We start from the raw sequence: 62,591 nt of genomic DNA, 5'->3' as shown, positions 1-62,591 counted from the left end.
TTGTGCACAACAGCATAAAACCAAAACAGCCTTCGAGTAACTCGCAGTCTGTTCAGGTTTGGATGCTGTTTGTGCTCATCAGTATCTCAGGTTTGGAAATGAAAACCTTTAAAACTTGAATACATTAAAAAAGATATTTAATTATATGTAACTTTCTAAGAGACTACAAATGCGTCAAAATACATATCTAAGTGATAAAGGGTTAAATGAGGCATAGATCATAGAACGTAATATATTAGAGTATTTGTTACCACTTAGCCACAATCTGCTTATATGAAACACCCTTATACAGGTATTACAATTTTATTAGTTTTAACACTGTGTCTACATCTTGACAAGTTGGAGTCTATGCAATCAATTTGCTTAAGTGAAGGGGAGAATTTTGTATTTAATATGGGGAAAAAAATATATATTTGCTGGGGGAATGGGGCCTTATTCAGCTAAAAAAAAGTCAGTCTCCATTAGAAAATATTAGTATTGCAAGGTTATTGTTAAGGAAAAATTAAGAGTAATATTCTCAAGTTTGTTCTCCAAACTTCCAACAAAGCAGGCTTGGAAGCATCAAAACCTTCATTTTTAGCTCGACTATTATATATGAAATATATATAGTGGAGCTATCTACTCACCCCGGCGTCGGCGTGAGCGTTAGCGTCTGCGTCCGCTTGCAAATGTTAAAGTTTTCGAACAACCTCAATATTTTCATTCTCCTTCACATATGCTTTAATATTTGCATACTTCTTTACCAACATGACCCTCACCTATAAAACAATAGCAGACAAAATCTATCAAGCATTTTGTCCTAATTATGGCCCCTTTTCCACTTAGAATATGCATCAAATGTTAAAGTTGCGTACTACCCCAAATATTTCCTATGTCCTTTAACATATTGCTTTTATATTTGCATACTTCCTTACCCACATGAACCCCAATCTATAAAACAAGGAGCAGACAACTGTATCAAGCATTTTGACAGAATATTGCCCCTTTTATACTTAGATTGATCAATAATTTGCGTACCCACCTCAAATATTTTCTATGTCCTTTGAATTGCTTTCATATCTTCATACTTCTTTACCACATGATCCCAATCTTATAAACAGAGCAGGCAACTTGTATCAAGCATCTTGACCGAATTATGGGCGCCTTTTATACTTAGATAATTGAACATTTGCTAAAATTGCCATAACTTCTTTATTTATGATCACATTTGATTCATACTTTGAACAAAAACAACACTTACTGACATACCACAATGCACTCCACCCCAAACCATCCCCCATGCCCCACCCCAGAATCCCCCCCTAAAAGAAAATAATAATAATAATAAAAAAATTTCTCTATTTTTGAAAGATCATCTATTAAATTACCACACACCCCTCATTATACCCCCCCCCCTCTCCCTCCTATGATGGCTTACGTTATACTGTCAAGCACTCGAATAGTCAAGCGCACTGTCCTCTGACAGCTCTTGTTCAACTCTTGGATGTGGAGTTTGCAAAATTTAAATCCTTTTTAGGATTCCAATGTATAAAATAAAGAATGATTTTAAATCATGGTGTATAAGTGTCCAACAAAATCAATGAAAATAGTACCAAACATTTTTTTAATCTATGAGATATACGGATTCAAGTCAATCAAGTAGACAGGGTACTATTGGCATATCCTTCTTTACTTTTTCTGGTATTTACGTGGAATGATGACAATTGGTTAACAATAAAATACATGTACCAAAACAGGTTAACTAGTTATGGATTTGACATGCCTAATTAATATATTTATTAACCAGGTTTTCCGAAGGAAAAAACTGGTTATTAGATTGGCGAATGCGGGCGGGCTGGCTGGCTGGCGGGCTGGCGGGCTGGCGGAATAAGCTTGTCCGGGCCATAACTATGTCGTTCATTGTCAGATTTTAAAATCATTTGGCACATTTGTTCACCATCATTGGACGGTGTGTCGCGCGAAATAATTACGTCGATATCTCCAAGGTCAAGGTCACACTTTGAGTTCAAAGGTCAAAAATGGCCATAAATTAGCTTGTCCGAGCCATAACTATGTCGTTCATCGTCAGATTTTAAAATCATTTGGCACATTTGTTCACCATCATTGGACGGTGTGTCGCGCGAAATAATTACGTCGATATCTCCAAGGTCAAGGTCACACTTTGAGTTCAAAGATCAAAAATGGCCATAATGAGCTTGTCCTGGCCATAACTATGTCATTCATTGTGAGATTTTAAAATCATTTGGCACATTTGTTCACCATCATGGGACGGTGTGTCCCACGAAAGAATCACGTCAATATCTCCAATGTCAAGGTCGCCACGACTAAAATAGATTTTAAAAAAAAAATACAAAGGGGTGTTAATTTTTTTTGGTCATTTCAAAAGTTCAGTTTGAGTTTTCTCCCTTTATCAGATTTTTTTTTCACAATGAAAACCCTGGTTTTGTGACAATTTTGTCCCTTGTTTTTACATAGAATATAAAATAAACATCTTCTATACGCCTTTTATCTGATAGCAAAAAGCTATGTTATATACTGGTATAAATCCTAGATAGGTAGTAATTATTATTGGTGCTGTTAAAGAGAGATATGTGTGGTTAAAATTTTAAGCCACACATTTCCGCTGAAGCAGCAAAAGGCCATATAATAAATCATTATTGAATTAATATGTAATTACTATCATGTTTATATGTTTGCAATTTATAATAGCATCATGCAAATGTCGCTATTACATATTACTGTCATTCAAAGCCAATTATTTATCTTCAGATGGGGCTTTGTCGTCCACGGTGGGATTGATGGATACTCGAGACGTGTGTCTTCCTGAAAGTATCCACCAACAACCGTGCAACCACGATGACGAAAGCCTTCATAAATGGTACTAGGCCGAGTATGGTGTACCTTCCAGAGTGAGATCGGATAAAGGTCTGGAAACACAGGAGTTGGAGCCTTCATGATATCCTATCGAGGCCCTGGTCGTGGATCCTTCATTACTGGGAAGAGCGTCCAAAACCAGAGGATCGAGCGGCTCTGGAGGGACATGTATTCTGCATGTACCAATGTGTTCCACCAGCTCTTCCAACATCTAGAGGAGACGGGTCGCTTGGACCTGAGCTCCGAAGTACACATGTGGTGCTTACACCTGGTGTATGTTCCACTCATTCAGCGGGCCTTAGACCGCTTCCGTGACGGATGGAACTGCCACAGACTGAGTGAGGAGAGGGGCAGAACACCCACCCAGCTTTATCTGCAGAGCATGATAGAGCATGCAGGACGTGGTCATCGAGGGGTTGATGACATGTTCTTTGAACCTCAGGAGGAACAACTGAGTGTCTCAGAGGAAGACTATGGAGTAGATGAGGAAGCTCCTGTAGCCTCAGCAAATGACGATGAGCTACAGTGGTCCTCTGTTACAACACCCATTGACCATGAACAAATGGCAGAACTAACTAATAGAATAAGACCCTTGGATTCAGAGGATGGTTTGGCTGTTGACTTGTTTGAACAGGCCTGTGTCCTTTTGTTCGCAGGCATTAAACATATAATGACGTATACTGAACAGTTCTAAGTGGTCAATGGGTTTGTAACAGAGGACACCTCTGGCTTCGTCGTTTTCTAAGTTTCAGTAGCTTCCTCATCTACTCAGTTGTTCTTCCTGAGGTTCAAAGAACGTCATACCACCCTCGATGACCACGTCCCGCATGCTCTATCTTGCCCTGCGTGGTGAACAAGTTGTCATCCCCCCCCCCCAGAGGGTTAGGGGATACAAACTTGCAATCATATTCCCGCTTTCACACCTGTAAGCTATCATACACTTAGTGTTTGATTGATGTACCTAATGTATATTGTTATACATATGAACACCAGTATGAAGTTTCCTCAAAGGACTAATTTGTCGTACTTATTAGTAAAAAGTAAAAACATGTTGAATATTAAAGTTTTGTAGCGTTTAATTGAGGTTTAACTTAACATAATTTCTAAAAGAATTAGTTGTTGTTTTTGCATGGGAATGTTTAATTCCAATTTGTATACTCAATTGATGTAGATTGCAGAGAGAAAAAAAAAGATAACAAACACGATCCAAAGTGTGACTTACTTATCTGGTAGACATTCACAGATGGATGTAAATAAAAATGCTGAAAATGTGTTATCTATTCTGATTTTATCTGAAGAATCAGGAATATTAGTAAACGTTATGAATGTAATGTTTAATATTGTCTTCAATTAACTTTTGATATCTGGAATTTTATAGCTCCTAGCTTTTGATGTTTGAAAGTTTTCTGAATAAATGATTTAGTTTTGTTAAGCAATATGTATGTAAACGAGATTTCAAATTATAGATATTAACCGTGTTAGCTTGAGTGTAGGACATTAGCCCTCTTGGACATTAGCCCCTAGGACATAAGCCCCTCAGGACGCTAGCCCCATTAGCCCATAGGACTTTTTACCCTTTGTGTGTTAGCCCCTACCCATTTTTAAATATTTCTTAGGTATTAAATGTCATCTTTTTAAAATAAAATGCAATTAAAAGGTAGAAGATGCTAAAAATATCAGATTGACATATCTTTTATAAGATTTTTAGTAACAGAGCACTTAATTAATATGTATAAATAATCATGTTCTACTGTGAAATCGTGTTATTTTAAGAGTGATTAAAAATTAAGAAAAAGTTATTAAAGATTTTAGCAACTGGATAAAAAACAATAGTATTACATAATCTGTACTATATGTGTTGCATCAACTAATTCAAGTACATTATGAGGTTAATTGGTATTACAGTTTACTATTTTATTATTGGTGCCGAATATCCAAGGTTGAAAGTATCTATTGTCTTCCCTGCCAAATTGATAGCAGATGGCTGACTTACGTATAATGTGTGTTCCTTGCGATACTGTAAATACATGCTTTCTATGTGTTTATTTGTACTTGAATTGTTTATATTTCATGTTTTCTATGTGTTTTATATGTGTTTCTGCAGAAACAGTAATATATCTGATGTATGATTATGTTCCTTGGTATAATACAGAAACCATACGCAAACTATGTTTGCATGTTTGTTGGTTACTTTTACATACATTTTGTAATATGGGAAAATAAAGTATGATATGAGGCCTTAATGACGTTTTAAGTGTTAAGTCTAACCAGACTATGCTAGTGTTTGCTATTTACAACTGTAATGTATTTAGTGAAATACGAGCACATTGCTCGCTGTACATGCTTTTTGTATTACGATAAATAGATATGACATGTTGCCTTAAGCCCCTTGTATTATTATAGTTACAAGGCTATATTAGATTTGCTCTATACAACTAGTATTTTAGTGACCTAATTTGAAATTGTTAAATGCAGAATTGATTCTGATGTTTATGCTAATATCATACCATGTAACCGTTCTATCATATGAATAAATATGACAAAAACATCCATAATGTCTTACTCGTTAAAGCATAAGGTATTTTAAGATCTTACAATTAATGTATTATAACGTGTCATTATAACTCTAGTTTCCACAACATTTGTCTTTCGGTAAGACAAATATACGACAAGTGAATATATAGTGTTAAGTTTAGTCCAGATGTAGTGATAGCAGTTGCCAATGATATAAGTCTGACATTTTGGTTTCGGTAAGGCATATATATCTATGGCACTCTTAATGTTATTCTATAGATGATAAAATACCATCTGTGATAGATATTTAATTCATACAAGCTGAATGATTAAACTTTATTATCTCTTTGTAATTAAAGATTTCTCTGCGATTGGTTGTTTTACTTGTTTTTCGTAATAGTAAAATCGAACTAAATTATAAACATATCCGGTAGATGCACATGTGAAGAGGCAGATGTAAAAAAACCTTTAATGCAGGAAAAAGTGGTGTAATATAGCATATTTATGTTAATGTGTGTATATGAGTACTCTTTTGTCATTGTTTGTGAAATCGTCGTGTATGTTTCGAATACAGCCTCAAAAGGCTTCTTTAAACAACACGCTATCATGGTTATATGATGATATTTGATAGCACGAAACAAATTAGGATAAATATATGCTACATTTTTAAAAGCCAATTTCTATGTTTTCTACTTTATTTATAGAATATCATCCAGTGATCGTTACAAGACTAAAGTAAATAAAGGCAGCCTTACTACCCGAATTTATTAATTAAAATAAAACTCTAAGATGAGATGAGAACATATTGTATTATAGTTGTATTGTATTATAGTTTGTATTATTGGCTAAATGATTAGAATACGTTCCATAAATATCTTGCATGTATGTTTTTGAAATATTGTTCTTAAAGCGATCTTCTCCAAATGTTGGAAACATACAACTGCAACTTTTGTTAAATTTTTGTATTCTTGTATGCACTGTTCGCCAATACTTGTATTGTATATATGTCCTCGTGGGCTTAAATGCCTTATTGGATTGAAATAAACTGTCTTGTCTTGTATTGGTGTTTGTTGAAAAATGATTATGCATTTAACATCATTATGCATTCACACCTTTATTAATGGTTGTATGTGTAAGCACATGTAATTACTTATAATCTATTTAAAAAAAGGCATCAAAGAGTGTTTTTTTTATTTGGGGGGGGGGGCAATTATTCAAGATCATAATACTATTGCAAAAAATTAAAACAGTAAAGAAATTGTAAAAAACACAAAAAAATACGTGTTGTACAAGCTATATATTGGAAAGAATATATATAAGACTTCAACATTTTATAATAATTGTATGTATTTACATATGAAATGAAAATGGAATAAAAAACTTCCTTTAAAATAAGTTATGAACGTTTAAAAACACCTGGGGGCTAACGTCCTAGTGCACACTTTTGAAGGGGCTAATGTCCCAGACGGCTTATGTCCGTAACCCGTTAGTTTTCGGTCGCTTGTCTTCAGTACAAGGATATTGATGGAGACAATCGCAGATTTCTGCAGTATTTTATCACATACTTGTATACAGATTAAAATACATAGTATGCATTTTTAAATTATGTTGAGAATAAACGTGTATTACATGTAAAACTGTTTTCTCGTGATTCTTGAAAATGAAAGATCCCCAATCATCAGATAGAGCAAACTTCTTTTTATTTATTTATTCATTCATCTATTTATTTATTAACTATTTTAAACAGTTACCATTATTGCTTTGGTGACAACTAACAAATCGATGGCATGTTGTTTTTACAATAATCTACAGTTGACAGGAGCCTGTTGGTAGGAAAGGGGCTTCGCGACCTCCTGAAGAAAAAGGGTGCAGATAATTATCCACGAACATTCATGACATGCTGTTGTTATAGCTCATAATTCGACACTATAAATGCAGTGGTCCTATCCAATTAGTCAATACAATTTTCTCGATACCAATTAAGACACATTTGTTCACCCATCTGATTGGAAACCTATTGGCGAAAGTTTGCGTGATAATAACGCGTTACATGTTATATCTTGTTTTCTGTTATATTCGACATTGAATTTGGATTAGAGTTTGAAGGTAAGCTATAATTCTTACAAAAAAATTGTTTACGCACACACAATTTAATGCATTAATGTATCTCGGCTATATCCGTAAACATTTCACAATTACGATTGAAATTGAAATTACGTGCGTAACCAATTTTAACGAAATAATTATGTTTGATTGGCTTATTCATACCCGCATCACGCAAACAATAATTTAAGTTTTTGAATATACATTAAGATCTATCAATATAGATTTCTTTATTAATAGTCCGTTGATATACTAGATCGTTTTCCAATAATGTTTAAGTTCGACAATAAAAAAAGTGCATAACCAATTTTTACTCGCAACACGGAGCGATTGTCACACTGATGTTGTTTATTGAAATTGGCCAAACATGTATCTTTATTGAACAGTTTGACAATTCTTAAGGTATAAGAAATTGCATAAAATGACGTTATTTGTTGTTTATACGCCCATTGTCAATTTAGGAAACATTTTTATTTTAAAAGTAGTTAACAAACCAACTTATAGTTTTCAACCAATTGAAACTTTAAACTTTAAATGATGAAAAAAACGGATATGGGTACATTGTGTTTGCTATCAGTAAAACATGACAGTCACTACAAAATTGTAATATATAATATACTCTGTAAGATCATTTCAAATTAAAACTACAAAATTGACAGCTATTCAAAGATATATTATTCAGTTGAGTGAAGGAATGATATATTATAATAACCATGATTTTTCCGTATTTTATATCCGTAAAGTTTAAATAAAGTTTTTCCGTATGACTTTGCCTTTTAAGGAATAATTCATCATAAAAGTTATAATAAATATATGAGCCTTGTTCTGAGAAAACTGGGCTTAATGCATGTGCGTAAAAAGTTATCCCAGATTACCATGTGCAGTCCACACAGGCTTATAAGGTACGACATTGTCCGCCTAAATTAGATTTTCTGTAAGGATTGACTTTATTGAAACTAAAAATATCATACAAGCGCAGACTGCACAGGCTAATCAGGGATGACACTTTACGCACATGCATTAAGCCCAATTTTCTCTGAACGCGGCTCATATATAAAATAAACGAAGGATGGCTGCATGTCATGTATAGTCATGTATAGTGTACTTGTAAGACATACAGATTCTTCGAAACCATCGATGTCATTACGATCAGTCTATTAGTATCTCATTTAGAGTGAAATAATTTGAAGTTCATGAGTGCAGAGAATGGTTCATATTTTGGTAAAAGGAATCGTACTACTTTTTAACGTATCAAAAAAGATAGCATGCATTGCAGAAAGTACTTTTTAGAACAAAAAATATCAAAGAATGACTGACTTGCCTTTCTCTAGAAGTAAAATTGTTTTAAAAGTCTGAACAAGACCACTTGACAGGCATGTGGAAAATGACATCATGATAAAACTACGCGTGCTAAATACTTCTATCTTCTATTGGTAACATGTATAACAAAAAAGCATTGTATGATGAAACGATCGCAAAGTTCGTTCGTATACGCCTTATTAGACTATATGACGCTGAATACAGACTGTTAGTACATTATTGGTAAGAATGTTACAACTCTTTTACAATCAGAATTAACAGTTGACATGTTTACAAGTAAAGTACACATCATTCTACAAAACATGTACATAATACATATTAAAGGGTCCGTCCAACAGATTTTGGCATGTATTGAAGCTTGACATGAAATGATTTATATTGAGGAATTTAAACTTTTAAACTAAAAATCTCCAGTTAAAAACCAACACAAGAATTCAAGTTAAAAAAGGAAAATAATAAATAAGCCTCAACAGGTCTCGAACCACTGACCTATGGAGTCCTTGAGTAAAAAGACTAGGCCACTCGGCCATCAATGCTCATGCTCAGAGTAGATGTATTTTTGCCAATATAAGCAATCATCGTAGTATCCCAAAATAACACGACAACAGAACTTAACAATTAATTCAATCGTTTCGTTTCGTTTCATATCACCAAAAGATGCATATAGTAGATTTTTAAGAGCATGGTAAATGGTTTCCCCGAAAAGTAATAATAGAAAATGTTGGTTTTCAGATATCATAAGTTACATCAATTTAACATTTTTCTTTTGTTTTCGGGTTGTAAATTGCCCTGAGTAATTTTAATAGAATTCAAGATCTGTGATGAAACTCATCTCGCTACAGACAGAACATTTTCTAAGATCTATAGGGGTTGGAGTAAGATGTGACTTCATGCCACTATCCAAATGTATCCAATGTGACGACAGAAGCCATAATTAGGTTGCTGGTTCAATCTCTACTAGATCCTGCTTATGATATCCATGCAATTGAGGTTAAAGAAATGAGTTATTGTTCCTCAAAATATGCAAAGTTGCTAACCTTCGGATGTTCGTTCAATTTAAATTTTCAATTCTTCAGTGGAAAGCGAGATGGCAAACTCCGTTGATTCGGATTTAGATGAGTTCCGGATTCCGAACACACCGAGAAATGCCGGTAAATGTTGATTCGTTTCTGTTTTCGATGTTCATTATTGTAATCTGATTTTGTAAAAGCGCACAACGCAACCTCTTCATACTTCGCGTTCATATGTTAACTGTTATTTACTTACATATATGGATCATTCTGCGAATTTAAATATACTTAAAGCTCCATATATCCAAATCTACCATAAGACATGTGATAATTTCAAATACCCGGGTACAATTTATGTCAGACTTCAGCTGGTTGTTATTTGTTTACCAATGAATTTAACGAGTATGAAAAACATTAATCACGTACTATCATTTAAAACGACAATATCAATGACTTAAGTGATGTCTAATTAACAAAAATATATTTTCTAAATAAATATGTTGTTTGAAAGTTGATTTTCATGCTTTATAATCGATTATTTAAAGCGGACATATTTAGACGACATATCAACGCAGCCATGGCCGAGACGACAGCATTTGCAGACGATGTAACGGCGTTACGACACGGCGAGGAGCTGGTGTCGAGACTGCCAACTCTTGCGTACTACGCGAGAACCACCCCGACAGAAACCATTCGACGAAGGAGGGGAATAATAAACCGGGTCGATGTTGGCGACAGAAGGCGGACAACAACAATCAAAGTCCGATTTACGGCCCTTGACAGACCAGATTACAGGTCTACTGCTGGGATTGACATGGGCAAGCTCTTAACCAAGGGCTTGGGTAAGCTTATTTCACAAAAGCAAACCGTCATGTTATACAACTAAGTTATCACATGTAATGTAAAATGCCTGACCAGAGTAGGGCGTATAAAGAAAAGAATTACAGATTACTGCCCATCATTTTGAAATATATCACATGAGACTTACAAAAAAATAATTGCGAGGCATTTAAATCTTGAACGGTCGAGAAATAAAATTATCATTGTTCTTGACTTTCTGTGCAATACATGTGATTGAATTGAAATAATACCGCTAAAATTATGAAATGTTCTATAGATGACGTCATTGAACTGTAAAAAGAGTATTTTTTCATATGAAATTGTCTGTTTTGCGTATTTGTTCGTATGAAATTGTCTGTTTGTTAAAATTGATCCATTTGTAGATAAATTGTTGGCTTGATAGCTGATCCCTAATAGCCCCATACATTGTTTGACATAAACACTACTGACCTGATAAATATAAATATAAATAAATAATATATAATATATGTATATAATATATATATTATAAAACGAAGTCGCTTCTAGCCGTTTATAAATTAAAACTCTTTGATTAAATTCGCCGTAGCTTTCGACCTCTCGGTCTTCTTCAGCGGCATTTATTTGTGAAGCATATCATGTTTAAGTGACGTTATATTGTTAGACGTTTTAATTACTTTAGGGAGGCGATCGGAGTGCACTGTCATTTTGCCGTTGGCCACAACGTATGACGACCTGAAGAGGAAGGCAACAGAGCTGTTCCCTGTACTGAACGGGATTGCCTTCGACTTAGTAGAGGGGAAACGGGGCAATAAGTTGTTGCCTTTGGATGCCAGTACAACACGTGGTGCGATAAGAAGCAGCAACCGAGGAGCAGAGTTCGCCCGTCTATGGGTTTTGCCAGAGACATACATTATATCGGCAGAGGTAAGCATAATTATCAGCATAACATACATACGGCCGTTTTATCAATATTAGGATGGACATGCACTGCACATTGTCTTTTTTCTTTTAAACAACAGAACGCGACCATGTGGCCAGGTGACAGGACTGAGCCGTCGATGGGCACCAGCCGCATTCCGGACATGGACACCTCGCCTACGTTGGGCGCTTCGTCTTCGCCAGTGGCAACCACCCCGATTGAAGCCGAAGACCGAATAGAGGATGGAGTCAGTTTTTTCCTCCGGGTAGACGAACCTTCAGAGGTAAACCATGCTCAATACCAAATAATATCTTTTTTTTTAAATAATAGTCCATTCCTATAAATCGTTCAATCTGCATACATTCATAATTTTAATTAGATCTTTGTGAAAACATACGAATTTGAACAGAAATTCCAAATATATTGTTACCCACATGGTTAAAAAGATTTTTTTTTATGTATTATTGGTCGAGGAGTTAAATATTGCGAGCTGATGTAATATGAATTCTTTAAATATATTTTTAAATGTTAATATTGCATTATTAAAGCGAAATACATAAAATTAAAATACATATTAAAGACTGAGTATGGCATCTCAACTTTGAGTTTCATGAGATGTCCACGATAGCAATTATTAAGCGCTATTGGTTAAATTCTATAAAACCTAATCTTCAATGATGAGTGACCAGTAGCAAGGCCCTTATTTGAAAGAATTATCTTGAAGTTTGAGACGCACACACACACACACACACACACACACACACACACACACACACACACACACACACACGCACACGCACACGCACAAACACACACACACACACACACACACACACACACACACACACACACACACACACACACACACACACACACACACACACACACACACACACACACACACACACACACACACACACACACACACACACATACTTGTAAAACCTTCCAACCGGGGAAATGTGTTCTAAACCTACCAACCGGGGACCACCATTTCCACATATTCTAGAAAGCTGAAAGTGATAAAGAACAGACAAGTTTCGAACCTAAAATACGATTTTGATATAAAAATTATGATAAATAGGGTAATAAATCAAAGAAAATTTTACATGCACACTGGGGAATTATGTGCGTACCAAATGAGGAACTTCGATGTGTGCCAACTGGGGAACGGTGTATACCAACAGGGGTACTAAGTGCGTACCAACTGTGGAACTTCAATGTGTACCAACAGGGGAATGGTGTATACCAACAGGGGAACTTAGTGCGTTCCAACTGTGGCACTTCAATGTGTTCCAACTGGGGAACGGTGTATACCAACAGGGGTACTATGTGCGTACCAACCGTGGAACTTTAATGTGTGCCAACAGGGGAATTGTGTTAACCAAGAGGGCAACTTAAGCGCGCTATCACCGTGGAACTTCAATAATGTCCAACGGGAAATTTGCGTTTACCAACAGGGGTAATTGTTCGTAATCATGGTACCGTTGTTAATAGGACAATGGCGTGCACGTTCATGGATAATATTTAAGTTAGTACAAAAATTGAAAAGAATATGTATGAAACAATATTTGAATTAAATATGTTTATCATATGACCTTATATAAGTTATGCAAAAATGCCTTTTTTGATTGACTCAAATATTATTCACATCAAAATAAGCATAAGAGACATAACGCAAATCAAACAATACATTTATGACTTCATCAGCTTTGAGCCGACTACAAGCATGCAAATGCTGCATTATACCATAACAATCATGGTGCAATCAATCAACAAATGAATACAATTCGTTCTTAAAACTAAAACATAATGTGTTTTTTTTCAGGCCACGCTATTTGTCAAACCGAATGAAGGAGAGGGGGAGGCGGCTTATTTGTTTAATTCCTTTTTTCATCAGAAAAAAGCATTCACGATTTTCACGTACTATGAAGTTTTTTATCCTAAAAGTAGAACTGCCCATATGCATGTAGATTGAGTAGTGTAAATTTACTTTGTCCTTACTCTGACATTATAAAATAACTCATGCATTTAATCCCCTGAAACAGGTAAACATCAGAAAATTCATTCACACGCATGGCAACTTCCACTTCACTTAAATTGTCTTAAATACATTTATTGCATTTTCAAAAATAATAAAATCTGTTACTTTAAACAATCATGAACGTTTCACAACGAATGTGGCGAGGCCTGAGAAACTAAATAGTTTAGTAAACTAGCAAAATGACTTGATAACAATGCATTTTGATGCGCCAGTGACTTAGTCTACGGCGGTAGGTCAATCTGAATAATGATCAGTATTTATTGTTAAAATATATGTATTCCAATTCTACAACTGTGATACCATTACACATGTGCTGTATTAAAAAAATACAGTATGTATGCACTTGTTTGAGTAGAGAATGCCAAAAACGGGTTAACGTTAATAATGAACTTACATTTAATTCTACCTGTCGAAATAACAGATTATATTTTAAGGAAAATAGTCACTGGCAATCGCTTTGTTTTCCCTTGCAAACCAAACACCTTTTTTAAGATTTGAATTCACGTATTTTGTTCAAACTACCTTTATGTAAACCAACTTATGTACCTAATTTTTGCATAAAATATAATAGAAAGAGTGTATTTTAAGCACTGAAAAGTTATGCCGATGTGTCATCCATATATTATTTGTTGAAAACAATATAAAAGTTATCATTAATATTGTTATACACGTATAATTACCGCTGACTTTGACAGCATTATCATTATATAAAAACACTAATAATTAAATATGAACCAAAGCAAACACTTATCAAACACGTAGTTTAATATTATTTTAAATCACTTACATTATAGTATATATACTTACTGGGAGTGCACATGTGGATCAATTGTTAGTGTCTTGTTGGTGCCAACTTAAAAATAATATTACCAACAGGAAAAAACAGTGTGACTCAATTCTGAATATTCAGCACCAAACCGAACAAGATCAATTTCGCATACATGTCAAAACACTTAATTGCATTCCAGATGGCAGATAACATGGTTAACATAATGATTAATCACTTAAAACAGCCGACATTATAGCATCATATCGCAAAGTCTATAAACATGATTAATTATTAGCTTTGTGCATGCATTTACATATCACATATAAATATATGTTTCAAATATGTACAGCTTGTTCAAGTGTGTGTATATGAAGAGTATTCGAAAAAACAAGTAAATAGCTTGTGTTAGAATGCATAAAAGAGGTCAGTCGCAAACGCGATAAATTGTTTTAACAATATCTTAGTCTGGGAAATGGGTATGTTAATTGATCTTTAACCATAAATGAGACAAAAACATAACCAAATCTGGCATCTTAGTAATTTTCATCGTCGTTGAATTATAAACTTCAATTAAAAACATGGGAAACAATGCATAACTCCTCGCGAATTTTTGTAGATCAAGCAATTTTGATATGAAAAACATATAAACATACCAATTATATACACAAAGCAAATATGTGAATTGAAAGCTAATGAGAATATCTACACGCAAAACAAATGCACAAAAATCTGTGTAGGAAATTATTGTAATATTTAACAACTATTTAATCAATTCTAGTGCGATATTTACGCAATAATTTACATTTTGGTTAATGTTTACTTTAAAATAACTCTTAAGTACTCAACTTCCAGTATGACACATGTCATTCAAAACAAATTTTGTAAAATTGACAAAACATTCATTTGTATTCTTCATATTGTAGCAGTAGTTTAGCAGTAGTTTTTTTAATGTTATTTACATTTAATTTATTACATATAAAAGTGTTTGTTTGTTATGCTTGAACAAAATGTTTGTTTCCATTTATCCGACTGAATTTTTTTGTGCCTTCTCTGAACGTTTAGCCTTCTAGATTGATTTGTTATCATGTTTGCTATATTCATTCATATTCACCAAGTTTAGGGTAAAAAAAAATGGTATAGTGAGTAACTCGTAGAAACTCGTAATAGAAAGTACAAAGAAACACTCTTTGGCCGAGCTATATACCATTCCTAATTTGTTCGGCGATATGATTATGAACAAATATCGTTTTTGACTGAACCGTATTAATAAAACATTCAAATACAATAAGCACACATATATCGTTTTCGAAAAGAGTATATAGAACAAGAAAACACAAAAAAAATGTGGCAACTTCATCCTTTAACGTATTCTCCTAAACGTGCATTATATGTGTTATATTTTTTTAAGTTAAAAGTCCCCGTCGCTTTTTTGTTTTAATTAAATTTCTGCAAAAGTCTTTGACATTTTTCCAACTTCTGTTGTGAAGGTCATTCTCACTTTCAATACATGCAAGTATTTCTTTTTTCCCTGGTAATTTACCCATTATCAAAAAACGATCAAAGTGTCTGTGAACAGCTCCTTTTTCGTTTTCACTCCATTGCGTTTTGGCTGCTTGTTTTGTTCTGGTAATTGAAGTACCCTTTTCTGTACATGGATAATAAATCACCATATGACGTCGCTAACTGCCATGTGTCAGATATTCATATTGAATATATATATATATATATACTTCAGTACAATTTTTCATAGCAAAATTACGACAAAAGCGTCCAGGTACTTACGGCACCTGATAATGACATCGATGTCACACGACAAATTTGGAAACATTATTTTGCCTAATGAATCAAACAATTACTTTTTTAAAGATTGGCTGAATACACCGACGTAGCATGTCATAACATATACCAGGTTGTTCCAAACATGTTATCAAAGTTCGAAAAAGTATACAATGAATATTTTTTACAGATACTAATAAGACAAAATGTATGCACGGTTAAATGAAAGATATTGTACTTCTCTGGACAAATGTGTTGGAAGAAAAAAGAACTGGTTAACGGACTGTGGTTCACGGTAAATCCTGTATGTATTGTGCGGTGGTGGGTATAACATGAAGTATCTTTTCTTACCCATGTCAGAATGTATCGTATAGCAAAATATCGAGAAGACGCTATTGTTTTTTTTTGTCGTTAAGATAAAATATCAACCAATGTCCATATGTAACACGCAAGTTAAATTTCCTAATGTCTTAGAGTTTCATACACAGTAATTGCCAGCGTATAAGTCTTATACTGAAAATTAAAATTAATGATATTACACTTCTTGGATAAGCGATAATTATCGTTTTTGTGATTATGATGAATTCGATGTTTATAGACTACAGTGGTTGATACACATGCTCACCAGTTTCATTGACAGGTGTAAATTCTAAATTCTTTGTGTATATGAAGATTTTGAAAGACAAGTAGTTCATAGTCACTACAACTGGTAAACAATATTTTATTCTTTTAAAATTCGCATAACGTGTGCTATAACATGTTAATATAATGATCATCGACGTACAAATACCAATTAGCATCACCCGGAATAAATATTTGCACAATATAATTTAAGGCAAAATTACGTCCATTTCACTTAAGACTAAACCAAACCAGAAATTACGCCTTAGTAGCTTCGACATAGTGAAATATTACAAACCGTCTCATCGACTTCTTCCGTGTGTACGGATGTTGTTTGTCCTGGTTCCTGGCTGTCCGTAGATCTAGTAGTCATTGTGTTGCCTATTCAAAATAACAATAAAAATGGTATAACACATAATTTAGTCAGAGTTAAAAAGTTCGTTATTCATGAAACCATTTAGTACAACACATTGGCATTAATTTCTTGTACAACAATTACAATAATTTCATGATGTTCATAATATGTATTTAGGCATGTGTAGTAATAGCAAATTCACTGTGAAACATACCCTTTTTTGTTCCGTACATTTCTGAAAATGCAAAAAAACAAATACACATTATCAGACAGAACGCATTTCAAGTAGAGCTTGACGACGTTCAATGATAAACCATTTTAATTCACGGCTAAAAGGTATTTAACCAGAAAATACACCTTAGTAAGGCAAAATTACGCTCATTTCACTGAAGACAAAACCAACCAGAAAATACGCCTTTGTAGCTTCGACCTTGCGAAATATTACAAACCGTCTCATTGACTTCTTCCGTGTGTATGGATGTTGTTTGTCCTGGTTCCTGGCTGTCCGTAGATCTAGTAGTCATTGTGTTGCCTATTCAAAATAACAATAAAAATTGGTATTCCACATAATCTAGTCAGTGTTAGAAAGTTCGTTAGTTATGAAACCATTAAGTACAACGCATTTGTATTAATGCATGTGTATTAATAACAAATCACTGTGAAACATACCCATTTTTTGCTCCGTCCATTTCTGACAATTCAAATAACAAATTCACATTATCAGACAGACCGCATTAAAGTAGAGCTTGACGACATTTAATGATTAAACATTTTAATTCACGGCAAAAAGATATTTGAATATCTGTATTTAAAATGAATAACTCATGAATGAACATGAATGTTATCATAAAACTGATTGGCTATATTTATAAAAATAATAATTCAAAAGACATTTAAAGCTAATTTAAAATGTGATAAATATCAGTGATAAATCCATCACAAATGCCATCTTTACAATAGAATGTACCTTTCTCCATGAAAGTGTTGGTACTCCATAATCATATCAGAGTTCCTCGCCAATTGCAATGTCTCTTTCGGCGAAAGTGCATAGATGGGGAGCTTGGTTGACTTCAACTATTTTCATTACACAATTTTGTTTTGCGTCTCCATTTTCGGCATCATTTATCATTCGACCCTCATGAAATATATCGTTGGTAGCGTCAATGCTGAATAAGACATTTGAATAAACACTTCTGGTGCTTTAAACTAAAATAACGCTCATGCCATATTTAATTATTATGGTGAAAAAACTAAAGATAATTCTTCTTCTAATGGCGTGATGTAAACGTTTGAGTTGCAAAGTAAAGATAATTTGTAGTTACCAGCAAGATTTGTCTCTGTATTTAAAAAAGTAAATGAAGCTGCCTTGACTCTCCTTTTCATACTCCTTTTCTAATTGCCGTGCATGTTTTACTCGTGTTATCAGATCCCCTTTGCATTCGAGAAGAAAGTCTCCTTTTTTAAAAGGCTTAGTGGCAGAGACTTCTTCGCCTGAAATATTTATATTTGTAGACATTTTATATTAATAATCATTTTGGTCATATAATTGAAGGCTAGATATAGGCGCCAATAGTGTTGTATTCATAAATAATCAATAAATCTTTATGCTACTTCCATACTTCTGCCCAGTATTAAGTAACCCAATAGTCCATGTTTGTTTTCTTCTTTTTAATGGAAAGGGGCTACGATGTTCTTTTATAATTTCTAAACGACTTTAAACATAACCATATACAAAAATATTTGTACCTATGACATCATTGACGGTTTTTACTTCAAAACCTGGTGGATCAACGTAATTCTGGCAGTACGTTCTTGCGAGATCAAGGGGACTTGGAGCCTTTGGCTAATAAATGTTAAAATGGAAATGTCGATGAGAAAAACAACAAGAGCTGTCAGCTCTTGTTTATAGATTGGGGTCATGTTGGTCAAGAAGTATGCAAAATATGAAAGCAGCATGTCAAGGAACAATTAAAATATTTGAGGTGGTACGCAAACTTTAACAAAGAATTATTAATAATATGCATATTCTAAGTGGAAAAAGGGGCCATAATTCTTACAAAATGTTGTTTACAGTAGTCTGCTCTTGTTTATAGATTGGGGTCATGTTGGTAAAGAAGTATGCTAAATATAAAAGCAATATGTCAAGAGATATGGACAATATTTGAGGTGGTACGCAAACTTTAACATTCCAACGCTCACGCTAACGCCGACGCCGGGGTGAGTAGGATAGCTCCAATATATATATATAACTAACGAAAAACTACCTAGAGCTCTACTTTGTTTAACGTATATTTATAAAATATATTCGTGAAATATGCACCGTAAAACAAGCTTTGTAATCAAATGATATTTATATAAATCGATCTTTAAAATTCGTCTTCCAGTATACTTTAACGTTTACATAAAAACGCTTTTTAATAGTAATTGAAAGTTGAAAACATAATTAAAAAACTTTCCTTAGTTTAATGCGTTTGTTCGCTCGAAACTCCATTTTTTCAACTTACTTTCACTAAATGATATAAATACCGAGTGTATGATATTTTAACAGCGCAACCGGGGAACTGTTATAAGCCTGGATACACACTCGATTGTAATTTGGTGAAGATTTGTGTATATTTTGTGCATGCCACAAACCCGCTAATCGGGGAAGGCGTTGGATTTCTAATTAAAATTGACAGTTTGGTATTTTATACACGTAGATTAGATATTTGCGCCTAAAACCAACCGGGGAATTCCCCGGTTGGTAGGTGTTCCCCGGTTTGTTGGTGTGTATTCATACGATTTTCCCCGGTTTGTAGGTTTTACAAACTCACACACACACACACACCACACACACACACACACACACACACACACACACACACACACACACACACACACACACACACACACACACACACACACACACACACACACACACACACACACACACACACACACACACACACACACACACAACACACACACACACACACACACACACACACACACACACACACACACACACACACACACACACACACACACACACACACACACACACACACACACACACACACACACACACACACACACACACACACACACACACACACACACACACACACACACACACACACACACACACACACACACACACACACACACATGTGTGTACATGGACTTTATTTGATCTAAATGTGTATTTTCCAAGGGAAATTGATTAATTATTCCTTGGTGAAAATGGGCAAACAGGAGGCGTGTCTAGATACTTGTTAATCTAAAATTTAACCTCTTTGTAACTACGGAACATATACTTATTTTTCTTTAGACGACAGACGCAGCAGAACAGCAACAACCAACGGCTGTCACGCCGACGGCAACGTCAAGACCGCTACAATCAAATGCAGCCGCTCGAATGCAGCAGGTAACTTATTTTACGGTCTAATTATACTTGATAGACATGTAAAAATGCATGAATCTTGAAATATACATACATGGTATGGTAAATGTACGGGAACGCGGGGGGGGGGGGCGTAAAAGCAGGACGACGTCATGACACTGTATTAACATGTCTACTGAGGCTACCGTAATGCAGCTTATTAAATTAATATTTTCCGACTAACCTGATTCTATTCGAACTAGTTTGAACAATAAATTGATAATATTTTAGACATTGTCAAACATCATGATAGAAAAAGGCCAATAGTTGGGAGTCAGACTCCAGATATTTAAATAATACTGATAAAATTAGTTTGAAGCGATCCATTCCCCGCTGCTATGTTACAGTACAGTTTCGATGAGGTTCAAACACTATAGGTGTGTTATGTTGTATATTGATGCATAGTTCATACAACACACCGACTAGCATTAAAAAAGCGAAATTTTAGCCAATCTAAATAACACCTGGCAACTTGTTGTGTTACCAAGTAGTGCCGAATTCAGACTGTTATTTTAGCACATGTTGTCGGTAACGTCATAGAGGTCGCATGTAACTTTTAAAGTTGTTTCATCCGCTTTCAAATAGGCGATATTGTATATTATATAAAACTAATCAAAAGACGCTCCCCACCTTGACGTCCTGATGTTGCTTTAGTAACGCTTATTATACGTCTCAAATAATGTGTAAATACTGTGTAGAATTTGCATCATAAGCTTAGTCTGTAAGTATTAAATTACGTTGCAAAATGTTTATTTCCATTGTAAAAACGTTTATTTGTAGTGATAATACAATATAGGCGTAGTCCTCATTTAATTTTGGATCACCTCACGCATAGTTCAATTTCACTTAAAGATAGTTTTAATTAAAGAAAGCTTGGGTATTTTGATCAATTTACTTTTGACTCTCAGTGTATACATTTCTATACAACAGGCAACACAACAGCACCAGACTGTTCAGTCTACAGGGTTTGTCGACGCAGGGACGCCGACAGTTCAGTTCCGGGTCTCCACAAGGACGTTGATAGATGTGACTAGGTAAATGTTGTTGTTGTTTTTTACGATAAAAAAATGTGTTTTTTTTAACTTTTTTCCGGCCATTGGGTGAAATTTCGTGCCCAAGAGGAAGGGGGTCCCCCGTGTCCGAGATTGCTTTGTGAACAACTGTTTCTCTCTATGTATGAACATACTCCGGTGACGACGATCAGATTTTCATTGAAAGAAAGACTCCGGGAGGGACGTACGGTTATATTTGGATATCGGATTGGGATTAATTTTCAATAAATGATATCAGATGACTAACTGCAGCATGTGTCTTTCTCCACTTCAAACGAGCTTAATGTCGCGCTAAAACTGAACCTGTTAGAGCAAAGTAATACCCTAAGAAAACGAAGTCCTCTGTTATTTGAATTTTGTAGACATATGCATATTAAGTGGTTTATTTCTGGTTAAAATGAATTAAATTTAGAATCTAGATATACTCACAATTTCGGATTATTGTGTGTACTAGCCTTATAGAGAATATGAAAGCACCGTATCAATTAACATTTACATCATCTTGTCCATTAATTCTTTAACAAACCATCCGTGAGGGTTAACTATGAAATAACATTGTAACCATTGTTTTAAAAACCTGGTACCGTATTTTTAGATAAATAATACAATTATGCTACAGTGAAATCGCCAATAGAGTAAAAACAGTATTTTGCTGTGTTTTATTTTTTCCTTTCATTTAAGGGATGTTTCTCAACCAGAAGACGAATATGGAGACACTGAGGTACCTGAAATAAGAACGTCAACAAGTTCAGGGTAACTATAGTTGAAATGTTCAATAAAATAAAGGGATTTTAGCATGAATTCCTATTTATATAGAAGAGTGGCAAACTATCAGTAGCTTCGACCAATCTACCTCCTAACCTCAACCAAATTGAAATGAATGTGGAGATAACACCATACAGGAAAGACGCTGCCGCACTGCAAGAATTTGACATTCATAGGAGAATCTTTAACTGCACTGCATTAATACGACAGAAGCAATACCAAATCTGAATGATTGATATTATTTCAATGTTTATTTTTGGCAGCATTAATTTATATTAAATTAAGTTTAGATACACGTTATAAATATTGTTTAAATCATAAAGCCCTAAACATGGGCAAAACGAATGATACCTTATGATGCACTTACTCAGATATCCAAATAAATTGTGCAACTTGCATAATAATTATGCTTTCTATTATTACCAGAAGAAGTAAACACTTATTCAGAAGCCATAAATAATCGAATACATTAACCCCTGATCAGAACTATGGTGCTGTCTGATCTAGGTATATACCCATACTTTATGAGCATACGCCAACTTTAAAATCTAGAGAACCCATTTGTTCTAATTTTCATTTGCTTCTTTCAGACCTGTGACAACATCTGAAGAACTCACGCAGATGCTGCGCGAGCAAGCGAGGACATGCATCAGACAGACAGATGAAGATCCACTGACACTGGAGGTTCGCAGGAATTTTGTGCTGCGGGATGCTCTCCAGTATATAAGAGTTTCACAGGAGGACCTACACAGCCCCCTGCACATCCGCTTCCTGGGAGAACAAGGCATCGACCTGGGAGGGTTGAGAAGAGAATTTTGGACACTTTTTCTGTACCAGGTGTCTCATTCGACATTTATAACTGGTAAGAGTTAACATCTGCCGTTAGGTTTGAAAAACCTTTCCGTTTAGAGATGTCTTTTTTAAACATGCGTTCAACCTAGAAAATGTATGACATTGTATAATTTCTATAAAAACTTGGCTATGATTTGCAATTGATGCATTTTTTTATATTTCAGGACGACCGGGACGTCTGGCCTTCCAGAAGAATTTCATTGAACAACGTAAGCGGACATTCTACTATCTTGGGCAGTTAGTAGCACTGTCCGTCTTACAGGACGGTCCCGGTCTGCCGATTTTCTCGGATATAGTGACCGACTACATCCTGGACCGTGACCGTAGTGTAGTGAGCGAGGGGGATCTGCCAGAGCACCTTGCTCAGCTGATAGAACAGGTCAGTTTTGTTATATACACAATGTTAAACAAAATATTAAAGTTTTACAAACTCTGATATATTTTCGTTCTCATCAACATACAGCTTTCATACCTACTTGTTACCATAATTATCACAATTTAATAGATACTTAAGACCAGATGGAATTTTGGACAGAATTAAGTCCCCTTGTTGACACATATAATACTATCAAGCACTGACAATAGTCGAGCGCTCTTTATTCCTTACGTTTCTACATAATTATCTTCAAAATAAATGAAGAGTCTGATGAGAGTTGTCATTCTGCTTTAAGATGTACATCATAAAGTATTCATAAATTTTATTAAAGTCATGTTCATGCAATCAAATTGATAATTCAGCATAAAAAGGGTTAATGTCCCATCCTATAGACACCTTGGTTTGGACACTTGTGTCAATTTTTTCTTGCCTATTTGTTTGTTAGTTTTCTTGATCGGTTGTGTCTTTTTTGCTTTCTTGTGTATACGGTTGTATATTTGTTATGCTACTTTGCATGTCATGGTTGCAGAAGGATGTCTGAAATTGTGACGATATAGTAAATAGTTATATAACTGCATGCCTTATAACAGTCAGGATATGGTAGTGTGGCTCCCACTGCAGGGCCGCCTATGCTATCAGAACGGTCAAGGATAGGCTCGAAACCGGACATAGGTCTCCTTCCGAAGATTTAATTGTTTGGAGGTTAACTGCCAAGCATTATTCTGTTTGTGAATTTGTCTCATTTCTGTTCTATTTGGTCGGTTTGAGCAGGAGTGTCCATGTTCTAGTTTTGGATGTATTTACCGCTGCGCTTCCGGGTGGCACGGTTGTAATTGTTTAGTTGAAAACGTCCATGTGTAGTTACAATAATGTAAGTAAAGAATGGAAGCACTGTGTAATGTCGATCGTATGAACTTTCAGATGAAGGAGGCCGATAGTGACGCTGCAGCACAAACACTCTTCCAACAGATGTTTGATGAAGCTTGTACTGCTGGGTTTCTAATCCCATCCACCAGCTTCAACAAGAGCTTCATACCAGCCCTGGTTGGTGCCCTAGTCAATAACCTGGTTGAGAGCAGTCGGGTTGAGCTTGACCAGTTTGTCGATGGTAAGATATGTCTTTCAGCCTACTGCTAATTGAATTAATGCCGAACTCTTTAAAATAAGTCATACAAACAATGACACTTTCACCTATTTTGAAAAAACTGCTTAACCTTTTACTTTATCCTTCCCACATTTGACCCTTCTGCATCCATTGAAATTCCTCTTCGTGCGAAATTACTAAGTAGTAAAGAAGAATAGCGCCATCTTTTGCCGGAGGTCCCAGCCAGAGGCTGTGCTCCCCGCTGTGAAAAATAGCTCGTTGATTTGTAACTTTTTGATTTAGTAAATCGTATCAAGTTCAACACATTACTGATCAATGTTTTTAAATATATTCATAGGACTGAAGACTCATCAGGTCCTTGAGTTGCTGCGTTTGAGGCCTGATGATAGCTACTGCATATTCAGCGGCCGAACAAAACCGGTGACTGTAGAAGCAGTTCGCTTGCTTTTGCATTTCCGATATCGGACTGGGAATCATGCAGAAACTGATCAGCAGACAGCTCAAGGTTTTCTGACGTTCCTCCGAGCTACCAAAGGTAGATAATAAACGTTTACAGCGTAGATCATACGTATTATGTAACATTATGAACACATGGGATGACTGACACAGTGTGTCCAAATATTAACTTACAACGAAAAATCTTAACAAGGGGGTTTGTCGCGCAAAACGTTTTGTTATATATTTCTCTGCATAGAAATCGTATTGCAATATATATATATATATATATATATATATATATATATATATATATATATATATATATATATATATATATATATATATATATATATATATATATATATATATATATGTATATTGTGGCAACTAAAAGATATATTGTTGCAACTAACAGTATCATTATAAGCGCGAGTGCTTGCATTAATTGGTTATCATTGCAATAGCACATAATTTCATTCATTTCAGGCCTTGAAATGCAATAGAGCACCCATATTAATTTATATAATTATTTAAGTATGTTAATGTGTCAATGTTTTACATGCAAAATACCAGGGGATTCTGCCCTGTACGTGCTTAAGTCATTTCTATAAAGTTTTGCAATACTGCTAAACTGTATGACAATACGAGGCACAGCATTACAATTTAGTATAGCCAGTCTTATTGATTTGTCGGGATTTGTATAATCGTTGCCGGACTTATGTTTATTACATAAAGCTTAAACTTGCTACATATCTATGTTAAATTGAATGACACAATCTAATACTGTTTACAGACCAAAAATGTCCGCCAAAATTAGAAACGGACCACCAAAATAAACAATTTTTAACTGTTATGTGGTAGAAAGAAGTCAATTTTACCTACAGCATTACAATGAAGGGATTTAAATAAAGCATAATGGACTTTTGGTGTGAAACATTTATGATAGATTAAATGAATTCGTCCAAGTTTAAGAATCATATTGCCGACATTCTATATGTTTTATGCTATGTTGTTGATATATAATTATAGCTAATTCCAAAACGAAGTAAGCGCTCGTTTACGCATGTACACACACACAACTGGGAAACAATTATTGTACAAAACGCAATTTTATTTATATTTCAGGATCAACTGCATCTGTCAACGGGGTTAAGCTACAGCCGAATGACGTGCTGATGTGGCTGACGGGATCAGCGACAATGCCGGCAGTGGGCTTCCATAAAGTTATTGATGTGGAATTTGGGGACACGCTTCGGGTTAACACATGTGCCCTGGTGTTGACGCTGGCTGAAGTGCCACGCGAAGTTGAAGATGTTGTGCAACATTACTCCGAACTGCTCATCAATAGCCAGACATTTCAAGCGGAATAATTTCCCAAGATAGTTTAATACATCATGACTCATTAGGAAATTGTGTTATATTCCTTTTCATGGGTATATATGGAACGGTTTTCGGTAAAAATCATTCGTGGTGAATATTTACATTATGACTGATGTTAATTCTAATATGCTTCATGACAATTCCAAACATGCCGGTTGTCTATTCGTTTATACTTTATGATTGTGGCAACATTACATCATTGATGGTGAATATATACATTATTCCTGATGTTAATTCTAATATGCTTCATGAAAATTCGAACATGCTTGTTGTCTTTTCGGTTATACTTGATGATTGTTGCAACATGCTTGGTGACTTTCCAATGTTTGTGTGTTCATTATTCCTGTAACCAGTCATAATCGGATATGCCACTAAGCGTCATTAACAACGGCAGTTAGCAACAGACAGTAAACATAATGTAACTACGCAGAATGCAAGTGACAAAATTATGACAGCAGTTGGCGCACGTTTATCTTCCGTATGTTAAATAAATGAAAAAAGAGAAAACATACGATCCATTTTGACTACTTTACTGAAAAAGCTGAGTTAGTTCCCTTTGTTTAATAATCTCCATTAAGATTCATTATTTAAGCGTAACTTGCCCTCATCAATGTCGACATTATTAACTAGTTATATAATTTTCCGCCGAAAAACGTTGAATAAACTTCATTCAGATTTTTGAAAATAATGTCTATTTTTGCGTTAAAATCGCTTTGTATTTTGATTGATTTTGTCGATGGTATAAGATTTTGCTGCACAAAATTGGTAGCAGTTTGAAGGAAAACCACCCTTTTAATCAAATATGTAAACATTTTCAATGTGGCACTCTTCGTTTAGTCAAATTTGAGTTTAATGCTAGGGGTTCCACATTTTTCAAACTGAAGCCTCTACATGAACCTTAAACTAAATGCGTTTATAATTGCCATTAAGACCAGTAGGCCTGCACAAAAAAATACTGCCGTGAATGTTTTTTATATTTGTAAGTTGCAGTTGGTACTCAAGAAAATATACATGTATTTTATTCAGGACATAACGGAGCCGATGTGTTGGTGGAGCTGGATTTGACATCCGACGCACATATTTATGAATGAAACGCTTCATGAACGTTGACGTCGCTCTTGGTTACTAGAAAAATTCCCACGCACGGATTTCAACCGTCATTGTTGACGTGTGCCGGGAAAACAGGGCTTAATGTATTTTTTTTGTTCTGACAGCTCTATAATGTTTATATCAAAACTGTATGAAAAATGTCGGTGAACATTAATCCTGTGTTTATTTTTGAAAATATTGATGCGTTCATTAATTATGGCTCTAAAACGGAGTATTAATCCGCATATAAAAAACACCGGGCGTATTGCATATTAGTTCGGAGACATGAAACTATTCAAAAGAAAGAAATAAGAGGTTCAATTCTATATGTCAAGTCTCGCTGCGCACGATTACGCTCTTACTTCTCGTATATATTTGACTCTTATGAATCTTGGCAAATACCTTGTGTTTTAGTTTCCTTAATCTAAATTAAGTCATGCATCTATATGTACTTTAAGCAGCATAGCATGACTTCCAAATGACCGACTGCTCTTTCATATGTGAAAGAGATTGACACGAAATACCTACCCATCTATATTTAAGTTTATATGTGCATTTCAATTTTATAGTTTTATAGCCTTTTATGTGGTGCAATATAAGTGTACTCTAGTAAATTTGAAATTAAGTAATGGCATTCCTCTCAACATACATACAGAGTTCCAGATAACTTCTTCAGCAAAATCTTGGTTTACACTCAAGTAAACAATCCAGCCTTACAGTGTATTATTAATTCGTTTTTACCGGTAAGTATAATTTTTGGCACATCAGCATTTAGGTGTATAGTCTAAGAAGAGCTCATGACAATTTCCGGGTTACAGCAGACTATTTGCGAAAAAAGGACCAGATAATGGAAAACGTTTGGCTTTTACTGTTTTAAAGATGGTCTGTAATTCATAATAACGTTTAATGTGGGCCTAGACGAGTGAGAACTCATTGATCAAATGTTTACAATATATGCATTGATACTGAGTTTTACGCATGATCGCAAATTTTGAATTCTTATTTTATTTTTTCAATGTGTTACCGTACGCACATAATGTAAGTTTGTTACTAAACCTTTTTTTCATTTTGTACGACTTTAAGCGTCTGATCTGGAGCTCTGCATACATATATTAGTAGCATACTAGTATATTAAAATATATCCATAGAGTTTCTTTTGTTATTGATGGTAAATTACTGTACAAGAATTATGGTTAGTCATTAACAAAAACAAGAAATATCTTTATAAAGATATTCGGCGTGTAGTTTCTGTACCACTTATCGTAAAAAAAGTTATGTTACAGTAAAACATTTGTGTATTATAACATAACGTTTCAGCATATATATATTCAAAACTTGACATGCTCTTTAATTACACCCTGATCTTTAATGACACATGTATATCATACCAAACTTTGTATTTCGTTGTTTCCTTTCCTAAGTTAATGATGTTAAGTGTACGGACGTGATTTTACATTGCCATATGCATGAACATTTAATTTTTCCGTTTTGATTGTTTTTTCTCTAATTCAATAAGCTTAGGCATGTTTGTTCGTTAAGTACGTCAATAATTTCACGATGATTCTCGAAAGTAGGCATAAGCACATAGCCGGACCCGTGTATTTAACGTATGTCGAAACCTTCGTTTTCAAATAAGAACCTAGGCTATCACCGTTTGATGCACAGTTTATTATTACTTGGGTTCTGGTGAAAACCTATGATATCGAATAAACACTTGAGTTCTGGAAGCCATATGCAATCTTCAAGCGAGAACCTAATCTTGGGATTATACGTCGAACCGCTTGCCATAGCTTAGCGCTATTAATAATTGTAAATTATCTAAGGCCTCCGAAATATTTGTGACTAAAAAATATTTTTTTATACCTCAATAACGTTGCTAGTATTTTTTCTGTGATGATTTTAATCGTCCCTTGAAGTGTACAACAATGGTGATAAATATATCGCATTGTAAACGGGGCATATCGACGGCTTGGACGGTATTTTAATTTCTAAATAAATTTATCCATTACAATAAAATTATTTATTAATTTCTCAAAACACATGCCTTGTTGTTTAAATATTCTAGGAAGACATATGCCCACGATAAACGCTTTGATAGAAATTATGAGCATTTTTCGAAACCTAAACGCAGTTTTCAAAACCTAAACGCGGACATTAAGTTCAAGGGGTCAAAATGTGTGTGCGTATGGAAAGGCATTGTCCGTACACACATGCATACCAAATATGAATGTTACATCTTAAGCCAATTAAAGTTAAAATGACAAGGGCTGTTTGTAAAACATGCATGCGCCCAATATGGGCTATAAGTTGTAGTAGCAGCCATTATGTGAATACGTTTTTTTGTCACTGAATACGTTTTTTGTCACTGTGAATGGTGGTGGTGGTGGTGGTGGTGGTGGTGGTGGTGGTGGTGGTGGTGGTGGTGGTGGTGGTGGTGGTGGTGGTGGTGGTGGTGGTGGTGGTGGTGGTTGGTGGTGGTGGGTGGTGGTGGAAATAGTAGTAGTAGTAGTAGTAGTAGTAGTAGTAGTAGTAGTAGTAGTAGTAAGTAGTAGTAGTAGTAGTAGTAGTAGTAGTAGTAGTAGTAGTAGTAGTAGTAGTAGTAGTAGTAGTAGTAGTAGTAGTAGTAGTAGTAGAGTAGTAGTAGAAGTAGTAGTAGTTAGTAGTAGTAGTAGTAGTAGTAGTAGTAGTAGTAGTAGTAGTAGTAGTAGTAGTAGTAGTAGTAGTAGTAGTAGTAGTAGTAGTAGTAGTAGTAGTAGTAGTTAGTATAGAGTAGTAGTAGGTGGTGGTGGTGGTAGCAAAAGAAATAGTAGTAGTAGTAGTAGTAGTAGTAGTAGTAAGTAGTAGTAGTAGTAGTAGTAGTAGTAGTAGTAGTAGTAGAAGTAGTAGTAGTAGTAGTAGTAGTAGTAGTAGTAGTAGTAGTAGTAGTAGTAGAAGTAGAAGAGCAGTAGTAGAAGTAGTAGTAGAAGTAGTAGTAGTAGTAGTAGTAGTAGTAGTAGTAGTAGAGTAGTAGTAGTAGTAGTAGTAGTAATAGCAGTAGAAGTAGTAGTAGTAGTAGTAATAGCAGTAGAAGTAGTAGTAGTAGTAGTAGCAGTAGTAGTAGTAGTAGCAGTAGTAGTAGAAGTAGTAGTAGTAGCAGCAGAAGCAGCAGTAGCAGTAGTAGTAGTAGTAGTAGTAGTAGTAGTAGTAGTAGTATGCATTACAAAAATGCAGTTAGCCTTACATTTGGTAAAATTTAAATATATTACAAGGGAGGCAAATCTGTAACAATAAATTTAAACTTATTGCATTTGTTTCCCCTGTAGTGTATTACCTCCCCTGTCCTGCTTATATTTATATTAATCAACAAAATTAAACATTAACACAATATTTAATATACAAAATATACACAAATTTCTCATATTCTGATAATATTTTTACTGATCCACTGTATTTTACTAAAAGGATGATGTTTCATTGGACTGATAATTATAGATTTAGGATTACAGAGCAGTTGCTGCAGTAATATTGTTCAGAGTGTGCCCTGTTGGCCGCGTATGCATTCTAAAATTATCATTCAAAAAAACATTTTACTATTTCGAGTCAACGTGACCTTGACCTTTGACCTAGTGACCTCAAAATCAATAGGGGTCATCTGCTAGTCATGATCAATGTACCTATGAAGTTTCATGATCCTAGGCACAAGCGTTCTTGAGTTATCGTCTGACAACCACCTGGTGGACGGACAGAGCGACAGACCGACCGACAGACCGACAGACCGACATGAGCAAAGCAATATACCCCCTCTTCTTCGAAGGGGGGCATAAAAAAGAGTAAAACAAATACAAAACAACAATTAGCACCCTCATGTTCCTCTAAGAAAATGCTTCATTTTGAATATAAACATGACATATATAGATTATGATATTACAGAGTTATGTTATTAATAACTTACTGGCAGTTGACCACAGAACAGTTAACACTAATTAGTTCTGCTGATAAGCCGATGGCTAAAATCTAGCCGTCCTGGGAGTAACTGAGTAGGACTGTATGTACACATATCAAAATAATGACACCCTATTGTGAAAAGATGCAAGCAATTTATCAATGTTATGTCTCCTTTATGGATGGATGTTATAAACTGCACTAAATATTGACTGGTAAAGCAGTACATTGTACTGAAATCAAAGTTGCCATGGAAACAGTTTCATTGAACTGTTCATTTGATACAACAAAACACAGTTGGTACACTTGGCTCATCTAAAGATCAAACAACAGGCTCTCCAGTGCATTAGAAAATTACATGTATATTGGCATAAACACAATAGCTGTATTTAATTAGATGCATTCCACTTCTTTTATGTACAAATATTTATGAACAAAGTCCCACATATTTATTTGCATTGTTTTATAAGTAGTCTTAAACAGATTTTGACTTTGGTACGATTGCTGGACATTTTGGATAGTAAAATAATTGAACATACGAAAAAATTAGGAGAAACAAAATTTGGATTAGAAAGACACAAAAGAACAAGAATATGAAAGAAAAAAAAAATAAGTTTGGAAAAATGTTCTTTTTTTTTTTAAATGCTACATCTTTTTACACTGCAATGTGATTGAGAAAACAAAGTGGTGTGATGCATATTGCTACATGTTATTGTAATTTATTCCAAACAGCAATACCAAATATGCCCTCTTGATAAAACAAAAAAACAAAAAAAAATTGGGGGGGGGGGCGTGGGAGGATAAGGGTGAGAGGGGGTATAATTCGGGATGAAGTAATTAATTTAATAAGATGTTTAAAAAAAATGTGATGGGGTGAGGGGGGGTGGGGGCGGACGTTGACCTTTGACAAAGTGACCTGAAAATCAATAGGGGTCATCTGCAAGTCATGATCAATCGTGACCTTGACCTTTAACCTAGTGACCTGAAAATCAATAGGGGTCATCTGCGAGTCATGATCAATCTACACATGAAGTTTCATGATCCTAGGCGAATGCGTTCTTGAGTTACCATCCGGAAACCATTTTACTATTTCGAATCACCGTGACCTTGAGCTTTGACCTAGTGACCTCAAATTCAATAGGGGTCATCTGCGAGTCATGATCAATCTGCCCATAAAGTTTCATGATCCTAAGCGTATGCGTTCTTGAGTTATCATCCGAAAACCATTTTACTATTTCAGGTCACCGTGACCTTGATCCTTTGACCTAGTGACCTCAAAATCAATAGGGGTCATCTGCGAGTCATGATCAATCTACCTATGAAGTTTCATGATCCTAGGCGTATGCGTTCTTGAGTTATCATCCGACAACCACCTGGTGGACGGACCGACCGACCGACCGACCGACATGAGCAAAGCAATATACCCCCTCTTCTACGAAGGGGGGCATAAATATTTTTAGAAACCTAAACGCTAAGTGTGACGGACGGACAGACGGACAGTGCGATCACTATATGCCGCCCTTCGGGGGCATAAAACGTTGTTCCCGGAAAATTTTTCGCAGGCACAAGCAAATCGTAGTACACGTAAAGGTAAAATATTTATGAATGAAATGTACATGAGCGTCAAGGTGCACGTTTTATAGTTTATTATAGTCTCATCCAATATTTACAATTTTCACAATGCATATATAAAACATAAAGCTATAGATACAACATTGGCCATTCATGAAAGGAATTATAAGAGACTTATTCAACGCTTATCAATGTACGTTACATGACTATCATGACTATACATGGTAAAAACTACATTACCACCACCGACCCTATCAAGAATGCCATACACTTCCAATATAGTGCCCGTCATTACAAAATGCATTATTGCGCAAACAATTACACATCTTAAAAGATCTTCCAATTACCATGGTCATTCCTTGATTAAGATGAATCGTGGTGATAATATAAATCTCCAATGTAATATCAACTTAAAATCAGTTTTCATAATGTATTAAGTAAAATTGCTAGCCACACGTAAGCTTGAAGGGAAGTAACTCGAACCATATTGCCAACCATTTTTAAGCCCTAAAGAGTTACCTTTCTTCAACTTCATTCAAATGTTTTAGCAAGCAATTTTAGTTCATTGTTATAGTCCCAGTCTATATACAATGTATTGTACAAATGTCTTTCAACATTCATAAAATAGATACATTGCATTCTATATGACCGTTCAACAAAAGACTTATAAGGGACCTTAATGTACATACATGTTATTCATTATTTACACTGATAAAAACATCAGTAAATTGATACAGTCTCACCTATGTACTTTTAAAATGTATTAAAACTAATACATGACTATTTTTATGCAATAATAGAAAAGTATATTACATGTTTAGATATAATAGTTTTAAAAACAGATTATAACCTGCACTATACTATACACGTCTTATTAACAGAATAAAATTTGTGTAAGAAATGTTGAGATTGCTGCTACTCTAAATAATATCCAGAATTTAGAAATTCTAAATTTAATAAATACAATACATCTTTGCATGCGGACTCGCAATTGGTGGTTACATATTTTAAAAGTGAAATAGTGGTTGGAATAGCATTCATACTCCAACTGAACATTCAGCATAAGATCTTAATGTGCATACTCACTAACAATACTGGTCTTTTAATGGTACTTCGGTGTAGAAAATATTGACGGTTGCAATCTATGTGGGGTCTGAGTTTAATATATATATATATATATATATATATATATATATATATATATATATATATATATATATATATATATCTATATATATATCTATATATATATATATATTTATATATATATATATATATGATCAAAATGTGTGATTTTGACCTTTGTGTGTGACTTTGACCATGACCCTAGCAACCTGGATCTTATATTTGAAACTCAGCTAGATAATTGAGAACAATTGTGACAGTTATAACAGAATTCCTTGATGCATAGTAAAGGAATTACCAATTAATGAATAATTCCTCAAATTTGTGACCTTTGACCTCAATGTGTGACCTTGACCTTAGCCCCTAGGATTATGGGTGTTGAATGTGAAACAACCCCAGATGATTGGAATAACTATAGAAAGTTGCATGGCTCTGGCTCATGTGTTAATGAAGATAAAGCTCTAAGCTTCTATCAAAAAGCATTTTTTTCAAGATACAAAGGGCCATGACCTTAGCCCCTAGAATTATGGATGTTGAATGTGAAGCACCCCTAGATGATTGAGAACAACTAGGGCAAGTTGCATGGCTCTGGCTCATGTGTTAATGAAGATAAAGCTCTAAGCTTCTATCAAAAAGCATTTTTTTCAAGATACAAAGGGCCATGACCTTAGCCCCTAGAATTATGGATGTTGAATGTGAAGCACCCCTAGATGATTGAGAACAACTATGGCAAGTTTCATGGCTCTGGCTCATGTGTTAGTGAAGATAAAGCTCTAAGATTATATTAAAAAGCATTTTTTTCAAGATACAAAGTGTACATCATCCTCTTATCCATATAATATACTCATACCAAGTTTCAATGAAATCCGCTAAAGCACTAACAAGATATGGCTCTGGACACAAAAGTGCCGGACGGACGGAAGGACGGACAAACAGCGCCAAAACAATATCCCTCCGCCTATTACTGGGGATAACAAATGCCTACGAAATGTTCACGACTTAAGTAAGGCTAACGGGTGTATACTTTAAATACAATATTTAAATGGTTCACTTTTTTGCAAATAGGACTAGATGGTGAATTATAAAAAACATTTATTAGAAACAAGATGGTAACATTTCAAACAATGTACAAAGCAAAAAATACAATTTCATGTTATGGTACAATTCTGCATTAACATGTTATACAATTTAACAACCGACGTTTAAACATGTGTTCAATTTAGGAACTAATCAGAACACAGAGCACACTACTTACAACTAATAAAGAAAAAAAAATGAAATTAAGCATTCCACTAAAACTGAATTAAGAGTGAAGGTAGGTAACAACAATTTTTCATTTCAGAAACTACAGAAGTGAACTGCCAATAACGATTATACAATGATTTAGTGACAATTGTTTTGCTCTATGGGACATATATATCTGAACTAGTTTTATGCAGGTGAAGTGTACCTGAACAGTTTTAAAAGATAACAGTGAAAATAAGGGACATTCTGCTATATACAACACAGGATTAATTTGTACCTGTATTTAAATTAGTATAAACCTGCATTTTAAACATACTGTTCTTTGAGAAGTACATCATAATGTAGCCTAGATATTAGTATACATGTATAAATTTCATAGATAAACAACACACACACTAGGCCACCATGCCACTTTAAGGATTAGAAGATGCAAGATACAACCTTTTACTTATAATATGTATATAGTACTAATAAAAGTAAAAAATATCTATGTTCATGTTTAGCTATGGACGGACCACAAACTGATTATAACAAAATATCTAATATTAAGCTTTTTTTTCCTGTGTACATGCTATTATTAAGGAAAACCTTGCACACTGCCTTTAAATAACTTTCTTTACCAGACCTGAAAATTGAAATATTAACACACTGACCAACTAAGCAATTTTTGAAAACAGGTTGAAATTTGCAAGCCACAAAGGGATTCCACAGATCTCCCAATTCCTATGAGTGCTCTACTGCAGCTAACCAGGCAGTAAACGGTTCTTCATACATAAGCTTTATAACCAGTTCATAAAACTTGCAGCACAAACACAATGAATTTTAAAACATCTGATATCTTAAGACCCGTCAGGGCTCTAAAAAGACAAAATTAAGACACACATTAATTTTTTGATTGTACATAGTTGGATTCCAGATGATGCTTTTGTAGAGAGCTGGAGTTGCCATTTCAGGTTCTAGGACCACATCTTTTCAAGTTTCAAGTGTTTAACTCTCTTGTTTTATACTGTAAGGCAAAGTCAGGAAATCATATTGCTCACAGGAAACTTGAATGCATTCATGTCTTCCTTCCAATAGAATATCCTTGATTTCACAACCATTGATGGACTCTGAAAATATAATTTGACAATTGTTAAGGACTCTCTATTATACCATTACAAATGTTTAAATTAATGTATAAAAACAAATTTAGTTGAACATGATTGTTTACAACTGTTTTACAATTGTTTGTTGAAATGTTTTATGACAATTTACAACATTTTACACTATTTTGAGTGTCAGTAATACAGTCCACCAGAACAATGTATAAAAGAGAGTTGTTTAAAATGTGGCAATCTTATTGAGATAAAATGACTGAATGGATAAATACAAAAAAAGATAATATAACTTAAACTAATAAGATATTTTAGAGTAAGCGCAATAAACTCAATGTTGGAAAGTAGAAATTGTTAATTTTTTTGCAAATAGCAATTGGGAAATATGCTTCCCCTGGTTATAGTTAACATGCATACTCAATTTGAACACCATGTCTTATATCTCTGAAAAAATACAGACATAAACTGCCTAATAGAAATTGGAATGTCCTGATTAAAGCTATACTGTTTTACTATTAATTAAAGCTAATGTTTATGTTAATGTTTATTTAAAGTTAATTAAATACAGTGTTTTTATGTTGCCAAAAATTTGCTTATAATATCATTATAATTATTGTCTTAAACCTAGTTATATCAATTTATTACATACTATTTTATTTTTACTGTGTTTTAATATTGTAGCCAGTATAGTTTAATTGCTTAAGTTTTGTACGGCATTTTTATTTATATCACACAATTTTAGATTATTAATCCTTTAAGTAATGCTGCATAATAGTATCAATCACTCTTATATTTTATCAATTGAATGTACATAAATATGTTTTGTACAACGCCATTGAGTATAATTATATAAATAGGTGTTTAATCAAATTACCGGTAGCAAGTTTCAAGTTGCAAAGCTAAAACATAGTCCCACACAGATTTAAAGCAGGGCTTTGGGATAACAAATAAAACTCGAAACAGGCAGCAACTGGGTAATCCACAACAGGAACAACTAGGCCGAGAAAAAAATTGTTTTCAAAAGCCGACGGACCCTTTTTGTGTGCGGAGCAGACCCTAAGCATTTTATTGCCGTTTGAAATAAAAAGTACTTGTTTTTTTTTATTTCTTTTTTACATTTTATCATATCTCAAAAACATAATTTGGCCAACTTCTTAGTATATGGAAAGAATGTTATATAGGCAATTGGGAGATTTTTGTCTCTGGATATCTTTGTTTCAGTAGGAATAGCTTGTGTATAAAATAAAAATCATTTAAAAAAGGAAATGCCAACCTACCTACTCTAAATCATATTGAAATATTTGTTTTGCAATATTAGTGGAAACAAACAAATTTTGTACGCACTAGTAAAATTAACATTATTGTGCAGTTTTTAACCACTATTGTCACAATTAATTTAGTCCAAATATTATCAAGATAATGAGTACCGTTTTCAATAATGAGCTATGAAAACAAACACTTAGTTACTACACATGTAATTCTAAAAGGTAAATTGTATACGCACTAGTACAATTAACATAACAATGCAGTTTTTAACCACTATTGTCACAATAAGAAAAGACTTCATGTAGTCCAAATATTTTCAAGATAATTATTACCATTTATGATAAAGTGCTATGAACACAAACACTTAGTGACTATACATGTAATCCTTAAAGGTAAATTGTCAACAAGAGACTCTTTTAGTTTGTAAGGAACATAAAAAAATGCATTTTTGTATCCTGCAACATTGTTTGCAAAATTTAAAACAGTCTGACAGAATTTTGACTCCGACTAAACAAACGCATCTCAATTGTCAAAATCTACAGTAACAGGAAACAGTTTTGATGCAATGTATTTTACAGTTGAATAGTGTTGTTGAAGATGGATCCTTGTTATACCCCGTTATAAATAAAGGCATAATTTGAATAAATGATTATTCAGGGCCCTCAATCTATCAAATCTGCGGCTGAATTTCGGCCGCAGTCCCCCACCTGAAAAGTATATTTGTTTCCCCTTTTGGGGGGAAAAATTCCCCCTGATTAATTTTTTTTATATATTTTAAAGATGTGTATCATGATTATTATATCTCAATTCTATTTCAATTTAATCTTGTTAAACATACTTTATTATGAGAAAAGAAATGAATATAGTGCAAACATGTACAAATATAATAATTAGAGAGTAGTAAAAAAATCCCCCAAAAATGGAAACGCCGCAAAAATTCCCCCTCATGAGGGTAGCGACCCGCTTCCCCTAAAATGGATTGAGGGCCCTGGATATAAAAACTGGTAGTGGTATCAAATGTTCTTGTCGCCGTGACGTAGTGGATATGGTGTCCACCTAGCGATTATGAGGTCAAGGGTTGGAACCCCTCTGTGGGAGCGTTCTTTAGATCTCCCCCATTGAAACCCAGGAAACAGACTCGAGAGTGTTTCAAATATTCCTTACTTTTAGGCTTTCTATGCAATCGAGCTTAAATAAATAGGTTTAAAAAAAAAATTGTTGTCAGGCTGACTGACAGTCTTTCATCTACACATTTTTTTTTCAATTTAAACTGTACAGTTGTTTGCTTGAATTTGTTTTCTGCAATTTGGGCCCAATGAATTTACATGTACATGATACCCCACCATGTCAACATGATTTAACTTAATTTTGACAATGGTACATGTATGTTAAATCACCTGGTTGTCACTATTGTTTCCAAAATGAATTGTATCGCGGGCATCAATTATTATCATGACCATAACAAAGGGTAAACGCAGATCTAGTACTTAATCTAGAATATAATTTAACCAGTATAAACAAGATTATTTACAATAAAGACTTCATTTGTCGATATCGTGATACATAAAAAACAATATCATAGCGTAAGTTCGACACACTTTCTTATAAACTTTATGTAGGAATGTTAATCGATAAATGATTATGTAAGTATACCTTAATTGTCGTCATCCTTGTGTCCGAAGATTAAAATTACCAAACTCATGATCTGAAAAGTTGTTTACAGTATCCATGGAGGCAGACATCTTGAAAACTTCGCAGTAAATATTCGCCGATTTGCCGTTTTGCAAGACGTTGTTTCATTGGTTAGTTCGATTTAGCTCTTATCAAACTGTTTGGGTCAAACAAAGTATCACAACAGTTACAAATATATCACCGCAGTGATAAATTTATTACCGCAGTGACAAAAATGTCACCGCGGTAACAATTTTGTCACCGCTGTGATATCTATTTTAAGCTGTTGGCGTATCTGTACTTTTGACCCAAAGGGTACGTCATACTACTAGCCTCTTCACGAGATTTGTGTAGCCCGACCTGAATGATGAATGAAATGGATGTAGTAACAGTTATATGAACACGATATATCCGTACCAATATCCATGTGAGCATATACTAATAATAATTAATTTTGTAATCGCCATAAGCTTGAAAATAAACGTAAATAGATACAACAAAGACCAATTCGGAGACTTTAAATTTTTTTAATTACCTCCCCTGCAATAGAAAATATATATGGGGACTCGCATTCTATGGAATATCAAAATCTCAATATATCTTTCTCCGAAATTTTTTTCTGGTAAAAATCATCTTAAATTTAGCTGTATATTCGTATGTAATTAATTAAACAAGAGTTATAAAAAGGCATTGCAAAAAATATCGCGTTTTACTTGAATAAGTTACCTCCCTTAAGCCTATCGGAATATCAAAAATACGTATATAAACAAAACGCGTTCCTTGCATAAGTGATAATAAAGCGCGTGCCCGTGCCACTCGTCCTCCAAATACTTACTAAATATAGTACAACGTATCTACAATCATTGCGACTAACTCATACCTCAGTAAATAAGTAACCAGGATAAATATACGTTTATGTAATTAAGATATAAAACATACATATACAAATTTACATGTTCCCTGTCTGCCGAACCCGATCCATGGACTATAGCCACAAGAGGTTTCTATGTACCTATGTAGCCGGATTGCGCCCTCAGAGCGCCCAACACCGACACAGATCACGCTACTCTCCGGTCAAACACAATACTGCATAGGACTGCTGCCTTTGTCACCATATTATCAGAATCATTAAAGTGCAAAATGGAAACTTTCAACTGTCCTTTCACTTCATACATAAGCCATTGGCGATCTTCAATGATCGCTTATTTCCGAGAGATGCATTTTATTTTTTTCAAACTTCGAATTTTGATATATGTTTAACTTATTCATTTAGATTACATTATTTTCACTATAAATATTGACTTTGATCCAATTATCATCTGAAAAATACGATTTCGCGATTTCTTCAAAGATCGAGCGAGCCTTTTTACCTGTTTACTTTTATATATCTAATTTAAGGTTACACAGATATAAAGTTGTCGTGGCCGAGAGGGTAAGGCGAAAAAATTGAAATCTTTTGGGATTTTCCCGCGCAGGTTCGATTCCTGCCGACATCGCATACTTTTTGCGACGCGTTTTATTTCTTTTCTAACGTAATTTGATTTAATATAGCACATAAGCTATGTTAATTGTTAAATATGTTGAAAATTGTATGCACATCCTTCAATTTTAAAATTAAAACAACGTTATGGCTAAATTGATTAATTTACGGCTGAAAATACGAATGATGCATGTTGCATTTTTATTTTTATTTCAAAAAGTAAACGGTAAATCTGTCTATTTTTTGGTATTTTTGCTGTATATAGTGTTTCTATAAAAACTTAATTTAAAATATAACTTAAATGATACTATTTTGAATTTTATGACACTTTGTTTTTAACCGACCCAATTTTTACTTGGCTGAAATCACTTACATTTCATGGCGCTATTCCATAGATTAAAATTTGTAAAAAATAAATGTCTGTAAAAGAATACTTATTTCATCTTGTTTAAACTTTAAACACCTTTACTGCATCTGTACACACCAACTGCATGCCCATATTTGGAAATTTGAATGAATTATGGAACTTTTATATACCCCAGGGGTGAAAATAAACTGGACAAAAGCCGAGCGTGAGGGTGGTTTTGAAAAAATCGGTTTATTTTTTTTAAGCATGGAAAGCTACCTACAAATTTGCATGTAGTTTAGTGAAATGATGCTGATTAGGAAAATAATTTATTAAATTATATTTGGATATGTGCCCATTAGAGGTGCGCAAGCTTAAAAAGGTAGAATTACCGAAATTCCCGTTCTTACACGTTGTAGCATGGATCGGGTATTGAACACGATACACGTGTGTATTAGCACCCTACTGTAGTCCCGGCGGGGTTATCAACTGCACCAATACACCGGTAAGCAACCAGGGGAATATCATATGAAAAAAGAACTATCATGCATGTTTGTTTTGTTAAAGTGTGTCACAAAATTTCCCTAACTGCCGATGTCGGCTATAATCTCGGTATAAACATGCAAAGAAATTAACATATATATAATGTTAATGCCGATATGTTATTGGACATTTTGTATGTCAAATGTTCATTATTTGCATTAAAATTAAGACGATTGTATTGAACACGATACACGTGTGTATTAGCACCCTACTGTAGTCCCGGCGGGGTTATCAACTGCACCAATACACCGGTAAGCAACCAGGGGAATATCATATGAAAAAAGAACTATCATGCATGTTTGATGTGTTAAAGTGTGTCACTAAATTTCCCTAACTGCCGATGTCGGCTATAATTTCGGTATAAACATGCACAGAAATTAACATATATATAATGTTATTGCCGGTATGTTATTGGACATTTTGTATGTCAAATGTTCATTATTTGTATTAAAATTAAGACGATGCTTATTTGCCATAAAGCGTTTATTTCAAATTCAAAACAAGCAATAATCATACATAATACCAAAATATAAAACTAACAAAATGACAACACTTTCGCTTAACGCAACGTTCAGAAGCACGCGCACTTAACAAAATTATTGCAACTAATGCAAGCTGTAATTAATATGTGACTACTTGCTATACAATCAGTATCATGCGAAAATTGATCTTATTTAATTGTGGTTCCCTCTTTGAATTTATGTTGCCTGTCGACTTTTAGAATAATGTGTCAGTAAGAAATGTATTGCTTGCTCTACAACCAGCATCATGCGAAAATGGATCTTATTTAATTGTAAATCCCTCTTTGAACTTAAGTTGTCAGTCGACTTTTAGAATAATGTGTCAGTAATAAATGTTTTTCTTCAGTTTCACATGTTTTTTAAGAAAATTTAGTGAAAGATGCAAATGTGTCTTATTTATTTTTTTCTGTGTCTTCAATGTATCTTATTTATATGTTACTGCGTGCTTATTTTTTTTTCAAGAAATGAAAGATGCAAATGTGTCTTATTTTAATTTTATCCATGTCTTAAATGTGGCTTATTTATATAAGATAAAATGATATACTGCCAGTGTCATGCAAAAAAGGATCTAATTTCTTAATATCCACATTCACGCTTTGTTCTTTATTAGCACCGTCTTTAATTAGGCTATCTATTTAAAGTACAGATTACTGTGAACTTAATAATTGTGCAACGGTGATGTTGATCCATTATCATTGTTAATTTAAAATGTAGACAACAAGTTAGCAATTAATGAAATCAGTTATTTTGGAAGTAAATCTAATTGTTTCTGTACAGTAGCCAGGTGGATGTGTATTGAGCGGATAAGATAGGGATCACCACAACAAGTTTCTAATACACAGTATAGACTTCCCCTATTATTATTAATTACCTGATTGGAATAAATAAAGTGTTAAAGATCATTTCATGTGAAAAGCAGGATTTCTGACATAATTTCAATCGTTTTGCTTTTATACACAATTTCATGGAACAATGAATATATTGGCGCGATGGAACACAATTTATAAATCAAGCTGACAGTATAGTATCATTTTTTAATTATGTGTAATTTAATTCGCATCTCTCCCTTAACTCGTTCAATGACACGTGAACTTATATCAATTATAAAACATCACGTGCATCATTAAATATTTTTTTTTATTATGAAAACATATATGTTCTACATGGTTTTGTTTAGTTTTTTTTCTCAACCAGAGAGACATTATAAAACATTGTTATATATAAAGCGCTTTACTTTTCTACATTACATAAAGATATATCGATTTTTTTGTTAAGTGTACGTGCTTGACATATTTATAAAAAGGCAGTGTTTATTTTTGTAATAAAATCGAAAATTGACATTTAATTTGATGCAATCCACATTGTTTAGCGGCCAAGCGCAGTATTCCGCTCTCGGCGGCCGATGGTGTATTGCAATATATACAATGAAAAGCTGGGTTTCTGACATAATTTCAATCGTTTTGTTGACGCGGAAGTGCTTTTTGGTGGCCAAAAATACTATTGTTCCCTTTATTTAAACCTAAATCAGTATTTTTTTACACTTGAAGGTTTGTACAGCGGGGATTTCGGTACCGGCGCGGGTTTATGTGCTTGTTAAGAATTACCGAAATCCCCGCTAAGAGGCAACATATTATCCTGATTTATGCTTTGATTAAACATTGATAACTAAATTGCAAAAGTGTATAGCATATTGTAAATAAGGTAGTACGATATCATTTGTTTCATCAGATTTGTTTGGAAAATACTTTCTGAAGACTTATTATTACTATGTCATGTTATATTTACATATACTTTTGTGTAACCAATGTTTTAAATGTACATTTTACCTTTTTTACATTCGTTTACACATTTTTCACATTAATAAACTATTTAATAATGGAAAAAATATTCTGATAAGAGTGTTTAAATGATTAACACTAATATGATTGTGTACAAATCAACATTAATGCAAAGCCAAAACCCTAACATAATGACATATAGACCCTTTAAGGCGTAATATGGGGGATTGGCGTAAACATGGGTGATTTCGGCTCTGTGCGTACGAATGTAGCAGTACCGAAATCCCCGCTAATTATTTTCCAAAAGAAGTAACCGAATGGGAGATAATACATGTCACCGGTTGCTAATGAAAAAAAACACTATAATAATTTTGTTGACACTTGAAGGTTTGTACAGCAGGATTTCGGCACCGGCGCGCGTTTAAGTTCTAGTGTAGAATTACCGAAATCCCCACTGAAAGGCAACTTAATGCTGTCAAGAGTGCTTAATAATTAAAATTAATATCAAATTTGTTGCACCTAAACATTCATGTGAAGTCAAAAACCATTCATACCGATGACCTATTGACCCTTTAAGGCGTAAATATGGGGATTTCGGTACTAGGCGGGCGAATGTAGAATTACCGAAATCCCCTTTTCATCATCGCACATTAGTGTAACATAAATTTTAACACAATATATGTAGAGAAACTCATATGAATCGCGTAATGTGAAAATGATTATTATGCTATAATTCGACCACGAAACTAGACGTGACTTAATACCGGACATTATGGAATGGAGCTACGCTTGCCGTATTTGACATAAGACCCATTTTCGCAAATTATCTTATCAATGCTTATATAAATTTGATTGCTATAATCTTATGCGTATTCGACACGGAATTATTGTCAAGGTTTTTCATTTTGTCAATATTTATCATAGCAGGGGACATTGCTGACATCAATATGGATACTGTTTTCATTTTCTGTCGAGAAATGATATGACTTATTATCAAGATTATTTTATGGTACGGTAGCGTTCTCTTCACAATTGAGATTTATTTGTACAGGTAAATTGCTCTTATACTCACCATTCGGACTCGACGATCGGCTCGAATAAAAATGTTAGTCGCTTAAAAGTACAAATTCATCATATTGAGCACGATTATTATTATTATTATTATTATTATTATTATTATGATTATTATTATTATTATTATTATTATTATTATTATTATTATTATTATTATTATTATAATTATTATTATTATATAGCTTTTAGAAACTTATACCTTAAAAAAATCCCATTGGAAAAAAAAATCCCATGGGAAAAAAAATCCCATGGGACAAAAAAATCCCATGGGAAAAATCCCATGGGATTTTTTTATTATTTTAAAACACGATATAACGCGTTGAAATCGCGAGAAATGCTCATCATTTGTTAAAAGGTAGTGTTTCTGAAGGTTACATGAATAAATCTCTAAAAATCAAAAAAAAATCCCATGGGATTTTTTTTTTCCCATAAAAAAATGGGATTTTTTTTCTATCAAAGTAAATTGAACGAAAATAAGCACAAATGCTTTAACAATGCTTAAAATCGATAACTAAGCACAAACGAACGTGTTTTATGTTTTTGAAAATCCCATGGGATTTTTTCTCCCATAAAAAAAGCTGGAGAAAAATCCCATGGGAGAAACCAAAATTCCCATGGGATAATGAAAAATCCCATGGGAAATTACAAAAATCCCATGGGAACCCCAACTTTGCAAATAAAGTTCATAGTGAAGAAAACGCATTTAACAAGCAAAAATAACCAATTATTAATCACAAGTTAGACTTTTATCTTATACTTTATCACAAATAAGCAAACCTTCAAGAAAAAGGGTACTTAAGTTTGCGAAATTTCGGTTTCGCAAAGTTTTTCCGGTGGCCGTTCACAAAGGATTTCGCGGGTTATTATGCACTTCTACAGAACTCTGGTCCATTAGTTCAGAGTGGGGTTACATTTGCCAAGCTGAACCTGGCTTTCTGCTTCAGTTTCCATTTCTGGGCCAGCATAAGACATTTTGTGAGTACATTGGGAAGTTAGTAACCTTATTTGTTTTAAAGAATATATCACCCGATCGGTGAAAAAAGGTACCATGTGACATTAAATTTTAATATCACCTGGTACATCTTTGCACGAAGGGAGTGAATTATGCTTTATAATTTAGGAAGAAAGATATGATATTTTTTTAGAAGGAAGTTGTAGGTGCCTCTTTCAGCAAAGAACATCTTGCCTTTTTATGTCCCCCACCACTATAGTAGGGGAAATATTGTTTTTGCCCTGTCTGTTGGTTTGTGTGTTGCCCCAACTTTAACATTTGCAATAACTTTTGCAATATTCAAGATAGCAATTTGGCATGCATGTTTATCTCACATAGCTGCACATTTTGAGTGGTGAAAGGTCAAGGTCATCCTTCAAGGTCAAAAGTCAAATATATGGGTCAAAATCGCTCATTTAATGAATATTTTTGCAATATTGAAGATAGCAACTTGATATTTGTCATGCATGTGTATGTCATGGAGCTGCAAATTATGAGTGGTGAAAGGTCAAGGTCATCATTCAAGGTCAAAGGTCAAATATATAGCTTCAAAGCGGCGCAAAAGGGGACATAGTGTTTCTGACAAACACATCTCTTGTTAAATCCTGGATTGATCCATGCAATAAAGATTTGCTGGAACCCAAATAACATAATAAACCAGTCTGTTGAAAACTTGAAGAACAGAAGATCTTATCAATGTTCTTATAAAGGGACATTTTCACGTTGAGGAAAATTGACAAAATTTAAAAACAAATGTTTCAGTTTCACAAATTTTTGTTGTAGTTATGATTTTTGGGGGTATATAGTTTTCGCACTGTCCGTCTGTCAGTCTGTCACACTTTTCGTGTCCGCTCTCTAATTAAATTAGTTTTCATCCTATTTTTACGAAACTTGGTCAGAAGTTGTATCTAGACAATATCTAAGTCAAGTTTGAATATGGGTCATGCCGGGTCAAAAACTAGGTCACGGGGTAAAAAAAACAAATCCAAGGGAAGTAATAAGCTTTAAATGGACATAATTATCAGACCTGCCAAATTATATATTTTTGTTAAATAAATCAAAGCGGCGCAGTAGGCGGCATTGTGTTTCTGACAAACACATCGTGGTAAAAGGTCATGGTCATCCTTCAAGGTCTAAGGTAAAAAAAATACAAATCCAAGGGAAGTAATAAGCTTTTAAGGGAGATAATTATTCAATATTGAACATAGCAACTTGATATTTGGCATGCATGTGTATCTCATGGAGCTGCACATTTTGAGTGGTGAATCTACAGTCACGGTAGTGGCTTTTAATTATTTGCTACTAAAAATAGAGATTTGTTAGAGACAATTATTTTCAAGGGAAGTAATCTATATAATTATAAATCTCCGATTATATATTTCCTTAACAAGAATTTTAGTTCTTTTCACAGTTACTGTACAGATTTTTTATTTTGATTATTTATTACTGAAATGATTGATTTGTCAAAGGTTATTTTTAAATGATATAATTATCCTTTCTTTCCTGTACTAATTTGTGAATGGTAGGGTTCATTACATACCTGTGGACTTATGTCCATAGATAAATGATGAACTCTGGCTATGATCTCTTTGATAAACCACAGGCCTTGGTTGTCAGTGATATCTGACTCTAAAGAACCCCCCCCCCCGTTGGATTGGACAAAATCCAAGAGAAGTAATAAGCTTTAAAGGGAGATGATTTCTATACCTGCCAAATGATAAATAGAAATTTTATTTCAAAGCGGTGCAGTCGGGGGCATTGTGTTTCTGACTAACACATGTCTTGTTTTTATGCCCCCGGTAGGGTGGCATATAGCAGTTGAACTGTCCGTCAGTCAGTATGTCAGTCCGTCCGTCCGAAAAAAACACTTTAACGTTGGCCATAACTTTTGCAATATTGAAGATATCAACTTGATATCTTGCATGCATGTGTATCTCATGAACCTGCACATGTTGAGTAGTGGAAGTTCAAGGTCAAGGTCATCCTTTAAGGTCAAAAGTCATTTTTTTTTCAAAGCGGCGCAATAGGGGGCATTGTGTTTCTGACGAACACATCTCCTGTTTCTTTCTTTTTTTAATTCTTGTTTTATACCTATAAAACATAATAAATATATAATGTTATACTTGTATTATAATATAATTAAATATGCTTCTTAGACAATATCACATGACAGCATAATAATACCGGGGTAGTTAAGTATCAATGGATCGTGGGTTTTATTCCCAGCCATGTCACATAAGGTATGTGTGAATGGGTTATCAGTAATGCCAACAAAATGTATAATGCCATGATGCAATTCAGACTCTCAGCTACCTGTATCAATTATCTCTTACTCAACTGATCTAGCCCGGGGACCAGTACAATTACAGGTGTTGTATCAAAAATTGTATATATAAAGATTACACATTATAAAATTTTATCTGAAATTCATCCGTACAAAGGATTCCTGTGGTTCAAATTTGGGTAGGTTTGTGCAATGTGGTAGAAGAGGTCGCCATGTGGAAGTATCGGCCTAGTAACTGGGAGGTCATGGGTGTGATCCCAATTGTGGGAGCGTTCTTAGATGTACCCCAAAGACACCAAGTACTGGTTCTACCCAGGAAACAGACTCGGGACTCTTGAGTGTTTCAATAACCTTTAGACTAGTCACTTTCACTTCAATCAAGCTTAAATAAATGTGTTTCAAGTGAAACTTAATGTTGTAGTTCTTCAATTCCAGGTATGGGACACAGGAAAGGGCTACTCGACTGAGCAGCTTTACCAGACCGGCTATGCCTTGCTAGCAGCTACACTTCTCACAACGGCTGGGCTTATGTGTCTGTAACCTAGGAATATTGCTCAAGACTTTGTGGAGATAATTTTCACCCTATCAGTCTTTGCCCTGACTATGAGATACCGAAATTTAATGTGGTCTATAACAGTAGAAATCAGATATGTGTACATAATGAGACGTGTTCTTGGAAAACTGGGATTCATGCATGACCGTAAAGTGTCTTCCCAGAATAGCCTTTGCAGTGCGCACGTGCTATTCAGGGACGTCTCTTTCCGTCTTAATTGGTTATCCCTGAAAAGAGGCCTCCTTCTTATGAAAATGCAATTAAAGTGGAGTGATGATTATCGTGTAGAGTGCACAGGCTAACCTGTGATGGCACTTTATATGCATTGATTAGACCACTTTATATGCATTGATTAGACCACTTTATATGCATTGATTAGACTACTTTATATGCATTGATTAGACCACTTTATATGCATTGATTAGACCACTTTATATGCATTGATTAGACCACTTTATACGCATTGATTAGACCACTTTATATGCATTGATTAGACCACTTTATATGCATTGATTAGACCACTTTATATGCATTGATTAGACCACTTTATATGCATTGATTAGACCACTTTATATGCATTGATTAGACCACTTTATATGCATTGATTAGACCACTTTATATGCATTGATTAGACCACTTTATATGCATTGATTAGACCACTTTATATGCATTGATTAGACCACTTTATATGCATTGATTAGACCACTTTATATGCATTGATTATACCACTTTATATGCATTGATTAGACCACTTTATATGCATTGATTAGCCAAGTATTCACAGAGCAAGGTTTTTATGATGGTCAGGCTAGCAAATATTTAACATGATGATTACCAGTTTTACTTAAAATTATTTGGGTTAGTGGATTAAAATAATGAATGTAAACACTGTATTATTTGAACTCTGTATAATATTTTGTTTTATTTTATTGGCACCAAATGTAAACTGTTATATTTTCTTATTTGTTTATATGAATTCATGCTTTCATTTTCATATATTATTATTTGATTTATACATACCGGTATTTTTCAATTTGTCTCTACACTGATATTATTTTTTCATTGATGTACTTGTTTGTGGTTATGGCAACTAAATCTCGTGATAATATCATGTACAAAAATTGCATAGAGCAATTTTGTAGCATAAGTATTGCATTTTACAAATTTGCTGACATTCATTCAGGGAGTATACATGTTATACATATTGTCACATACCTCTTTGTTTATTTACTTGATGCCTATGAGTCAGTATTACAGAGATAACATTATTTATAGTACAAGTGAATGTTTGAACCATATAAAGTTGTTAATTAGTTCCTGTGTCGTGTTGTTATTGTATCTCTGGATTAAATACCTGTAGACTTTCTTAAAGTTCAAACGTATTAAACTGGTCCAGACAATTATGGGCTAAGAAATGGCCTAATACTATAATGATAAATGGCCAAATACTATTCTGATAAATGGAAAATACTGTTATGATTAATGGCCCAATACTATTATGATATTACGGCAAAATACTGTTATGATAAATGGCCCAATACTATTAGGATAAATGGTCAAATAATATTATGATTAATGGCCATACACTATTACGATACTATTACGATACATGGCCAAATAGTATTATGATAAATGGCCAAATACTATAATGGTAAATGGCCTAATACTATTATAATAAATGGCTGAATACTATTTTAATAAATGGCCAAATAATAAAATCATCAACGACCAAATGTTATAATGATAAATGGACAAATACTGTTATGATAAGTAGTTAAATACTACTATGATAAAAATATTAAGATACAAGGCCTTATTTTAATCGAGGCTGTTTTTGGAGAAAACCCGAGCTATTGTCATAGCCAGCTCGTCGTCTGCCGTAGGCGTCATGCTAAAACCATAACATTGGCCATAACTTTTTAAATATTGAAGATAGCACATTGATATTGGCATGCATGTGTGTGTCATGGAGCTGCACATTTTGAGTGGTAAAATTTCAAGGTGAACATCATCCTTTAAGGTCTAGGGTGCAAAAAACAAAGTAAAGAGAAGTAATAAGCTTTAAATGGACATAGTTATCTGACCTGCCCAGGTATATATTTTTGTTAAAGAAATCAAAGCGGCGCAGTATAGGCGGCATTGCGTTTCTGACAAACATTGTGGTAAAAGGTTAAGGTCATCCTTTACGGTCTACGGTAAAAAATACAGATTTACGGGAAGTAATAGGCTTTAAAAAGGGAGAACATTATTCAATATTGAACATAGCCACTTTATATATTTTGCATGTATGATAAATTCTGATAAATGGAAAATACTGTTTTGATAAATGGCCCAATACTATTACGATATTACGGAAAAATACTGTTATGATAATTGGCCCAATACTATTATGATAAATGGCCAAATACTATTACTTTTGGTGTGTTAGGCAAAAAATGTCTACAGTTATGGAGCAGAGTTTTTCTGTGTCTCTCAAGAAATTGAAATCACACTTGATTTATGTCACCATCCTGAAGTTTAAAGAGCAAGACACTTTTTTAATGTGCATTGATTCACACATGTGTTTGTAAAATTTGTGCACTTGACCCTAGCTATTTGTATGGCAGAGGCATAATGTCTTATGTTTGTGGAGTAAACTACTTCAAAAGTCCTCTTGCGAGGAATTTAATCTTGACGTTTAAATAGACCTGAAGTGTTGATGTTCTAGACACTGTTATGCCGTGAGATCCACTTGTTTCATTAATTGTTAATTGCCATTCAATTAAGGCAGATGCATAACATTTTGTAAGTTTTAGGAGCAAACCACTTTAACATTTCTCAAGCGATTCTAGTGAAAATAGTAAATAAACCAACGTCACTAGGAAGTTAAGTTAGTGATAGAATTTGTTCATGAGCAGTGATCCGTTTATTTGTAAGTTATGTGCCTTTGAGGCTGCAATTCGCATGACAAAGTTGGGCATTGGTATTTTTAGTCACTATTTTTACAAAACTAATTTATATTAGTTTTTGTACAGGAATCAAGTTGACTATGTGCTTGGTAATCACACTAAAACTCCAGCACTGTTCTTATTAAACTGTATTTTTCAATTAGCTTGTGAAATAGCTGCACAAAACAAACATATTAGTCATCGTGTTAGTTATCACAATTTTTAACTTAATTGTTTAATTTACACATGCCATTCACTATGTACTAAAATCGAGTTAATATTCAGCAGATGCAGCTTTTCTTTTCTGGTATTGCCCATTCAGTTAAAGTATATCGGCTGGCTTTTGTAAGTGTAATTTATACCTAATAGTCATTTATACACAATAAAGTGGTTTAGATTAATATAATTCTCACTTAATTAACCCTTAACAACTTCGATACGTATTTTGACGCATTTGCAGTCACTTAGAAACTTAAATTAAATTAAAGACCTTTCTTACTTGATTCAAGTTTTATTTTTAAAGGCTTCATTTCCAATCCTTAGATACTGATGAGCAGCAAACAGCATAAAACCTGAACAGACTGAGTGTTACTTGCAGGCTGTTCTGATTGAAAAAGCCATTTTCATTTTGTTTCTGATGGGGAAAGGGTTAAATAAGCTTCCATTTGCTGCATCAGATAAAACATAGAAGACAAATAAATGTGTTGGAAATGAGGATTAATGACAAGTTTTTATGTAATAAAAAAACCCTCACAGAATTAAATTTACCACTCATTTTAAACAAATGTTATAAAAATATACTGATCATTTGATATAATAAAACAAATCACCAGCAAATCATTTTGTCTAAAATGTTTTATAAAATTACTATAAACATGTGCAAAATATATTTATGTGACAAATAATGCAATATAAAGCACTATAAAATAGCTAACATGTTTAATTATAAATTTATTTAATTAATTTAATTAATATTTATATTAATATTTTATATTATATATTATTATATATTATATATATATATATATTTTTAAATTAATTGATTTAAATAATATTTAATATTTAATTTATTATTATATTTAATTAATTTAATACTAATTAAAATTAAAGTATTATATCCAAAAACAATATTATCACCAACTAAACCATTACATGAATATTAACAATCACATTCATAAACAAATGAATACGAAATATCTCGGATTTGTCAATAAAACAAAATACATTAAAAACATTTGTTATGTTCAAATTCAAACTAACAGTAAAATGGATGGATAGAAAGAATGGAGAGACAGATTGCGAAGCTGATAAAATACGTAAAACCACCAGTGGCCATGTTACATATGTGAAGTACTGTACCTATGATTTGTAATATGAGTTAGATATTATATCAATCTTATGAGCATAAACATCTTTAAAAAAAATACTGATACAAAAAACAATTATAGTATAAAAATTGTCTATGCATGAACAAAAATTACTAACAAGCATGTAACAATTGACTTTTAATGTGGAAAAAAACATGTGAACTTAAATACCGATGCATTGTATTACAAGGACAAAATTAGACCTTTTATCAATCTAATTAGTATATACATCTTACATGTCATCTATAAATTAAACACTTATAGTATAAACATAGCCTCTTTGAGTAAAAGTATCAATTAACAAAAATTTCTAACCAGCATATAACAATTTGCTTTTAAAGTGGAACAAGAGTGCCAAACTGTCACAAGATACGCCTGTTCCAAGGTTTTGGACACCATGCTCAATGCTTGAAATGCACTTAGTGACCTCGAGACCTAGTTATTGACCCGGCATGACCCATATTTGAACTTAACCTAGATATCATTTAGACGTAACATCTGACGAAATTCAGTGAAGATCAGATGAAAACTACTTCAATTATATATATATATAGAGAGAGAGGACACCATGCTTAATGCTTGAAATGCACTGAGTGACCTCATGACCTCGTTTTTGACCCTGCATGACCCATATTTGAACTTGACCTACATATCATCCAGACACAACTTCTGACCAAATTAGGTGAGGATCAGATGAAAACTACTTCAATTAGAGAGCGGACACCATTCTTAACGCTTGAAGTGCACTAAGTGACATCGTGACCTAGTTTTTGACCCGGCATGACCCATATTTGAACTTGACCTACATATCATCTAGACACAACTTCTGACCAAGTTTGGTGAAGATCGGGTGAAAACTACTTCAATAAGAGAGCGGACACCATGCTTAATCCTTGAAATGCACTAAGTGACCCAGTGACCTAGTTTTTAACCCAGCATGACCCATATTCGAACTTGACCTAGATTTTGTCTAGACACAACTTCTGACCAAGTTTGGTGAAGATCGGATGAAACTATTTGAATAAGAGAGCGGACACTGCTGTGGAGGCCGCCCGCCCGCCAAGGGTGAAACTATAATACGTCGGGTTTTTAAAAACGGGCGTATAAAAAACAACTATTTTTTTGTTTTTGTTTTTTTGGGTTGCCATAGCAACCACAGTTTTTGACGTAGGAACAAAATGAAATGACGTACATAATGTCCATATTGCCATCTATCCATGTTGCAAGTTTCATGAAAAAATATTAAGAACTTATAAAGTTATCGCAGGATCCAGAAAACGACCATTTTCAGCAGTATATCTAGTCTATTTGTTGCCATAGTTACCAGAATTTTTGACGTAAGAACAAAATGAAATGACGTGCATAATTTCCATATTGCCTTCTATCCATGTTTCAAGTTTCATGAAAAAATATTAAGAACTTAGTTATCGCAGGATCCAGAAATGTGTGACAGACAGACTCACTGACAGACAGATACACGGAGCGCAAACCATAAGTCCCCTCCGGTGAAACCGGTAGGGGAAAATAAAAATAGCCTTTTTGAATAAAAGTAGCAATAAACAAACTATAATCACAGGTATATCACAATTTGCTTTGAATGTGGAAAATACATGATAAAAATAAAAAATATTACCTCATATAACAGATAGGATCACGCGAGTACCAGTACATGCACATATGTCAGTGTCTTGCAATTTGTGTCCAGGATACATAATTACATTCATCATTTTGTATATAACAATATGCACATTACATCCATTAGCACATGAATAGACAATTTGTTATATATTATTATTCATATTTAGCAAGAGATAAAAAATTAACAATCATATCACAGAGCAGACATCTTTTAACTCGACAAATTACAAATATCTTTCCAAAATGGCACAATCTTGTACAATTGTGCAACATCATAATCACATAGCAGATATAACATTCAATATTACACCTCAGAGATATTGGTCCTTCTATATCTATATGACCGGTTTCAGTCTGTAAAATGCGATAGAGAAACCTAAGAGTATATGGACCGGTCAATATTTTTTGTATATGGACAGTTCGGGGTTACACACCACTAAATTTGCACTGTTTTACTGTAAAATGACGTCATTTTTTAACGAAATGACGTCATTATTCCTTCGAAATTCTTCAGTTTATCTCTTTTAAACTATAAACAATCGTACAACACTGTACAATAGTAAAGGGGAAACTCTTCGGTGTAATATAAGAAATAGTAAACTCCACTTTGGTCCCAATGGCATTATAGTGACCAGCAAGGCAGCCACAAACTCTATATGGACCTCAGCCTACGGCTTCGGTTCATATACAGTTTGTGGCTGCCTGGCTGGTCACTATTATGCCATAGGGACCTCAGTGAGATTTACTATTTCTTAAATAATAAATTCCAAATACTAGTATTTCACTTGGGTGAATTATAAAACAATAAATATTTTTTATGCAAGACAAACTAGCATTTGGAGTCGAATAAACTAACATAAATCTCTTTTAATTAATCTATGAAGTAACATGTGTTGACTATAAAACACAACTGACAATTTCTTATCTCAAAATCTAACTTCATGACCATTTAATCTATCCATTTTTAAATGGAATGATTTGTGAAAACTAGACAATCCATAAATGTTGGCTGTTACCAAAGACAGAACATATACTACAAATTTACATAACACATAACCAGAGCTCCAGATAATTTTTTCAGCCGAGGGGTATTTCACTCATGAATTTTTTAATTGATGAGTAAAAATCAAACTCCGATAATTTTAAGGAGTATTTATGTTCAAAGGACCTGAATTAATAATAAATTGTACATGTAGTGTTAACTTGCTATTACAAGCAGTTGTGTACACAATAAAGCAATAACTTTTGTTTTATTTAATATACTGTCAATAATAGGGCGTACCATTTTTTCTGGTGTTACTAATGACGATTTCGACTTAATAGAGATCGACCATTTATAACTGGCTCGCCATTAATGTTTGTTTTATTTACATGACAATTAAACACAAACACATGCAGACGCTGCTGAACATGTCACAAAAAGAAAAGCGCTTTCGGGACAGGGACTGCCGGTCAGGGCGGCACAGATCGTGACGGTCATATGAAAAACAAGCAAGCATCAAGTTTTCGCATTACATAATGATTCTAGTGGATTCATTGATTGCAAACCGGATTTTAATATATCTAACAGTTTAAACATGTGCTTAGTCACGTTATCTGAATGGTAAGCGGGTGGTATCCGTAAAATTTGTTTATTATATATGTGTATTTCGGCTGCCATTTAAATAGTTCTGGATACCATAACTTTAAATGTCGCTTGTTATGATTTTTGACTGGCGCGACTTTATAGTTATGGACCAACCCCATTAGGAAAGTCAACCAGAAATTCCCGAAAAGTTGACAGTTAAAAAAGACCGGTCCAAAAAAGCTTTTATATGCAGTTATTGGCCAAAATCAACCACTTGATCGGAAAGATTACCATTTTTCACATTTAACTGATATATTCTTTCACAAAATACTATCTTAAACATTTAAAATTTATCTATTCTGCTCTTACATATCGAGCAATGTGACAGACTTTCTTGAAATGCAAACCTCCCGAGATTTCACGCTCATATGACGTTATTTCTATTTTTAGTAACACACCATGTGCTCAAGTGTTTTCAAATTCAGAATGACATTTCCCGGTATTTTAGATTAGTCTGGCTTGTTTTGTAAACAAATCGTAGTGTTAATACAAACACAAAGTAAATATTATTTAAAACTACCTGATTCACACTGAAATCCGTCTTATAATCCACCAAACGTAAGTTGTTAATCACAAAAAATAGATTTCAGAAAACGAAAGTAATGTTTACAATTTCAGCAAAAAATGTCAAGGTCGATCCGAAAGTACCCAAATGAAAACTCGTCACGTGACAAAGCGACAATGGCGTCAAAATTGTGAATTTCAGACTGATGAGAGTTATTTTCATCTATTGTAAGATGCATTTGAAATATTTGAACCTTAAAATATTCCCAGATGCAGTAATTTATATTCATTCACTAATATATGTAGAAATGTATCCAAGAAAATGAGCTTTCTTTGATTTATAGCGTGACATAAATATGTTACGACTCTGGTTTACTTTCGATACGGGGTTCGCTTCAGCGTACAGGTCTGTCAATCCTATATAAACTGTACGCTGAAGTTTCTTTAGCTACCATTTAAACAGTGCTTGAAGGAAAAAGGTTTTTCCATAGTGCCACATAAGAGATGAACTGATAGCAAAACTTATATGCTTGAAGTTGGGCGATTCGTTTTTTTTTTGTCAGAAATTCCACCATTGTCAGAATTGTTTTTGTATTTGTTGCCATAGCAACCAGAATTTTTCCACTGGAAGAATTGCTCTCATCAGCACACAACAGACCTGACTGGAGGAGGATTTCTGTATTGTCATCCCTCATTTCACCCCCAATGGCAACACCGGTCAAGAGATTGATGATGATGATTTCATAAATAACTCAAACTGATGAAAATTTAACATCCATTTTGACAATCTACTCATAAACAACAGACAAAAAGAGATCATTGGTTGACACGGACTTCTGGGAATATTTTTAAGAATCTAAATTTATTCACACAATTGTTTAATTGTCAGAAAATCTTGAGTCATTATGGTACTTTATCTACTAATCTAAAAATGTTCAACAGATACAACCGCTTCACTTTAAACAATTTAAACTTGACTTAAACTGACAAAATGTAAAACACAATATTCTATAACTGTTCAAACCAATTTAATTTTATTTGTTCAATTTCATCAAAAGCAGATGGCTAATCGAGACAATCTCGAGTCTTTTTTTATGCTGTCTGGTTAGTGCAATTGTTGGTACACGTGCTCCTCATCTCGGCACCTACATTCAGGAAGCATATGAGTTTGCTTTGGTGGTCACCATACGGTCAGGTGGGGTTTCCTATAGGTACTCCCACTTGCGCCATTGGATGTAGCAGCTAAAAAAATTTGTCCCATTTTTTGTGAGCAAATAGTTAACTAGAACTCCAGTGAGTCGATGACAGGATGGAAATTGTGAACTCACAGTCACAAGGCTAAGTGGCCACTGGCCAGGGTATCAAAATCAGGACTTCCAAGTTGCAAGGCATGACGGCCACCAAATCAGCAATGCCATAGTGATCATTAATATTGTATGTGACTAGTCATCTAATCTGTAATGATCCTCATTCTGTTTCTTATGGTTGATGATGCAGTCGTACAAATACATTTCACCTACTATTGAAACCTGAAGATAAAAATAAACATATATAAGATAAGTTCATGATGAAGTATGTTCTCATTTCTCTGAAATAAATATACAAAACATTACGCTTCAAAACATTTTTTGTAGCAGTTCTGAACAATAATAGATTACATTCCGACTAGTAAAACCAAATTGTTTGTAGCAGTACAAAACAATGAAAGATTATTTGATCACTAGTAAAATCAAAATTATACTACACATGTGTATTTGTATGTAATAATACAAAAATGTATGTAACACATTCATGAACAACAAAAGCCTTAAATACCTTAAATTATATTGTATATTCAAGGACAAAACTAATCAAGGACGGTTCATGTAAGGTAACTTAGCTCACGCTGGTTAAAACATCTGATAAAAACATAACTTTGTAATCATCCAAAATCCAATTTAATGGCCAGTCAACTGCCTATGTTACTAAACCTGAATATCTTCACAGGAGTGAGGGCGGTTATTATAAAAATTATTCATGGACATTGTGCAATTGCATGCAGCTTTGTTTGAGAGCTGACAGACTAAGAGTATGCAATCATGTTATGAATCTATATCATAAGACACAGATAGAAGACTGCGGGTATTCTCTATTTGGATCAAAATTATTCTTTGACGAATAACCAGGTCGCTGGGGTAAATTTGACCTACTTTGGCACAAAATTTTATTTTTCCCCTGAAAAGTGGGCAGGTACACCCTATAGATGCACTCTACGAAGAGGCTTATGGACCGGTAAATAAACTTCTAAATACACACACACACAGACTGCAAGTATTTACCCCTTTCTTCTTAGCCTGCAGGATTTTGTTTGTTGATAGATCAAACTCAAGCTTCGAAGCTATCAGTAGACTGAAAACAGCTTTTGTTCCTGCAACAAAATAATCTTGAAATGTTTTTTTAGCACCAACAATATTAAATATCTACTTTTTTGTATTCTAGTAACATGCATTCTTTTAACCCATTTATGCCTAGCGTCTAGAAAAAAGGCCTTGGCAAACAGCGTAGACCCAGATGAGACACCGCATGATGCAACGTCTCATCAGGGTCTTTGCTTTTTGCTTAAAGGAATTTCTGTAAGAAATATTCTAAATATAAAAATTAATACACTAGACATCCCTAATTTTGGAAATAAATTGATCCAATTTAGAAGGATGGGAGAGTCCACTAGGCTTAAATGGGTTAAAGTTGTAGCTAACTTATATTTGATTTTAACTTGGAAGTACATTAGATTTAGCATGTATTTAATGCCATTATATCTACTATATTTATTCAAATACAGCTTTATAATATTCATTTTTAAGCTTACATAAACCTACAAAACACTTGTTTAAATATAAATTTTCTCACATAAATATTGTTTAGCTTATGTTACTTATGTACACAATTTCCTATATTGTTCATTCGCCTCTACCAATAGCTGTTATAAAATATGCTAAAGTCCATTAATTCTAGTTAAGTGTATGTTTTTCTCCATGGGTAAAAGTTTCAGTGTATATTAACACCCATAAATTCATGAACCTACATTTTACCCCGTTAGCTATTTTTGTACTGTTAGAACATGCGTACCTTCTTGGCATTTATTTACCCCATATAATTAGCCCACCCATAAATTATTTTTCTTTGTGAATTGTTTTGTTTATTTAAATATAACAAAAAGCTTTTTTCCGTATATATCTCCCCTTACACACAATGTATTTATTTCTCTGACACATCAGCTACCTATTGTTTCTGTGTTTAATCAGTCACCTATAATTGCGTTACATGACATAACATGACTTACCTATTGTTGCGCCATGTGATTTGACCAGGGCAGTCATACCGGCCTGGGTGTTCTGGAAAGTCCCAGTGAACTGAATACTGTATCCATCCAATGTGCTGCAAGAAAACGAATGGATATATATACACATATAGCAAAATATGCATATGACAGAGTGACATTTATAAATATTCAATGTGTAACCAGTCATAAATTCCATTTGAAAGCTGTCTCCTTTGTGTGCATAGTTGTTTTTAACCTATATTCTTTCCTGTACATTGTATTTCTTATTTGTGGTTTCTTTCCTGCTTGAACCACCTCAGCGCAGAGATCTGAGCTTAGTTCTATCGGATACCTGCCACCACTACACATGACCTGATGATAATTGATTCAAATATAAGCTTTTGTTCATAAATATTATTTATTTAATGCTTTCCCATGATTTATAGAGAAATATAAGAGAAATAAAACTGATAATTCACTGTAACATGTTGATAAGGACGTTATCTCAAGTGGTAGCTTGTATATATATATATATATATATATATATATATATATATATATATATATATATATATATATATATATATATTCACACGCGGAACATATTTTTCTTGGTTTTAAGTCTATTTTTTGTTTTTAAGTCAAAGAATTGGTTGGTAAATAATGGCCCTGTGGAAGCTTATCGTGTTTACAAATTTTTTTTATCAATATTATTACTATCACTATAGTAACAGTAACAGTTAAATAACCCATTTTTTTCAGACTCTCTCCCTTATTGCCGCTGCACAGACCTTGATGTAGGCATGGCTATAGCCTGGTCGTGCTTGGTTTTCAACATCTCAGTGTCTGTTAATTCGTCTATTGTAAGCTTTCCTCCCTTCTTCTTCCCTTTGCCTTTTTTGCCTTCTGCTGTGTTACAAGCAGCCGATTTGGGTTTTGGTGGAGACTACAATATGAAAAGCTGATAAAAAAAAATCAACTTTCCAGATTTTTAACGAATCAACAATATGATATTTGGTTATAAAATGTGACTATTCGAGAGAAATTATCTTACTGATACTTTGAACTTGCTGATATAATATACATGTATTTACACATTTCTATGTTCAAAAAGCCCCTTTTACCATGTTTTTACCATACTCATCTGTTGATGATTTAAAAACCTAAATATTAAAAAGCGTTAAAAATTACAAACGATTACATAATTTGGAGAATTCTGTTGTTATCGTTATATTTTGTGACGCTAAGAGGATTGCTTATATAAAGTATACACTACATCATTAATTGTATGAGCACAGATGGCCAAGTGGTCTAAGCGTTAGACTTTTACTTCAGAGATCAGTGACTCGAGCCCAGTTGAGGGTTACTTTTTTTCTTTCTTTATTTTTATTCTTATTTTTTACTGGAGCTTTTTAGATCCAATGTTTACATTTATCAATATAAAGCATTGAATGAAAAACGTCAATACTAGTACATGCCAAATCTGTAAAAAGGTACCTTTAATATAGATATTTGATTTATCCCACTTTGCCCATCAGCTCATTTTAATATGGGAAATTTTAATAAGTTTTATAAACAGTTTGAAAGAAATGCCTCAAGCCATTTCTGAGCAACAAGTGTACCCAACATGTTAAATCTAACAAGCACACTGATCCATCTGATTGAATCTTCAATAAATGTGACATTTTATAAAAGACAAGCTTAACCCATTTCTGCCCAGAAGCAAAGTGAAAATGACCTAATGCAACCAGCAACAAACTTGCAGCCTGTTCAGGTTTAATGCTGTTTGCTGCTCTTCAAACCATAGCACAAGGAATGAAGACTTAACAATTTAAATCTATTAAGAAAGGTTTTAAGTTACATGATTTCCTCAGGGACTACGAATGAGCAAATGCGTATCTGTGTGGTTAAAGGTAAAATCATACAGTGTATTTGAATTCTCCGGCATTCGGCTGATAGTGGACGATGTACTGTGGCAGAATGTGATACTTGTTGAAGATGACAAGCTCTTTCTTGCAGGGAGACACGTGGGAATCGTAACTTTTCATCAGGGAATGCCCGTGAATAAGCTTTGTACACTGATAGGCCTGAAATATCATGTAAGTTCCTATTAATGAATCAATCATGCAAGTTACTTTTGATGAATCAATACATGTAGAAA

At 33.9% G+C, this 62,591-nt stretch overlaps 2 protein-coding genes and 2 long non-coding RNA genes across 5 annotated transcripts in view; 1 reads left to right on the top strand and 3 right to left on the bottom strand.

Moving 5' to 3' along the window:
* Positions 1 to 2,991: 2,991 nt before the first annotated feature.
* Positions 2,992 to 26,839, top strand: LOC127843851 (uncharacterized). 2 transcript variants are annotated; one of them, XM_052373715.1, is made up of 9 exons: positions 2,992 to 3,212; positions 20,438 to 20,533; positions 21,479 to 21,582; positions 22,282 to 22,353; positions 22,956 to 23,227; positions 23,382 to 23,596; positions 24,515 to 24,701; positions 25,036 to 25,233; positions 26,262 to 26,839. In XM_052373715.1, exons 2-9 carry the CDS (start codon positions 20,525 to 20,527, stop codon positions 26,504 to 26,506), a joined length of 1,302 nt encoding a protein of 433 aa, XP_052229675.1. In that variant the 5' UTR covers positions 2,992 to 3,212; positions 20,438 to 20,524; the 3' UTR covers positions 26,507 to 26,839. The 2 variants fall into 2 exon arrangements, with proteins under 2 accessions (XP_052229675.1, XP_052229676.1); XM_052373716.1 differs by lacking the exons at positions 20,438 to 20,533; positions 21,479 to 21,582 and having other exon boundaries at positions 2,993 to 3,212.
* Positions 16,992 to 17,662, bottom strand: LOC127843857 (uncharacterized). Its single transcript, XR_008032381.1, has 3 exons — positions 17,577 to 17,662; positions 17,342 to 17,362; positions 16,992 to 17,153 (listed from the first exon to the last, which is right to left on the bottom strand). It is a non-coding gene; the product is annotated as an uncharacterized LOC127843857 (long non-coding RNA).
* On the bottom strand, positions 18,162 to 18,975 carry LOC127843856 (uncharacterized). Its single transcript, XR_008032380.1, has 3 exons — positions 18,874 to 18,975; positions 18,450 to 18,595; positions 18,162 to 18,293 (listed from the first exon to the last, which is right to left on the bottom strand). It is a non-coding gene; the product is annotated as an uncharacterized LOC127843856 (long non-coding RNA).
* Positions 26,840 to 57,895: 31,056 nt separating the features above from the next.
* LOC127843853 (uncharacterized) overlaps positions 57,896 to 62,591 on the bottom strand; it is a 10,443-nt gene continuing 5,747 nt past the window's right edge. Inside the window, exons 4-8 of the mRNA XM_052373718.1 lie at positions 62,356 to 62,517; positions 61,222 to 61,376; positions 60,452 to 60,546; positions 59,451 to 59,539; positions 57,896 to 58,661 (exon numbers count right to left, since the gene is read on the bottom strand). Of these exons, the coding sequence (XP_052229678.1) occupies positions 58,575 to 58,661; positions 59,451 to 59,539; positions 60,452 to 60,546; positions 61,222 to 61,376; positions 62,356 to 62,517 (588 nt within the window). The 3' untranslated portion in view covers positions 57,896 to 58,574. The remainder of the gene's footprint in view (positions 58,662 to 59,450; positions 59,540 to 60,451; positions 60,547 to 61,221; positions 61,377 to 62,355; positions 62,518 to 62,591) is intronic.

Source organism: Dreissena polymorpha, chromosome 9, assembly GCF_020536995.1.
Source record: "Dreissena polymorpha isolate Duluth1 chromosome 9, UMN_Dpol_1.0, whole genome shotgun sequence".
In the NCBI taxonomy this organism is placed as follows: Eukaryota; Metazoa; Mollusca; class Bivalvia; order Myida; family Dreissenidae; genus Dreissena; species Dreissena polymorpha.
Note: the sequence above shows the minus strand (reverse complement) of the source record. Positions and strands in the feature narration are given on the sequence as shown.

Coding starts and splice junctions, on each gene's coding strand:
- LOC127843851 (XM_052373715.1), top strand. Junction 23,228..23,381: donor TCATTCGACATTTATAACTG/GTAAGAGTTAAC, acceptor TTTATATTTCAG/GACGACCGGGACGTCTGGCC. Junction 25,234..26,261: donor GTTCCTCCGAGCTACCAAAG/GTAGATAATAAA, acceptor TTTATATTTCAG/GATCAACTGCATCTGTCAAC.